The sequence below is a fragment of the Ostrinia nubilalis genome, chromosome 8 (genome assembly GCF_963855985.1).
Source record: "Ostrinia nubilalis chromosome 8, ilOstNubi1.1, whole genome shotgun sequence".
Taxonomy (NCBI): domain Eukaryota; kingdom Metazoa; phylum Arthropoda; class Insecta; order Lepidoptera; family Crambidae; genus Ostrinia; species Ostrinia nubilalis.
The window spans coordinates 9,354,285-9,420,372 of NC_087095.1; the positions used below are offsets into that span (position 1 = coordinate 9,354,285).

Sequence of the window (66,088 nt, forward strand, 5' to 3'; positions counted from 1 at the left end):
TTTCGTGACAGAATTTTGCTCTGTTTCTAAGTTCGTGAACTCATGTCCCCTATTTCGGGATAAGGTTTTATGCATCCAGTTAGGATATTTTAATAATGATTAAGGGTTTAATAAATTTAAACACGATAATAAAAATTTAGAATAAAATAATTATGTGAAATTGTCGATATTACTTACCTGAAATATTCATAAGAAATAATGTGAGTCTAGTATAATACAATTTTGATTTGTTATTTCTAACAATATGTGAAAATATTTATATACCCATTAGAAATGTAGGGGGGGGGGGGGGGGGCTAACCCCCTCCCCCCCCCCCTTCGTACCCATAAAATGTTGATTTGTTATTTCTAGCGATATGTGAAAATATTTATATAACTATTAGAAATGTGGGGGGGACTTACCCCCTTCCTGCCTTCGTACCCATAAAATTTTGATTTGTAACCCCCCCCCCCCCCCTCTCCCCATAATCCCACCCCTGGAGCTGTTTCAAGTGAGGGTAGCCCCCCCCCCCTGAAAATAATCCCAGATACGCCAATGACTCATAATAAAAAGTAAGTAATTAATTTCTTAGGTAGGTAAGTATTAAAAACTAAAAATATGTCGATTTATTTGATGGTATGTGTCATAAAAGTACCTAACACCATACATTCATATATCACGAACTTGGAAAAAAGTAACAATAATACGGTATCTTGTTTCGTGATACTGATTATTCCACATTCCCCAAGTAAAATTCATGGATTATTATCAAAATGTGTCAATTAACTATTATCTATCTCATATACAATACAAATAAACAAAGATAAATAAAACAAATCTAAATAAAACCAAAATTATGCTGGTACTACTTATGCTAATTTATCTTAAAATTGGTCATATATGTGAACTTTAAACTCGTGCCATATAAATTCTAGTGAACGAAACATATACCGAATTTAGGTCATGAGGAACTTAAATAAATGCATTATTTGTTTCATAACTTACATTTAAATTATCATAAATAATTATTTAAAAACCAAGCATCAAAATGTTATCCATAATATCCTTGAATCGGTAGTGTCACGAAATAGGGGACACCCGAAAAATAATATGTACGCTATTTCGTGAGTCAATTAATCGCAATTTTAAAGGAATTCTACGTTTTCATATAACTTTTTTCTAAGCCAAATCAATTGTAAAGGAACACATGAAACCACTATTACAAGTTTTATTTAAATGGACGTTCCTTCGCCTTTTTATAAGCTTAAGAAGTTGGAGCGCTAACCTTACGGTGAGAGCAACCTTTGCACGCCGCACGGCTGTTTTTGGCTCTCTGAGAGTTTGAAGCTTCGTATTGCTCTCATTTTTGGCGCCACAATGTTGGTACTAGGTTTTTTAGATAGCTTAAATAATAGAGTTTTTGTAGTAATGAAGAATTTTTATAAATAATATTCCATTTGCTTATTATTTGAGCTAGAAAAAAAACTTACGAACTTACGTACTATCACGAACTAGTAGCCGTTTACCTTACAGTGTGAGTCACGTTAAAGTGTAGGGTGGGTAGTCGAACAGTGAACCAACCAGATACGCTGAACCACCGCCATATTTCAAAAAGTATGACGTTGCCAGTTCCACCGAACGAGTCACTACGTGTCTCGTGGATGCCCTTCCCCTCTCCAGTGGTGCCAGATTAGGCGAATTATCGCCATTTAGGCTACCTTTGGGGGTCAAATGGCGACCAAAAAATGCAAACGGCTACCGGTAGCCATTTAGGCTACCTAGAAAAAAAAATCGGGCTATTAAGATTACCTTGGAAAAAGAAATACGTAATATGCACAATGCACATCCACCTAACACATAATCGGAGACATCCAACGTTCTTTCCATTCGCTCACTATTTGTAAGAGTGAGATACATTGCCTACGCGCCCCAGGCATTTTACACATTGACTAGGGATTGTATAGAATTCCTAAATTATACAAATTTTCCGTAACACAATACATTACGCACACACTTACACGCATTATAAATACACGATTTAAGAAAACAACATGGCCGCAATATAGGCAATTAGCTGACAGGTTTGTGTGCGTGTGTGTGTGTGTATGTGTGTGTGTGTATGTGTAGTTGTCAGCTGATTGCCTATATTGCGACAAGTTACTTAGATAAAATAAAATAAAATTTTGTATGTACTCGGCACAAGTCAGGTAGTTAGTGACGTCACATGAAAATGTTGCCAGAATGAGTACTGACCAAACATTATCTATCTCTTTTTTCATACGTCACCATGGGTAAATTAGAAAGAGATAGACAGCTGTTTGTCATTAATGTGTCGATTTGATATGTATTTTTATAAGCAATTTTTGTATACTTAATAGCTCAAAATGTTAGGCGAATTAGGCTACTTTATGAAAAAAAAAATATTAGGCGATTTAGGCTACTCGGTAGGAAAAATTAGGCGAATTGAGTTAGCTGATATCTGGCAACCCTGCCCTCTCCCGTAGTGCGCCGGCGACTGTGGCTAAGGTGTGACGTGTGGCTGCGAATTCTTTGTTTCTCGACGACAAAAGATAGTTTTTTTAGTTATGCTTTACGATTTTTGTATATTTTGCTATTTATATTAAGTACGAAATCTATTTGGTATCAAAATTATTGTAGTTTTATCTGTATAATGAGCACATTCCGTGATGACCATTCCGCGTACTTCTTATTGTTTGTGAACTCATAAGTTGAATAGTGTATGTTTTGAACAGTGAACCAGGTTTTCAAAGTACACAGTGAACCGGTTGACTGTTTTTTTATTTAACCACCAAACGGTTGATTAATCACCTAAAGGCTTTAAGAGGCAATTTTCAGTTATTTTTGTTTAAAGAAGGATTTTTCTTTTCAATTGTGTCTTGTGTTATTTTTGTTTTCTGTGATTTTTTAAATGAAGACTGTTTGTTTACCACCAAAAAGGTTGATTATTGATTACTTAAAGGCTTTATTAGACAATGTTTAGTTATTTTTGTTAAAAGAAGCATTTTTCTTTTCATTTGGGTTTTGTGTGAGTTTCGTTGTTATTTTTGGATTCTGTGATTTTTTATGTAGACTGTTTGTTGAAATAATCATTTTTATTTCCATTTGATTTTTGTGTTGTAAAAATAAAAGCTGATTATCTAAAATTATGTTGTTTATTTTCCAAAATCATAATTTTTACTCGTAATTAACTTTATGGTTCACTGTTGAAATATGGGTGGTTCAGTGAAAACTACCCGTAGTACACAGTGAGCCAAATTTCATTTTTTTTTAAAACCTACTTTAAGTTACCTTTTTATTGCTGAGGCTAATTTTAAGCCTAAAAATTAGAAACCTTATTAAATTACCTGACTGATAAGACCATAATGACATTTCTAGCTTCATTTTCCAGCTAATTAGAGCATTTAGAAAAAAGGCCGGTTCACTGTTCAACGATGCACCCTACATATGAAAATAGATGAAACTAGACCTATTTTTATCGACAAAAAAGAGGTCAAAAAATTTTTGAGATTTTTTTTTAATTTTTTATAGAATTTTTTTTCTTCCAATTACTTATTGTAAAGAAAACGTAATAACTTTTAAACTAAGCGGTATATCCTGATAAAATAAAAACAGTAATAATGCTAAATAACAGGCAATACTAAAAAAAATACATAACCTGGTTTGACCTTTCTCTTTATGTGTACTACGTACACATAAAGAGAAAGGTCAAACCAGGTTTATGTACCTAAATAGCGAAATTATCTACTCTATCTGACATGAAGTTAACTTTCAAAAGGGATATCATGAAGCTCGTACTTATCACGTGCAGGCAAAACTAAATAATTGCGACACGCCTTGCGTCTATGCATTGTTTTGGGAACAAGATAAACCAGGGACTAATTTCCTGAAACAAGTTCCCGTGAAGTAGTTAGATTAATTTATAACGAGCAACTTTCTGCAAAATTAACCGGAAACTGACAACAGTAACTATGAGAAAACAGTGAAGTTTACCATATGAAGATATTGTGCAGTTGGGCCCGAGTTTGTTCAGAATACAAACTTCAGACGTGAATGTTGGCGAGTGTCGGCGACGATAACTTGCGCAACGAGCGCAATAAAATATTAAGGGGGATTCATAGTTGAAGTTCACGTCAATGGAATTAGGAAATATTGTAAATAAGATATGGTGAAAATACGAGGCTTAACTGCGATTTCAACGTTGTTACATTCCAAACAAAGATGTTGTTCAGGGGTATAGACGATGACAATTCGATATAATCTCCGGCTTATTTGTTCGCAAATTATATTCTATTGCCATAAACTAAATATAGATAACAAACTGAATTGTTGGTTTGTGCAAATTAGAAGCTAAGTTATAAGGACGGCTTTCATCTCAGTAATTCGGACGACTGATTCAGGAAAACAGCGGCGGAATTCGCTACTGAAATTGGACTATTAAGTGGCTTAAATGAAAATAGGCTATTTAATGCTCGAGTCTTAAATATTTCCTTGGGGTGTGAAGAAAGACCGCCCAGTTTGGAATGTTAAAGTCCATAATATCAGTTGAAGCTATAGAATACAAATTCTTTAAGATCTTCATTAATATTTACAATATTATTGTTCGTAAAATACTTTTTGAAAATAACAGTTCTTTAGGTAAGTAAGTATAGGATAACACTTCGCCTTAGTACTTCTTTCCTAGAGTTGGGACTAAACCACAATCTTTGTAACAAACAAGCATTAATATGTTCTTACTACGAAACGCTCGCTTCAGAGTTCAAGAGCACACACACGCTAAGTATAAATTCAAAGCAGGTTTTCTCGCAACCCAAATACAGAGAAGTAAACTAATAAACAATTTCAGTCTCATTTCCTTACAAATGCCTTTCAACTGTACTTATGCATAATGTATTATCATCCTAAGCACCAAACTTATCCAAATCCTGTCACCTTGAAGCGAATTATATCAATGGTTCAAGCACGAACGAGCATCGTAACTCCTCGGATGTTCAAATTCAATAATAGAATTCATTATAGCCCTCAGTTTGTAAAGGCGTGCTTCTCGTGACAAGTGGCGAGTTCTGTACAAAGCTTCGCCCCCTGGTGATTGTTTCGCCCGCCCACCTCTGGGACCGAACAAAGAAGTTTTTAGTTCCAAGTGTTTCGAAGTTGGGCCCAACCTGCTCCTATTATGTATGGTATTCATAACTAACGTCCCGTAGTTTTGCGAGACGTATCGCTTTGAAGTCTGCAGAGGACAATACGTTATGACGCGACGACGCGGTCAAGTTTGCAAACTAAATGCTGAAAAGTAATAAATAGTGCGCTAAGCTTTTAATATAGCCTTTTTGTGAATAACCAAAGGGAAAATGCCTACGGTCGACTACAGTTTGCTAAGATATCGAGTATTCGATATTATTGTGCAAAGGAACGAAAACATCTCCTCACAAATGTTTTAATATCCACTTACTTATTATTTAAACTATACTTATGCCCGTTTTCATCATCAATCCCTAATTTTTAAATGACCCCTATAGTAACAAATAACAGGAATTTTGTTGTCATAGGGGTCACTTAAAAATAAATTAAATTTAAAACCACATCTGTATATTATTAAATATTTATTTTTGGGTACTTAAAAATAAATTTACTTCAATACGATACATATCAATATGTACTCATAATTAATAAGTTTATAAGAAAAGAGATTTATTTGAACTCAAATACGAAGCAACTGGATCTGGCGAAAACATAAGACTTTCATTAAAGAAGTTTTTATTACCGATCAAACAATTTTTATGGCTATTAGGTGTATTATTGAAGTAATCATGTTGCAATACCCTAGCAGGGTCCATGTTATGGGTCTATGTCTATATGTAAGAACTTTTATATACCAACATTGGAGCAATAAAGAATTTGAATTTGAATAAGAGATATTAAAATTGTACTTATGTTAACACCAGGTCTCATTACAAAACTCAAGAAATACTGTTATTTCACTTCACACTACACTTACTTAGTTGCTAAGTAAATTGATTTCCTTGAGATTAATAATTAACCTTTAATACAATTTTAGTTGTTCTCCTCCACATCCTGTAACAAAAATATATTTGTAATTTTTTTTTAAATAGAATGTTTTCGTCGTCCATGTACACACGGCCACACTGTTAACTATCCATTTCCGTTTTTGCTCTCACTCTCATCAAATGGTGATTCTTTGTGATAGAACGAGACGACATGACTGGCAATGGGTAGTTAACACTGTTGCCGATAGTACATTTAAGAGCCATTTCACAAAAATATTCCGCGCGAATTTAGCTACAAACTGTCAACGCAACGACAAAAGAGTAAAAAGAACGCCGAAATGGACAAAAAAATCTTGAGCCGTGACCGTATTAAGACTTGATATAAGTTATTAATTTTAAGGTAGAATAAGGTATTAAAACATGATAAATTAATTTAAAATGTTAATAGAGTTTATTTAGTCTTTTAAAGATTTTTATACTTATTTCGATTAATAATGAAACACGAATAGGTATAATATGTAAAATATATTATATTAAGTACAAAATAAAGACAGTCACATAGTGAAAAAAAATCTGCCCCCTTGCAGCTCCATCATCGGACCCTGGATATCATTTACCTAGACTAAGTATTCGTCAAGGCGAATTACACAAGCCCAAACTCCATAGGGTTCTATTGTTTTGTTATGGAGTTGCAATGGAGGTGGCCATTGCAACTCCTCCAGATCAGACAGAGCTAAGAAATAAATAAATATTATTATTATTTAACAAATAACTAAAATAAATTCATCTAACTGTCTTTCTTCTTACTAGTCTTACTAATATTATAAATACGAAAGTTTGTATGGATGTTTCGATGTTTGTTACTCTTTCACGCAAAAACTACTGAACAAATTTTGATGAAGCTTTACAGTACAGTACAGCAGTACTAGGCAGCTTGTGTTCAACTATCACTCGGGTCGGACGTTCCTATCGCAAGACCGTTGGTTCACTCAGTCCCGATACGACTCTAGTGCTGTGTGTAATTATTCTCGTGAATACACTAAGTTTATTAATTTCTATGAGTGGATTTCATTTTGCCTGAGAACTACGTCATGAACCCTTAACCAGAAGACCCTGTCGCCAGCGACAGCGACACTCATCCATCCCTGGCGTCGACCAGAATAACAATATATTTATGACGATCTGTAGCAAACTAAATTTCACGCGAGTAAAGCCGCGGGCAATACTACATATTTCATACTAGCTTTTTGCCCGCGACTTTTTCCGCGAAGAAGTGGAAACTGGTTCTAATACTTCTAATAAAATTAAATTATTCTAAGAAATTATTAATTTTGTTATAAATATGATAATATTTTTTAATATTTTATTTATTTTATTTTATTTTATTTAGGATAACAAACAATTGTACAATTCAGATATGCAGTAAAGTTATACATCGACATTTAGTTATTGTACAACCCGCACCGCTATCCCCATCTTACAAACATGCCTTGCCTCTTTGCACTACTAGCTGATTTATAATTATAATATAAAACCTACAAATTATTAGGTATGTTTAAATATCTGAATACTTACAAAATTATGATATCTTTCTACAACAAAATTGAAACATTTCCTTCGGGTGCTAAAATCACCAGGCTATTGTGTGCACATACTCTGGAGCATACAACTTACAACTGGCCGTCGGAGAAGCATAGATTTCCCTTAAGTCTACTCCCGCTACCACATGGAACTCCGCTAAAACTCGTGAGCCAACACTTGTTTTTGTATCGAAAATTAGTATGAGCAGCGCACGCGGTTGCCCGTTGCAGGCTCTATGCAACCACGCTATTTTAAACCGTGGCCCCTAAGCATGAGATGGGAAACTGCACTCTCTAGAATTCTCTTGAATTTGATGGTGTTAGGGGAATCCTAGGAATGAATACAGACTTTCCAATGGAATCTCCTCATCAATATTGAAACATTGCAACTTGCAATGCAATGTTTCGTTTTCATTTGTTGTATTATTGACTATTTCTTGATTTTTCAAACACGTGTCAAAATAAAAAAAATAATTTAAATCAAAAGCACTAAGGAATATTTAATTGATATCAACTTCGAAGCAAGCACAGATCACAGAAACTAAAGGGAAATGTGATAAGGGGGCGAAGCCGGTGTCGCAACAATATGCCCAAAAACAGAACATATTGCTTGTGAAAGCAATGATGACAGCAGCGACGTTATAATGTAAACAGTTTACATTGCTTGCATACTACTAAAGATTATTCGAACGTTGAATACTGATACCGCAGTGGATAATGAGCACATATTTTGATTTCTTTGACACTGAGTTTCGAACTCAGCGCATTACTTAGCATCTTTCTATATCTCTATGGAAGCAAGTTATCTTCAAAATAACATTCTACACCTTTTTAACCAAATACGAAGCACGTCATCTATCAATAGGGAATATATTTTAGAAGTTAATAAATTATGCATAAAATAACACTTTAGTTAAATCATACAACTTCTAAAAACTAGTACTGAAATCGTACTGGAAACAATAAAAAAATATTAATATGTTATCTAATTTATTTATTAAACGACCAATTATCGAAGATTTTGGAGTAAAGTTTTTGAAAATATTTTATAGCCAACATAGGAAACATTTAGTGAAAGAATTTGTTTTCGGAGCCTATTGCCTTCAAACAAACAAATAATCAAATCTTTCCTCTTTTATTACTATTGATTTAACAACAAAACTTCCCTCTCGAAACAAAACGGTTCTTTTTCTTCTTCACGAAACAAAACTCAAAGTGGATAAATAAATAAACAAATCTTTGGACAATTTCACAATGCCATCTAGTCCCAAAATAAGCAACTAATATGCTTGTGTTAAGGGTGCTAGCTTAATGGATATACTATGTACTTACAACCTTTTTTATAATTTATTTATTAAATTAAATTCATACATAAATACATAGTTACTCCCAGTCCCGTCAAAGAAATTAAATTTCATCATTTCAATTTCTGCTCGGCCGGGAATCGAACCCGAGACCTCTCGGCATATTAGTCCGTTTCGAACCACCAAACGGCCGACTCAAAACGGACCTCCCGGCATAGTATCAAAAGTATTTGGTCGCCGTATAAATCTCCGCTTCATGACACGAACACACGTAAACGTCATGGCGGGAAAAATGACACAGGTCCTGCCTTGACGGGCGCTCGCGCCGTACTAATCTATGTCGGCTTCCGCATTGAAATTTATACTGATATTCACATCAATATTTTGACAAAGTAGTTACTAATATTTAAACAATAACTGTGGAAATCAATTCTCCAATGAATATTCTTTATTTTGGGATACTTTTATTGCTGTTATTGCTGTGTATTAAAACCAAAAATCACGATCAAAATGTGACGTAAATCTTAAAAATTTGCCAAAATATTTTTAGATTTTACTCAATAATGGTAATGAAATTCAAGAATCCGTTTGATTATTGGACTACAAGAATATATGTCCGATGATTTCTATATATTTTTAAGCTTATTATACGAGCATAAATAATAGATACAGGACTTTGAAATTGAGTCTGCGGCAATTTTTCCGTAAAATGGTTGTGGGAGATGGGGCACTGAGAATTAATCAAAAGAGTTTTAGTAAATCCGTTACATTATTGGTCAACAACAAGGATTGAACTATCTTTCGCAGTAATTAAATAATCTCTGGGTGTTGCTTAAGATAGTAATTCATGCTTCCAAAATCTTAGAAATTTGCACGAAAATGTAAAATGGCTCTTAATAATAATATCTAGTTTTAAAATGTTGTATCATCGTAAATAAAATGTCTGTCAGATTAAATTTTGACAAGAAATTGCTAATATTCTTTGATTCGAAAAAAAAAAGAGCTAATATTAAGTATCAAATATCCAATACTAACCGTTGGATCGCAATCAGCGCAGTGCCACGAATAGCCGCGTTTCTTGGGGTTCTTGTTGAGAGGCGGCTCCAGGCAAGTAAAGTGATACCTCTTGAAGCACTCGTCACATCTGCAAAAAATAAATATAGGTTAAATTCTGAAAAATATGTTTAATCCTTTACAGCACATGTTGAAAATGTTTCACCTAATAAAAAATATGGTGACACTAAGATGCCCATAAGATAGAGCCCCAATACAGGTTTAAACTAAGGTCAGTACCAGCCAGGGACTTTGGTACTTTTTGAGTGAAAATAGCGGGATTCTTCCGTCAGAAGCGGGACATAGTAAAAAAACGTATATAATTAAAGGTTTTCAAATATTTATCTTTTTATTTGACTTAAAATTACGTTTACGTGACAATAGATAGCAAAAGTAGCCATAGAAAATGTATTTTAACAAAAAAATAATATTTTAAATCAGATTTACTCTATCGTTAAATTCGTCTTTAGAATAAAAAAAGAAAAAAATTAATAAAAAAATATTCTTTAGAATAATATGGCGTTTCAAACAATAGTCTGGTGAAGTGAGTGTCTCTCTCCGAAAAGCGGGACCGAGCCTGTCCCGCGCGGGACATTTAAATTTGATTTAAAAATCGGGACGTCCCGCCAAAATCGGGACGTCTGGCAACGCTGGTCAGTACCCAAAAATAGTAACTCGCAGAGTCATGCTACTGGTTTCTATACGACTGTGTAAAACACTAACCCCCTTATTAAATAAAAAGTTACACCTAGGATGAACTCAGGATTAAAATGACATTTCCATGCGAAATGACATCATAAGCCAAGAGTTCAACTAAGGTGTAACTTTATGGCCCTGAATATATTAATGTTGTGCATTTGACTTGGTGCTAATGTCAAGACATAATTACCTGACAAGGTTGGTATTGTCTCCGGGCTGCGTGCACACGTCGCAGTGCGTCAGCGGCGTCATGGCTTGCGCGGGCGACGATGTCTCGCCTCCTGTAGTTCTTCGGGCCCGACTCGTTCGGCTCCTCTGAGAAAATAGTCCCACTTTACTAACTAATAACTATTTCTCTTTCATGCATCTTATGATTATGTAAGAGAACAGGTAAAAAAATAAACGTGAAGTTTTTATTCCTAGTTTGTACATACACTTTGACCTCCATAAAGAATTAACTTGAACTCTGAGTATTGAACGAGAAGCATGTGCAATTTTTGATGAACCGTTTTCAACCAGACTGAAACCCAGTAACGATGTAAACTATACCTTCAATTTAGTGAGTCCATGGCTTTTGGGCTTCACAGCAACAAATGCAGTAGGCAGTGGTTGAAATTGATCGAGCATTTCTTGTTCTTCCTCTTCATCTTCTTCATCCAGACCATGAATTCGAGTATTACCACTATCCCAAGGCGTCCGTGCATGAACACTACCAGTTTCTCTTAATCGACGATACGTATCCGTAAATACTCGCATATGGGGTGCCCGGCGATTAGGATAACGACGAACATATTCCCTTTTCGCACCTGTAGCACATCCATTACTAAACCCATAGCAAAACATGATATCGGCATACTCTTCGTAAGTGTAGGAACCCATATCAGTTCCGAAAGCAATTACTGGATGCGGCGAAACGACGAAAACAATAAGTAAAAACTACACAAAGCACCTCCTCAGTTTATCCCTGCCAACTGCACAGTACGTGTTTTGTTGTTGTAACTTTGCTAAGCCTAACCAGAACCAATTATTATTTTAACTTATTATTAAATTGATCGTTTCAGAGGTTTCAGAGGTTATGTTTTATTGTTTTGAAACGTTATTGTAGGAACTTTAGCAGCTAGTCATATTAAATAACAGGTATAAGTACATGCAGGTGCTTTATTGTAGTTATATTTAAAATAAATTCACGACACAAAAAGTTTTCTAAAAGTTAATCGGAAACGAAAATCCAAACAAACAAAATAAATATGTCAATTATGACATGATGACAGCTACGCTATTTATTTTAACGTCTTGTCGGCTGTCAAAGTAGTGATGTATCTTCTTCCTTTTTAATGTTGGCAATACATGTCGAGGCAGACTTGATTTGTGTCATTTTTAGGTTTCATTCAAGTGAGACGAGTTAAAGTTCAGTCAAACCAGTGTTGGTTTGACCGAACCTTTACAAAATGGTACCAAGTGGGATGGGACTTGGGGCAATTAAATGATATAATGAAGGATGATAGATGATCCCCTTCCCACCATTTGAGTCTCAATAAAGTTTGTTTAATAGTTTTGCTACTTGAGAGAATCCGAAGAATCACGGTTGTACTGTTTTGTTTCACTTGCCCACACTCATGCACGTTCACGAACACTTAATGGTTAATAATCCACCATTATTACATATTAATAGTCGTCTAAACACGAGTTTATGAAAATAAAACAAAATTGCTAACATGACGGTTCACAAGCCACTTCCCGCAAGCTTTCAATTTACTCCTCCGAAGAATTTAATTTAACCATTAGGCGGTATCTTTGCTGTGTGATGGTTTACATGCCTTTCAAGTTTAAACGCTAGTTTTTATTTGTTGATCTACTGAATTTATGTAAACGTAACGTTGATACAGAATGAATGCTTCATTATAAAATGCAGCAGCATCAATTTGCATACCCGACTGACGCAAACATGATTTCCATAGCATTTGCAAATGTCGTCAACATTCGTTACTTTTTGTTTGTGCACATGTCGACGCTTTACGTTATAGCGTTATTTACGGGCAAAACCAACAATGCGGGAAATGTGTTTAAATTGATGTTTGTATGTAGGTATCCATTACTATTTAACTGCTGATTAATGTGAAAATAATTAGAATGTCCCACATTTGTCGCCGAATTAATAAACATTTTGTTTTGCGAAGCTTTTCAGTACTTAGCTATTTTGAGAGATTTTTGCGACTTAAATAGTATTAATAGGTTCGTAACAATAACATTGGCTGAGTTACACCAACTTACTATAACAGTAACTTTATCAATAACCGGTGTTTTTATATTATGAAGATTGACAGATATTTTTACTTTTGATAAAGTAAGATGGTGCAACTAGATTTTGTTTTGTTACCAAAGGGAAGGGGGGTATTTCTTACCTTAGGTTTTGTAAGTTCCACTGGATTTTCCTCGGGATTTATAGCAAGCTTGTGATAAGTGATATGTTCAGTTAGTTTTGCATAAAAATCATCTTTGGTTGGTTTCATCACTTGCAAACAATAAATTAATTTATAGGCTGTAAAAACTTACAGGAGTTGCAGTGTCTCCCTCTGCGATAGGTTCTAACGGGACTTCCGGCTGTGGTGGTGGAGGCTTGGCCACATCTTGTTCTACCTGCTGACAAAAAATGGCCAAGCAGTCATACATTGATGGTTTATTAATTAGTGGAACAGAGAAATATTTTAGTTTCAAATTATTTATTTACCTTTGACATTTTTTTCATCATAGCAGGTGGCGGCCCGTCATTGCTGTCAGTTGGCACGTAGAACATCTGGGTATCTAATGACCCATCAGGCTTAGGAATGGGCTTGATCTGAAATAAAAACAGTATTTAAGTGATAGTTTTAGACAATGTCTAACTGAATAAATATTAAAACGTGTTTACCTTGATGGTTATTCTTGGATGAGGCATCTCAGGGTTCTCCATATCCTGACACTTCTTCTTCCGTTTGTGCTTATGTGATTTCGACGGCGAACGCAGCAGATCTGGCGAATACCTTGACCTGTGCTTCTCTTTCCTTCGTTTCCTATTCGCTTTGTACGTCGCGATGTCCGACGACAAATTAGCGAGTGTGCTCTCGATTGACGATTCAATCGCTTTACTGTCCCTCTCCTTTGCGTCATTTAGAAGAGACGAGAAGGATATATTCTGAACGGTCTCATCACGCTTCACCGGGGGCAGAGTTGTCGAAGCATTTGAGTTCTCATTGTGAGAATCGTTGGGGCTGTCTGCGACAATCGGTGTGATGGACATTAGCGGCGTATTCGTAAGCGTCGGTGAAGTGAAACTGCGTTTCAATTTCTTTGATGGAGACTCGCCTTCCCCGGCCGATGCGGACGCGTGCTCCTTTTGCTTTGACTTCTTAATCTTTTTATCTTTCTTTTTGAATTCACTGCCTTCGTTTTCACTGCTAAAGTCGAAGGGCTTTATCGTGACTTTGATTGGAGACATGTTTTCTGTGGTGGCAACTTTCTCAATCTTATGGGGCCTTTCTATCTTGGGTTTGGGCGGTGAAGTAGTGACCGACTCGGGGCTTTGCGGTTCGGTGATGATGGCGCCATCTTTGCTGTACCGTATTCGCGATCGACGCGGAACTTTTTTCTCCAAAACTTCTGGTTCGGAGTCGGATGTCTTGTCGCACTCGGAGCATTGCCTACGTAAAAAATGTGACAAATAAAAATGTTACTATTTTGTTCGATTATGTGTGAATTACTAGAGCGAATGTACAAGGGATCAATAATGGTTTAAATAATATTGAATCGCGAAAACAAGTTTTGCGTTTCAGCAGAGGTGTAGACCCTGTAGGTCCAGCTTATAATAGAGGGGAGAGACACTATGGATCTATGTGTGACTATGGGCATTGTCTATGATAAGGGGGCGTCCATTAATTACGTCAGACGTTTAGGGGGGGGGGGGTGTCAAGAAAAACCTCACTAAATCCCACGTAGGGGAGAGGGGGGGTCTCGACAAATATCACGTAATTTTTTTCAGCAAGAAATAGGGTCAAATTGTAAAAAAACTGGGTTATTTTAATTAAAAAAAATAAATATAGGTAGGTATTTTAAGATGATTATGATAAATTATTCAATAATGATTTATTCTAAAACAAAATTTTTTTTAATATTAAATCCTAATCGAAGCATAGATAACCCATTTACATTGCAAATATGTATTTTAAGAAATCTCACGTGAGATTGCGGGGAGGGGGAGGGGGGTCTGGAAAAATCTCATCAAATCTCACCAAGAGGAGCGGGGGGGTTGAAAAATTGCCAAAATTGTCTCACGTAATTAATGGACGCCCCCTAAGCCCCTAAGGCTGCTCAACTTTTTGAAGAGTCGGCCAAACGGTAGATTCAGTCGTTAACGACGGGCCACTTACATTTCTGACAGCTAACTTCAGAGGTCATAAAGTTTGAATCGGGCTGTACTGTGCGTGGCGAGATTTTTGAATTTGATGCGTATTTTTGAACCATAGTTGCGCGGGCCACTTAAAATTCTTTCGCGGGCCACACCTGGGGTTGAGCAGCCTTGGTCTATGGCATAGACTCTATGGTATCGAGTACGTACCAGCCGTAGAGCTTGCTCTTCTTGGGCGGGCGCTGCAGCGGCGGGCGCAGGCAGTGCAGGTGGTAGTGGTGGCGGCAGGTGTCGAGGGGAGACTGTGGATGTATGGGTGACTGGGCGTTGTGGTATCGAGTACGTACCAGCCGTAGAGCTTGCTCTTCTTGGGCGGGCGCTGCAGCGGCGGGCGCAGGCAGTGCAGGTGGTAGTGGTGGCGGCAGGTGTCGCAGGCCGCCATGAGGTGCCGCTCGCTGCTGCGGCCGCACACGGCGCACTCGCGGGCCGCTAAGGCGCCTGTCGTCGCTGGGAATCGTTGTACAAATGTGTCGCAAACTCGCTAATACTAATGATTATTAATGATACCGTTTTGTAACCGTGCACTAGAACTCCAACAAGGTGCCTTCCAAAATTAAAGAACTAAAAGTTACTGCTGTCAACCGATGCCAACCGACGTTGGTCAAAGGTGAAATTGAGTGAAATTGACTTTAGATGATAATATAATATCGCTGAAATTGCCTTGTACGAGACGCGCGTCTATGAGCTTATTAAAAAGACTTATCGCAAGTGAAACGCCAATAAAACTTCCTATTAGAAGGGTCAGGGGTTACCAAAAGTGGCAGATTTTTTATTTTACATGTTGTAAAATGCATTTTAAAGCAGTATGAAGTGACCCAATAACTAAATCTGATAAAGACATATAAAATAATAATATGGTGCTAACATATCCCACTCACCTTCAAGCGACGTAGACAAAACTTTTCCATGGCGAGCGTCCGGGTTGTCGCTAAGAGGAAAACCAACGCCCATCTTAAGTGCAGCCGCGGTGGGCACAGACATTGATCTGCTGGCCGACTCACTGTACGTTATATGACCATTAACCATCATGTGGATTCACAGGTTTATAGACCAAACCCATTGACTTTGGCAATCTTGCTTTAGGGCCCTCTCATTATGACGCCATAGCGGCGCCACCGGTCACGCCATGACGCCACCGTGGTGTCATGAGCTACCAAATATACCAAATTGATTGCGGAAACAAGCTTATACTATGGTACATTTTACAGGTGACGCGACTTGTGACGCCGCTATTGTGTTCTATTATGACAGGACCCTAAGCCAGAATAACTGTGTTTTACTCGATTTTTTTTCTCAATACAAAATTGCCTAAGTCTGATGGCGCAAACTTTAAGACAGATTATTCAATTACCAGATCCAATAAAAAAATAAGTTTAACGTTTTAATAACGTACAAAATGGTTTTCTTTCTTTCTATTATGGCTGAACTTTGGTGTTCCATCTGTAGGAAAGTTTAAACTTATTCTTTATATGAGGCAATTGAAAAATCTGTCCTTCTCAAATAATTGCTCAGTTATTTGATATAGTAAATTAAACATTATTATTGCCTGAGTAAAGCTCCGATTTTACGACAAAAACCCCGTAAGTATTAAATAAATAGAAATACTTAAAAAACTTATATCAAATTAATGATTGTTACTACGTGATTTTATGCCACGTAAAATAGAAGCCTTACGGCCGAATACTGAAACACTACTCAAATCTGTCACTCAGCTGACGGGCTCCTAAATTTAAGTATCCTTCAATTTTAAATGGTATTCTCAAACGCTACTCAACGGATTTGAAGCCGTGATCAGCTAAGCAGCTCTCAAATGTTTACATAATGGCAACATTTACCAAAAAAAGTATGTTTTCATTTACACAAATGATAACTTTACGTCTTTTATCCATTACACGCAGCATCGTTTGGTTATGTATTGTCTTTTATGGAAATATACTCAATCAACTTAACATAGAACAGTTTATTTTTAGTTTCTATTATATATAAATCTCGTTTTATCATATAAAAATAATAATGCTTGCATTTTTATTTAATTAAAAAAATAATTTTAAATATGATACTTTTTATTGTTGAAATCTATTAAGTGGCGATCGTGGACCGAAACGTAACCACAATTGACATTTATCATTGTTGACTGACAGAGCATCAAATTGACAAATCAACAACTCTTGGAAATGCTGCTATGCGATGTCCCCATAATCCTCAGAAATAGGCATGTTTATGTAAAGCGATTTCATAGCAGCTATTTTGGTTGTTACTTCGTGCACTATACGATGCACAGTTGGCTGTTAGATGTGGAAGATATCACCTAGTACACGTTCATAACTTCCCGTTGCGTAGAACAGTAGGGTTATAATAAGTATTTGGTCCACTGGTTGTATGGCATTTGGTGAGGGGTTTCAAAGAGCTTCCAAATTATGAATCCAGAAACAACACCGTTTCTTTAGAGACGCGGAACCTCGCTCGGAATTGCATGTCATTATAATAATATTTTTCAATAGCGTTCAGCCTTATTGCGTTCCTGCGATTAGATCTAGGTATTTCCTCGAGGCTCGAAAGAAATGATAACGATGACACACATTATTTACCACTATTTAGGTCGTTTTAGGTATAACAATAGGATTTAAGATACCGCGCAAGCACTCTCAAATTTAACAGCTGCTTAAGACGATTTGACAGTTGTTTGAGTAATGCTTAGCGTTGAATGGCGTTTCAGTATGCGAAAATTCATTTAAGTGGCGTTTGAGTGCAACTTAATTTGAGAGGTGCTTAAAAATTGAGAACTGCTCAGATATTGTTTTGAGTATGCGAAATGTAAGTTTAGGAGCTGCTTAACTATTTGAGAAGCCGTCAAATATTTAAATGGCGTTTCAGTATTCGGCCGTTAGATTTTGAGATGTGCACATAACTTCTAAAATAAAACAAGAAAAAGAACAAACTTACTTAAAAACTGAGTAAAAAGAATATCAAAACAAACAAAAAAAAAATCAAAAACAAAAAACAACATCATACCGTTTCTGAAGCTGATACGGTGTGACTTTCGGCGTGGAGCGTTGTATGACCGGCGGGATGAGGGGCTTTTCTTCCATGATGGGTGGAGCGACCTTCTTGGGACATAGAGCAATGATCGCATCGTATATCTTCTGGAGAGCTTGCTTCGTTGACGTCAACTCGGCAAGAGCGTCCGTGTTCTCTTTTGATGCCTTTGAATAATAATTAACAAAAAAATATTATGAGAAATGATGCAGGGTGTATTAGAAACACGCTTGTAATGTAATTAGAATTTGAAGTTTAGAATATGAAGCTATATTTTTGTTGCAAAATAGCTAAAATCTATTGAACCTACAATGTCAGTGTTTACTGTTTATGTGTATTCTTATGAACTTGAATATGAAGAAATTGGACTGTTTGTTACATAGCTGTTTGTAGAAAATTAATTCCACTTTCAGACAGGATTACCTCATCGTACTCCGTCCTGAGATTCTCATCTTCACTCAACAATTTTTCATTTTCTTTTGTCAGCCTCTCAAGTGATTTTCGCAGTGAAGTGACGCGGGAGTTTCTCTCTAGGTAATACCCGACGAATTCCACAGAAAAAGCCGGTGGGACGTGCCAGCGACGAGAAACATCTTTTAGTGCTGCCATCTGAAAAAGATTTGTATCTTAAATATCAAGAAGAATTGCAAAAAAAAACTATATTTCAAATGTGGAGTGAACACTCAACAATAAAATAATGTATGTTACCTGAGCATCTTGAAATTCAAGGGCATGCGTATCTATGCCCATGCACTCTGCCTTACGCGCGAACTTTCTCATGGCAGATGCGCTGCTATACAGCATCCGAGCCATTTTTTGAGTTGGCACTAGAAGAAAAATAAAAAGTGTTTACATCGTTATTGATACACTTTAATTATATTCCAAGGTGTTCGAATACGAAAAAAATAATTTGAAAAACAGATATCAGCGACAATTTAAAATTCAAATAAACTGACTTACGTAGTCAGAAACACATTGAAAGACATAACATACATTAAAATAATAAATAAATAAATATATTACCCCATGGTGGATTCCTATTCTCCTTCTGTTGCAAGTACTTTCTCCTGTACTTGACAAGCTTCCTTTGTATTCGGAGTTTCTCATCTGTTGTTATATTTGTTTGAAGCTCCAGTTTTCTATTGAATACAGAGAAAACACTTTAATTTAATGTAAATAAGGCAACTTAATTCTACTGACAACGCCACTCTTGTAGCAGAGTTTTGGGCTGACACTGTCTAGGTTTGTTGTCGACAAGACAAGAAGGTAACTTACCGCTTTTCGGTCCTCAGCTGTAAAGCGAGCCAATTTCGTTTTCTTTTCTTGACTAGGGCTTTATCAGAGTGCAAGCGACAGTGAGCGTAGAACGGATCTGCTTGCTCGGCCTCTTCGGTATGCGCCTCTGCTAGCAAACCTTCGCGTTGACCACTAAAATGAGTTTTTTGATAGTTGTAATGCTATGATTGTATTTATTAGGACACTTTTTAATTCTTACAGATGGAATGTGTTTGTGGACAGATAAAAACAACGACAATAATTTATAGGTATTTTTATCGCCAAAATGTTCAAATGTTGTAAACTGTATTTTACATCCTCCATGGAAAGAAACAAATGCAAAGAACTTTGTCAAAATAAATGTCCTGTTTCTGAAACCTGTTGAGAACTTTTCATTTCTATTTATTTGTTCTTGTGTACAATACTCAGAAAATGGATTCTTTAAACTTCTAATAATAAATAAAATAAAGAAATAAATATCCTTGGACATTTTACACTTCGCTTCTAGTCCCAAACTAGGCATAGCTTGTACTATGGGTACTAGACAACTAATAGTGATTCTTTACCATGTGACATGGAAGAACGTCTTGCAAAGCCCGGCGTCGCAACCAACGCAGACGCCAGTACGGGCGAGTGTCGTGTCTTCGCAGAGGGCACACGAGCGCGCGCCCCACCGGGAATACGCCATTTCGAACAGCGTCACCCCTGACAGACGCTCCACCTGTGAACAGTATAGAGTAAATGTGAATAACATTCAGCATATAAATAAATTAATGGCAGAAGTCTCACCAGATGCCAGAAGATTTTAAAAGACCAAATCATTGTTTAAATAATTTCTGAACTATGCTCTTTCTATCATAATTGTATACTATACCTCTGAGAAGGCAACTCCTGGTACATAGAGTGCACATACTAGATGAACCCAAGCTCCAACTTCTGTCTCCTTGAAAATACCACCTATCAAAAGAATTGAAACACCAATTTAGAATTGTATCAAATAGTAAGTTACAAAGTTATTTTAAAGCCTCAAAAACATACCTTTATTCGGACACAATTCGCAGCTGGGATCAGTGACACCAGCTTTACAAGCCTCACAAAACCATGGTTCCGTTGACGCTGAGCTGACCGTGCTAGATTCACTGGTAACATCCGACACACCATAGCAGCCTATGGAAAAGATATTAGACACCATAACTTTAACTGGTACACAATAACAAAAATAACTTCCATTATAAGATCATGAAAAACAGATTGATCAAAAGCTATGTGATTAAATTAACAGTCTCTTAAAAGATATTTTAAGACCCCTCTACCTTTAGGGTGCATACAAAAATCCACCCTGGAATTTAATATTCCACAATTGAAACATACAAGGACTGATAATAAAGATTTATCTTGCCTTCATGTACCGTCACTCCACAGCCATCACATTCAACAATCTCATTGTAGCAGTCACTTCTTGAACCAAGGCATCCAGCACAAATCAGCATATTTGCCAATTCAAATGGAATCTGTGGAGTAAATACAGTATATTAATTAAAATAAATAAAAATACCACTTGTATAACTAAACTTAAAAAAATATAAATAAGATTTTTGGCCTTACATGCTTGCAAGTATTTTTTAAAGAAATAAAATTAATTTAATTGAAAATATAATTAAATAATGGATAGGTACCTTGAATTCCTGTTGTTTTGCCTTCTCAAGAATGTCCGTGACTGAGATTTCTTCTCCAATTTTATTATTGGAACTTTTAGGTCCATCTTCTCCATCTGATTCAGACTGCTCTTCTGAAGAACTTCCATCTTTTTCTGGAAGTTGTAAAATAATCAATAAATATAAAACTAAAAGAGGCATTATGTATAGAAAATGTTTACTTGAATCAGGAAGTCATTAAGATAAAATTAATAACAAATTAGTTGCTCATTATTGATTTTTTTTTAGAAAGACCTTTTACCTAGTAAAAGATTACATACTGTTTTCGTGTAGCAAGAAGGAACTTTATTTTGAATTTATAGGCTTTGCAAAAGTATGAAGAAGAGTTAAATCAATACCGAATATGGTTCAGTAAATTATAATGCACAATAGACTTACTTTTGTCGTCATCGTCACTGTTTATAGAATAATCGTCACTCTCCTCCGGGTGGTCTTCAATCCTGAAGTCAGAGTCATCAGAACTTTCACCTTCTGCTAGATCAAAATCAAGAAGAGACTGAGGCTCCACCGGCTTTACTTTTCTCTTGGCAGCCCCTCGACCCTCTGAAAGACAGAACAGCGTATTTAAAGGACACAAGCCTCTGAATTTCCGTTATAACTTTTTATTAACTAAACTGTTACTTACGGGTACTCATCCTGAAAGTTTTTATGTAATGTTATTACTACATTTACTTAAAAAATACGCACAAACGCAAATGCAAAATCCATCCACGATTTCTTGTTTTTTGACAGGTGAATGACATAACAAAGCAAGCCAACATCTGTTTTATTTGAACGTTTGATTGAAAGTGTTGCCAGTTGCCATCCGTACTATTATATGGAACGAAGTATTTTATGTAATATCACAGTCACAGATAACAATACTAAGTGATATTCTAGGACCATGTATGAGATATTAGAATAGACCCCCAGTACAGAATGTCATTTGTCTTGTCATTCGGTCATTACTGTCAGTTGTCACTGTCAAAAAAAGAATTTTGTTTGTGTGGTTTCCACTCTGATTTATTCTTTGTTTTCTGTTAAAAAGTCTTTCACAAGCTATTTTTGCATGCTTTCTTGAGTACGGTTAATCTTTTACTCATAAATAAAGGTGTTTTGAATTTCCTATAATAATTCCTGGCGTGGATAAGAGGAAATAATCGTCAAAATGGTCGGGCTAGATGCCGACATGAACCGGGATGACGAATGTGATAATATTGGTCTCGGGTGTGCTCTAGAGCACTTTTCCGAAGTAGAAGATGTAATAAACATGATAGATAATCTGAAAAATATCTATAATACGCCAGCAGTAGAAGTGGAATACGATAAATTGTACACTATACTGAAACAGTATTATGAACAGCCCCATCTACTTGATCCCCACTTAGATAAGATTTTGGGCAAGTTTTTGGAACTGATCAAAGATAAAGACTCTCCGTTTGAGCTGAAACATGCGACTTTTAACTACATGTACCAGATTATAAGAGTTAGAGGATATAAAGTGGTGATTAGACATTTGCCTCATGAGGTGAGTAATATTCTTCATCTTAAACATTAGTTTTGGTGTAGTTTAGCTTAAAGTGATGGACTACATTTGAGATTTTAGGTTTCAGACTTGCTAACAGTATTGACATACTTGGAGGCGCAAGATCCAAACGACAAAGAGACTTGGCGGAGCAGATTTGTGCTCCTGCTATGGCTCTCTATTGTGGTGATCATCCCATTTCATATGAGCAGACTAGATGGATTTGCTCCTGGACAGCCTGGTATGTGACATTCCTATTTTTTTTTTATTTCAAATAAAGAAATGATTTTATCTTGAAACTGCAATATAATTCTCACTGTATTCAAGTTCTACTGTGCATATTCAAGTATGTGTGTTACTATTTATGGTTTTAATGTAAATACATCTTTTGCAGATGCAGGAACATCCAAAAAACTTACAGTAATGGAAAGGATTTTTAACATATGCAAGACTTATGCCCTAAGCAGAGATTCATGTGCTGAAGCCAGTGCTTATTTAGCTTCTAAGTTTCTTATAAGGTAAAAGAACTCATAGACACTCAGATAAATAATGTTAAATATTAAACTTTACCTGCATACAAACGGCACCCACTGAAAATCAGTGTCTTGGCAGTAACATGCCAGGATGATACTAAGTGGGTGACCATTATTTTTTCTCTGTTGATGAATGTGCACTTTAAATAGCAGTAGTATTATTTCACTATTCTATGTTGTTACAGGTCAGATGTAAAGGAATTGTATATGGGTGCATTTTTTGACTGGGCCTGTGAGTTGCATTCCAATTTGAAAGAGGAGGAGACCATTCATTATGGAGTCCTGGCTGCCGTGGCAGCTGTGCTCAAACATGGCAAGAGGGATGATCTTCTGCCATTTGCAAGTAAACTACTTGAGTGGGTAACAACTCAAAACTACAAGCAACATAATGCTATGCTTGTCAGAAAGTATGGTGTCAAAATTGTGCAAAGAATAGGTAAGTCTTTCACCTTCTATAAATGTAGAGTAGAATGTTCAGAAGTCTTGTGACAATTATAACTGAAAGTATGATGACTGTTGAAACATTTGCGTCTGTGATGCTGTATGACAAATATGGGAAGATTCTCTAGGTGAAATACGAACAACAATCCTAAGGCTGGGTGCCTTATGTTTTGTGATTTAGGTGTGGCATAGTGTTTTAACCCACAGGTTTAACATTCCTGCGACCTCGCGTCGCCTCCTGGCGCTACACACGAGGCTCCCGCTCGCTGGCCGTGACGTTGGGCGGAGTGGCAGCTGCCGGCGACACTGAGCCCATCACGGCGCCCCCTGATGATGACGACCAGGATATTCCTCAAGAGGTACTTAATTTTAGTTACTAATCTCACCTGTAAATTTTTTCTATAGAAATTAAGCATCCAATGTTCTATACTTGTAAATAAACAAACTTGGAACTGAAAGTTTTTTACATTACAATGTCAAAACTCAAATCTAAAAAAAAATCAGGTTCTATGACTGGACAGTGTCTAACTTCATCCAGTTATAAGAAAAACAACTGTCCACTGCTGCTGGACAAAGGTCTCCCCGAAGGATTTCCATAACGCCCCCGACTAGGTAAACCGACGACCTGGTGAAGGTCGTGGGAAGTACCTGGATGCGAGCAGCACTGTAAAATACTAGCTACTATTAAGTAAGTATCAAATTCTCTTAGCAAATCTTCATATTTAGGTGTTTCTTCTGATTTCTTCAGTATATTGAAGTAGATGTTTTGTCCCTCCTCGCCTATGCAGTTCAGTAAAATGGCGGACTTTCTTTTTTCTGTGACTTTTTCCAAACCGGATGCCAATAGGAATACTGCTAATTGTTGCTTAAAATTTCTCCACCTCGTAAGCACGTCACCTACAGAGTCCATTTGAAGTGGTTGAGGCATTTTGAATTCGAGAGGAGTGCCCATTTCTTCGGTTTCTTGCAATGTTTCTTGCACGTCTTTGGAGTGGTTTTTCGTATCGTGATTTTCGTCAGTTTTCATAACTTCTTAATGGTTCTTGAAGCCGGCTGCGCCATCTATATATATAAAAGAAAGTCGTGTTAGTTACACCACTTATAACTCAAGAACGGCTGAACCGATTTAGCTGAAAATTGTCAGGGAGGTAGTTTAGAGCCAGGAGAAGGACATAGGATACTTTTTATCCCGTTCGAAATTAAAAAAAAGTCTGCTTATTTATTGCCATTAAGGCGGAACAAAGTTCGCCGGGTCAGCTAGTGTATTATATGTAGGTCTGATATTTAAATAAAATGCTGATGTTATTATTAACACTTGGGGTTTTATTCTTCTTATTACACCACAACTTGTACAACCAACAATGTCTGTCTTCCGCTTTTTCTTAATTGAGATTAAATATGGCCGCCGCAGTGTTGCCAACCATTACAGCTACTATTTCATATTATATCGGTGTAAATGCAGTCACGCTGCTTCTATGCTCCCAGTGCTTACGACTTTGTTATTATCCTTCAGGTGGAAGACGTAGTAGAGCTCCTTCTGTGTTCCCTTCGCGACGACGACACAGTGGTCCGGTGGTCGGCGGCCAAAGGCGTGGGCCGCATCGGCGCGCGACTACCCGCGTTGGCAGCGGCCGACGTGTGCGAGTGTGTACTAGGGTTGTTCGCGGAGAACGAGCGAGAGGCTGCCTGGCACGGTGGTTGTATGGCACTAGCTGAGCTGGGTAAGTTATTTTCTAAACATTAAATAATGATTTTGTACTTTTTGAACACTTCAGCAAAACTTGTGGTAAATTAAATGCATTGAACTCTATGCATTACAGCTCTTCTCCAAAATTTGGTAGGTTGGTAGGTTAGGTCACTTAGGTTTTAGGAGAAGCAACCGAAAACGTGCTGATAGAAAGAGACGGATACGACAAATAATTTTCAGCTACATAAGTCTCCTTCATGACGATCGGTCAAAAGAGAGATGCAGGTTATGGCGCGAGAGAGCTGATCTCCCCTGCCCTTTTGTCCCTGTGTCTGAGAGTCCTCCACCTGGACATGAGCTCCCCTGGCTTACCTGGAAGTCTTTAAATAGACTTCGGACGCAGGTTGGCCGTAGTAAGGACAATCTGGTCAGGTGGGGATTCTTGGATGGCTTAAACATGGAGTGCAGGTGCGGTTTTGTTCCCCAGTCGATGAAGCACCTGATGTCATGCCCTGAGTGCCCAAGCAACTGCACTCAGGAAGATTTGATGAGTGCTACTGACAACGCCACTCTTGTGGCGGAGTTTTGGGCTGACACTGTAGGTTTGTTGTCTACACGAAAAGAAGAAGAAGCTACATAAGTAGCTCCTAGCTCCGCCCCAATTTGTAACCCCGCCCCTATTCACACTCCGCTTAATACCTCATTTCTCACCCGCAGCTCGGCGCGGCCTGCTAACCCCGCAGCAAGTAGGCGCGGGAATATCCGCAGTAGTGGCGGCACTAGCGCGGGACGAGCCGCGGGCGTCTTGCGGCAGCGGCGGCGGAGGGCGCGCGGCGCGGGACTCCGCGTGTCACGCCGCGTGGGCCTTCGCACGGGCCTATGACGCGCTAGCGCTAGCGCCGCATGCGACTACGTTGGCTAATGCGCTGATTGCTACCGCGTGTTTTGATAGAGAGGTACGTTTTACGGCACTTGCTGATTAACTCCCTGACAGATAATTAGATCTGCCAGATATCTTTTTTTGGAACTGTAAAATCTAGTTGTATTTTTATCTGATTGATTCGTTCTCAATCAGGCTATTAACAAGTGGCCAATATGATTGCTGACAAAGCCAGAGGTTTCACAATTTTATCTCATATTTTGCAAGTCGGTCAGTTTTTATTATGGCCAATTATTGAAAATCTACATTCTTATGGCACAGTAATCATGAAAATAGATTAAAAAAATGTGCCAAAAAGTGCCTTAAGGCTTGGTATTTCTGCTAAAGTAGGTATTTCGCGCTGTCAAAATCTGCGCGCGCAATACTTCGCCGAAGACAGCGCGCCAAAGAGCTCTCGCGGCTACACAGTATAGAAATACGCAGTTGGTTAGGTTAGGTTGACTTCCTTCCGTTCAAGCGTCACACTCACAGCACTTTCTAATACAAATCATATCCAAGTGATACAAATTAAAACAACTTTCAAAATTTTTGGGAATATATTTTAGAATCTAATAAATATAGAAATAACTGCCAAAGTAAACACGGTTCAAAGAGGCATGGCGTCACCCAACCTTCCGGAAGTTCCGCGCCGGCTAAAAGAATTTCAAGATTACGTCACCCGACCTATCGGTAGATCCTCGGGAGCTTGAGCGATTGGAAAAACATTTTATGATCAGTTACTCGTAGTAGCGATTATTTAGAGCTTGGATAATAAATTATAGTTGTTGCAATTCACAAAGCTTAATTTGCATGTGGTTAATTACATTAATCAGTACACGCATCAATTTTGTTCAGTCTTTTTGTTTGTTAATAAATAAAAATATCATACTACATACTAAAATTGCATACATATTTGTTTGTATTGGTCTGGGTGTTTTCTTTCCATAATTTATGTATAACGTATGTACGGGGCTCTGTATCGAAAATCACTATGAGCAATAAGCATCACACACTGTTACCTGGAGTGCATTACCGCAGCAAAATTTTTATAAATTTTGTGCTTTAGAGAGTCGAGAGTATAGCAGATAATTAGTCCATCGTGAGCAGAAAGTCCACTAATAGCAAAATTCGTTCAAATTATAGTTTTAAAGTTATTGGCTAGAAGATTCTTTTATCTTGCAGCTTAGACCTTTAGCTACAGACAGACCTTAGACAGTATTTTTGAAACATTCTTACGCATGGTGGAGGAAGGGACGCTCTAGAGCAGTGGTTCTTAACCGGTGGTCCGCGGACCACTGGTGGTCCCTGGAGGCATTCCAAGTGGTCCACGATGTGCACTTGCACATCTTGGTCAAAACCACTTTTAACTGATTTTTGCAGTCAAACTGGTTTTGACCGATTATGAGGTGGTCCCTGACAAGACAGAAATTTGGTAAAATGGTCCCTCATGACTTAAAGGTTAAGAACCACTGCTCTAGAGACTCAAAACTACAAGGATACACATGAACTCCAGTTTTAAATCCGTTGATATCTGCTGCATCTGCCATGTTTTTGGCTATAAGATTCTTCTATCTTACGGCTTAGACCTTTAGCTACAGACCTTAGACAGTATTTTTTTGAAAATTCTTACGCATGGTGGAGGAAGGGACGCTCTAGACACTTAAGTCTACAAGGAGTCATATGAACTCCAGTTTTAAATCCGTTGACATCTGCTGCATCTGCCATCTTTTTGGGTAGAAGATTCTTCCATCTTGCAGCTTAGACCTTTAGCTACAGACCTTAGACAGTATTTTTGAAACATTCTTACGCATGGTGGAGGAAGGGACGCTCTAGAGACTCAAGTCTACAAGGAGTCATATGAACTCCAGTTTTAAATCCGTTAACATCTGCTGCATCTGCCATCTTTTTGGCTAGAAGATTCTTCTATCTTACAGCTTAGACCTTTAGCTACAGACCTTAGACAGTATTTTTTATTATTTATTTGTGTCAGTGTGCTCTTCTAAAGAGTGTAAGACGATTGTATGTAGGTACTATTAAAATGTAATTTTAACTCATTGGTTTTGTCTCATATTTGAGGAATGTAATATGTATCATGAGTAGAGTCTTCGTTTAAAAGGATGCGAACGATTAAATTTCAATAGGTAGACAAAATTTATAATTCTTAATTATCAAAAATTTAAGCTTTCTCCAGTAACACTGATATTATTATACTGTGACTCATCAAAGTCATCATTGTCAAAAATATTGACAAATCGCGAACTGTCACGGCCAAAAAACTGACACGCGTCCGTCCTCCGTAAGCGCCACCGCGCGACTGATTGAGATTGTCCAAGCCGTCATGGACGATTTTTTCCACATTTTTTAACATAGTAACTAAATAAGACGCAATATAAAAATTTCATCCGTTAAAAGCCCTCAAGTTATTTCTGAACTTTAGTTTAGTAAAAGATTTAGAATCTCAAATCGCTTATTTTAAAAATAAAACCATAAATAGAAAACGAATAGAGGTAACTTTGGGAATATATTCTATCGAGTCAACTTCATCAAATCGTGTTTCCATCCGTTAATAGCCCTAGAAAATATCCTCAACTATGCCCAATAAAAATCTTAGCCTTTAATTTTACTGTTTAGTACCTCAAAAATTAAAAATGAAAACCTCATTTTCGCCATTTTCTCTGCTACCCGGCCTTAAGTAACTCTAATATTTGTACCTTGCAAGTATATCGGGGGAAGAATATCCTAAGGCATTAAGTTTCTGTTCAATGACATTTCATGTTAGAAAATGTGAGAACAACGCTGCAATAACACTTTGTTCTCTTATCAGATAAACTGTCGCCGCGCTGCCTCAGCGGCGTACCAAGAGAACGTCGGTCGTCACGGCATGTTCCCCCATGGAATAGACGTCCTAATCACCGCTGACTTCCAGTCCGTTGGGCCCAGAAACAACGCGTACTTAGTCATCGCACCGACAGTGGCGTCCTACCCTGAGTACACACAGCCGCTAGTGGATCACCTGGTCGACTTGAAAGTCGAACATTGGGACTGTGCGATCAGAGAAATTGCGGCGAAGGCGCTGAATAAACTTACTTTCAAGGTATTATTTCGTCATTGTATTTTAACGCGAACGCAAAAAATGGTAACACACATCTGAACTTGGCTTTACCAGTAAGCTTATGTTTCTTGATTAAACTTTTTATTTCAGCATAAAAACTTTTCTGTCAGGCCATCAGCAAAATTCTTTTTCTAAAAAAAAGTCACATTTGTCACCAGTGACAATCTATCATTTTATTTTTAGCGTTAGCTAGGTTAGGCATTTTTTATGTTTATTTTTATTAAAGTGTATTAGTTTTAATACACCACAACACCTCATTTATGATTTGAACTGCATTGTTTACTTGAAAATGTCTAAAGTAAGTTTGTCTGTTTTTTTTTATATTTTTTTGCATACAAGTTATGTTCGTCGAGGTTCGTATTAATTTCTTCTATTTGCTTCAGATTCCTGAGTATGTGGCTACGGTAATCTTACCAAAACTCGTCGTGAAGACTGAGTCAATCGATTTGAACGTACGTCACGGCGCTATACTTGCAATCGGGGAAGTCATTTACGCCCTGTCGCAAGTCAAATTGTCCGACGGTATGTACACTTTGATAAGGTCCAGTTTCCATCAAAGCGGAAATGAGCGGATATGTGTTTTGAATAAGCAGTCAGATATCGGAACCAAAGCTAATCGGAGAGGAGATATGGAACTAATGATATCTGATTGGTTATTCAAAACACAAAAACGTGGAAACTGCTGATTTCTGTCCTATTTTTTGTGTGATCATTTGTCTGTATCAAAATTGTTTCTCTAATATAAATAAATAAACAACTCTCGTATCCTCTCCTCCCCGTTTCAATGAAAACCGGGCCTTACTCAGCTATGTATTTCAGACTTTTAAGGAATGCGAAAACATTTAATTGAATTTTGTGATGTTACAGGCAAGACCGCAGATTCGCTGATATCCCAAGACATATCGGAGTCCGTCCGTTCGCTTGTGACGCGGCTGCGTCAGCGGCAGCAGTTCCGAGGTCTGGGCGGCGAGCTCATGCGCCAGGCCTGCTGCCAGTGCATCAGCGCGCTCGCGCGAGCCGCCGCGCCCTACCACGCTTCTGCTACCATAGGTTCGTTCGTTCGTTCGTTTCAGCCAAATGACGTCCACTGCTGGACAAAGGTGTCCTCCAAGGTTTTCCACAATGCACGGTCCTGCGCTGCCCGCATCCAGGCTCTTCCCGCGACCTTTACCAGATCGTCGGTCCACCTAGTAGGAGGCCTGCCCACGCTACGTCTTCCAGCCCGTGGTCGCCACTCAAGAACTTTTCTGCCCCAACGGCCATCGTCCGTTGACATGAACATGGACAAGACAAAAATCATGTCTAATGTCCGTGTCGCACCCACTCCTTTGAAGGTTGGAGACTCTACACTCGAAGTTATTGACAATTATGTATACCTGGGACAAACAGTCCAGTTAGGTAGGGCCAACTTCGAGAAAGAGGTCAATCGTCGAATCCAACTCGGCTGGGCAGCGTTTGGGAAGCTACGCAATATACTCACGTCCTAAATACCGCAGTGTCTCAAGACAAAAGTCTTCGAGCAGTATGTGTTTCCAGTGCTGATATATGGATCTGAAACGTGGTCGCTTACTATGGGCCTCATAAGAAGGCTCAAGGTCACCCAAAGGGCGATGGAGCGGGCCATGTTTCGAGTTTCCCAGCGTGATCGAATCAGAAATGAGGAGATCCGCAGGAGAACCAAAGTGACCGACATAGCTCGCAGAATTGCTAAAATCAAGTGGCAGTGGGCGGGGCACATAGCTCGTACCATAGGTACTTACGGGGACCTAAGAAAATTGAGGCCCAATATTTTGAGCTCAAGAATAGGTCATACATTCTGCACGAAATTTCGTTTTACTTAATAGACTAACATTGTAAAACTGAAGAGCTTCTTTCTCTGGTTGAACGCGCTAATCACAGGAACTAATGGTCCGATTTGAAAAATCGTTTTTGTTGGATATCGAGGAAAACTTTAGGCTATATAAAATCACGCTACGTACGACCAATAGGAATGGAACAGCAATGAAAAATGTTGCGAAGACGGATTCAGTTCAAAAAATTTTACATACGTTCTGTGTGAAACTGGTTTTGTAAGAAATGAAAACTGTTTACACTTGCACACTAAATGACAATTTTACTCTTTCCAGACGAATGGCTAAACTTGCTCGAAGAATGTCTCTCACACGAGGTGCAAGCTATACGCGAGAAGGCAATAATTGCGCTGCCTCTAGTGTTCGACCAGTACTTGCGTGACGACAACCTGATGTACGGAGACAAGACTGCGAAGGAGAAGCGAAAGGAGCTGATCGAAAAGTACTGCGAGCAGTTGAGAAGCTCTTCTGTCAATGGTCTTGTGCTGAGGATGGGATTCTCTCGGGCTGTAGGTTGGTAATCGTTTTTCCCGCCTTTCTTTTCGCGCTTATAATTTTATAGAACGAATACAACACTACACCTTACGAGAGATATTTCAATGAGGGGAATAAAAGATCCGCTAGATGGCGGGACGTGGATGTGGGGTCTGACTGCTGCGTGATTGGTGGATTTTGACATATCTGTCAATGTCATGTAACCAATCATGCAGCATTTGGACCTCGCGTCTACGTATTGCCATCTGGCGGATTTTTCATTCGCGAAAACCCTCATTGAGGTCTTCTCATTTTTTACTGTAAAAACGAAGAAGTAACTTTCTTGCTGGCCAGATGCGTGGTCCAGTAGTTAGGTGGTATGCGGCCTTCACTATTTATTTCTTATCAAAATTAAATATTGCCCGTCAAAAGACAAACAAACTAAAATCTGTTCACTTATACTTTAGTTTAGTTCATATACAAAATAATTCTTGCAGGTTCATTGCCAAAATTCGTGCTAGCCGAGCATCAAGAACTGATAATACATTCCCTTATCGAGTGTACCAGAGTCACTGAAGGTACACAAAAGTGGGCCGAAGGTCGTCGGGACGCGGTGTCAGGTTTAACCGATGTGTGTCAGACGCAGGGCATAGTGGGCGGCGTGGAGAAATACGCCGGAAAGATTGTTGGGGCGCTTTTGGAATGTCTGGCAGAGTATACTATTGATATGAGGGGCGATATTGGCGCGTGGGTCAGGGAAGCCAGTATGACTGGTAAGTTTTAGTTTAAATAATCAATAACAAAAATGTTAAATTTAAATTCGTACTTGAAAATCGTAATGCTAATAACCTTTACATTTCTCTTTTTTTATGACGTTGACGTTGTAACTACTTGATGCAGTCATCTTTTTTTCTTTCATTATTTTTTTCTTTACTTTCTTTCTTCATATTTAGGCGAAAATTATCGTGCATGAAATTCATTCTATTAAATGTTTGCTTCTTATTTTAACTAATATAAGTTTCCCAATTCAGGATTGCTATCTATCTGCCGCCAATGCGCCGTAGAAGCTCCTCACTTGAACTCGCCAGAGATCATAAAGAACATAATGTGCGGAATAGCTCAGCAAGCTGTTGAGAAAATCGACAGGACTAGGGCTCATGCCGGGAGGATCTTTACTTCTTTAATTTATAAGTAAGTTATTAACCTCTGTAGGTAAAGGTACCATACAATACTTAAATTCACACCAACTCAATATGTGCCACCTACTTTTTCGATTTAATGCCTTAATTAGTATGTATATGTAATAACAAAATTGTACCATGTTTTTTGCAAATAAATATTTATTATTATTATTATAATTAATGTATTAGAATCATTTAAGGTCCACCCAGACTACAGTCTTTGTCAGCCTGTAGTTTGGTCGGGCTGTTATGAACATAATAATATATTGATAATTTTTTATTAGTCTATACTTACTGTGATACGATTTGTGAAAAAGTTCACGCCCTTTCGTAACTTTATATCTAAACGGACTTATATTCCACCAACTACATTTATTCGCAGTGACCCAATCATCACAAACATTCCGCAACACGACGCACTCAAGCGCATATTCCCCTCCGAGGAGGTCGAACTGAAACCGAAAGAGCCCGAAGATGAAGCCGAACAAGCCACGAGCGAGAACTCCAATGTAGTACTGTGGTTGTTCCCCGGACATACTATGCCGAGATTCGTACAGCTTCTGACATACGATGAGTATAGGTATAACGTCATCAAAGGCCTGATCGTGAGTGGAGGGGAGTTGACTGAAAGCTTGGTAAGTAATTTCGTAGATTTATTATTATTTATTTTCATCTACGATTATTCTTGTTCAATCTGAAAAATACAACACTCGCAGTGAAGATAGTTTTAAAAACGGTGTCAGTTATTATATCTGTAGAAACTTTGCCATTAAAAATTACAATATTTTCAAAATCTTTTGACTATATCCTACCTTGTTACAAATTAAATTAAAGAAAGTTTAATTTAAAGTTACAAATCTATTTTGTTTTTCAGGTAAAACACACGACGCAATCTCTCTACGCATATCTAAATACTCTACATGACAACAAAGCTATGTTGAAATCAATCTGTGATACTATCATCAAAGTGTTTGCTGACAATTTGCACGTGAAGAGAATCACTGGACCTATATTTAATTTCTTAGATAGGCTGCTAAGTTCAGGTACGACAATCTTCATACTTTTATACTATTTACCTACTTGAAACCTGGAAGTGATGAAAAGTGTAATGTGTGTTTGGTATTTTAGGTTCAATAGGCCCTATATTAGAAGACCCAGAGTCGACTTTCGCAATGGACGTGTTAAAATACTTGCAATTAGAACTTAGGGGTGGAAAGAATATCTACAAACTGTTGGATTCCATCAACGTTCTGTGTCAACTTATTCAGGTATTATTATCACATCATTTGGCAGCCGTTATAGATGCTAAATGGATCTTAATAGCTATTACTATTGCTATTCAATGATGCGAACATTTTTAAATCGTGGCTATGCTCACTCCCGCGCGCCGCGGCGCTTGCAAAGAATAAAATATCTTTTCCATAAATTAAATTCAAATTGTATGTAAATCCTTAGGTGGGCGGTTCCGTCAGCAGCAAGTCGCTCGGTCAGCTAGTGATCTACCTGTGCTACGCGGACCGCTACGTGCGGCGCTGCGCTGCCGCGCGTCTCTACGAGGCGCTGACGCTCTACGGCGACGTGTGTTCCGCACCCGCTGACAACATCGATCAGGTCAGCTACGTAGTTATATCTGATGTGTAGGTATTCTTAGGTAGGTGGTTCCGTCAGCAGCAAATCCCTACGTCAAGTTGTGACGCTCTGCGGTGTCTTTACTTTCCCGCTGACAGCATCGAGCCATCGACCATGTCAGCTGCGTTGTTATAAAATGTTAAGTATGTAGGTATCCTTAGGTAGGCAGTGCCGTCAGTATCAAATCGTTAGGTCAGCTCATCATTTATACCGGTACTACCTGTGGTACTACGCAGACTGCTAAGTGAAGCTACATCGACGCTTTGTGGCTGCTGACAACATTGAGCAGATCAGTTATGTAGCATTCTCTAGTCATTAGAGTCTAATTTGTATTATGTATGTGGGTGATTGCGTCAGCAGCAAGTCCTTAGGTCAGCTCGAGACATCCGTCCCGTTTACACATTCACAATGTTTTAACCGTTTTAATAGTTATAGAGTTTTTTAAATTGTTTTAGAGTTTATACTCGTAATATAGGGAATCCATATTGTCATTGCCTGATATCCGGATAAAGGCATTTGGCATTGCGTAATCAAAATGTAGGCTATCCCGGCGGTTATCTGGAGATACAGTAAAAATCTGAAATTCCGTTTATGGAGAATTATATCAATTTATTTACATAATTTATCTTTTGGCTAATAAAGTCAACTACTAACTACAGGAATGGTTTGAAATATAACAAATAACATAAATAATTTAATTAATCCTTGTTGTGGCAAAACGTGACCACAATCTGTTTCTTTTTTTTTTTGATAATTCAGTAATATCGTCCACATGACATTAGTTACATAACAGTAGCTAATTAAATTATGTGTGAAGTGTGACCGTTAACGACTAGCATCATCACGAACTCACGACCAACGCTACCGAAAGCAAAACAATCATTCGTCACGCGCCGATTTGATGATCGTCACACTTTTGTTTCCGCGTGGCGTTTAGTTTATTATAAAAACGTTATAATAATACATAACTGTGTTATTCAATTTTAAAGAGGCAAATGGACTTACTTAAGTGAACTAGATATTTAGGTTTGCAAAAACTTCTGACAGTAGATTACTTCTAGTTTCAACTCCGTTTTATAAATAAATCGTATCAATAGATAAGTCTAGGTATGACATATTTCTTACGTACTTCAATATGACCTTCATTGAATATTGCATATTGAATATTATTTTAGTAAGAAATACTAAAGTAGTTATTTGTTCTAGATAATGTCCATACTCGCGGAAACGGATTGGGAAAAGGACGTAGCTGAACTGAGGCCGATTAGAAACGACCTTTGCGATCTGATGAACATCAAAAGGCCAGTAATGAAACAGAAGACTCCATCGTAATCGAAAATGTATTACCATACGGCTTTAACCTTCCCGCAAGACGTCTAATCGACGTTTTAGTTGCTGCTTAGTGCCTTATTGAAATTATTTTTTTATGTGTAACGCACAGAATATTAGAGCATTTTAATACTCGTAATAACGCCGTAACGTGAAACGAATCTCTAGAATCGTGTGAATGCGTCCAGTCAAGGCTGGAGCCTTGTATGTAACTAACAGATATTCACATATTTTAGCTCTATAATGTATTTTTTGTATTTATTCAATGAAATGAACTCTGCGAAAAGCATTTATGTTAACTCTACATAATAAAACTTATTTATACTAATCTCTTTCTTTTTATTCGTACATCTAAAACTTAAAATCAAGAACACTTGTATTTCTAATAAATAAAAACTAGTACAATACTTATAATCAAAGTACACAGTGACAACAGTCTCTTATTAAACCAATATTCACCCATTTAAAGGAAATCGTTACATTTCTATTGTTGGAGTGATATGCTTACGGAAATGCAACACACGACACATCAGCCAAGTAACTGAAGTTGGGCGGGTTCCTGTGGCGCCTCTGCGATCAGATTCGCCCAGAAAGTGCCGTAGTTCTTCAAAACGGTTCCCCTGCAAAAAAGTTGAAAGCATTTTTTAATATTCCATGACGTAACTGAAAAAATATGTGGCTAAAAATCATTTTTTTTGTACGATCTGCGTCCGTGCTCAAGTTGGGGATATCTCAGTAAAATAATGCTATACAGGTGTCTCAAAAATAGTACTTCACACTGACACCGGAGGTAGCTGAATTAGCTGAGCCTCAGATGTTCGGAACACAAGCCTAGCCTCACATGTCGCTGACTGGTCTACGGCTTTGTCTACGGTTTCCCTCCGAAGAAACGCGCAAAAAGAAAGCAATGTATCTTCAAATTACGTAATTAACTGAAGCACATCCAAGGTCGAGGTAAAGTGCTCATGACGGCTAATTGGCCTTGCACAACTTGCATCAATACTTTGAGTGAAAGGATTTGCGCTAATGACAGACTTTAAGACGCGACTCACGGGTCAACGCCCTTATTAAGTCTGACTGAATTTAGCCCATTAGCAGCGATTAGCCAAAATCAAAATGAAACACTCGTCGAGGAAATCATGGCATCTAGCTGCCTTTCGAACCACGAAAATAATACCACAGTTAACAATAACTGATTTTCTTTTATCCTGTGGGTTTTGGGCATTCCAACTTGCAACGCCCTAACCAAACGCTACTAAAAGATCACCTGCACATAATGTAGTGATGTTACGCTATGTGAATCGTACCAAGAACCTCTTGAGTCGAAAGAGTCAGACCGTGAAGGGTGGATCCCCTCCCCCGCACATAATAGCTATTGGATAGTAGTTTCATATCTGTGGTCTAATTATAATGTTCACTGACTCGTGAATAAAGTGAACTGACGTGAAGTACACTCTGCCTTGCGAGTTAGCTGGTCCCTTCCATACGAGGGTCGCCCGGGTCTTCTCCCGCGGGTCAGCGTGGGTGATGGCTGCACACTCAGGATGAATGGTAGTATTTGGCGCCTGCTCCCATGAACCCAGCCATTCGTCAGTTTCCACGGATCTAGCTTGGATGAAGAAACCTTTGAAAGGCTCCACTCCTTCTATTGTAACTGGAATAGACGAAGGTTCAGATGAGATAATTATGAGACGTAAAAGTACTTAATTAGATATTTCCAAAATCAACAAACTTCTGGGACGCCTGAAGGACATCTCACTACCGTCTCATAAATATTTTTGGGGCTTTGTCTTCCATATCGGCAGATCGCTTTGAATTATAGAGATGGATAGAAAACTTGCATTGCGACTACAAAACATACTTCTAAGTTCGCCACCCCATAACCTTGAGAGATATTTACGTAAAAAGCGTGAGAATTTATACTTTTTGTTGCGTTTTACAACGATAACAATAAAGCTGGGACTGGACAGGAAGGGTTGCTTCGATTCATTCATCCTTTAAGTACAAAAATAACTTTTATTCAATATTGTTTACCAGACAGTTCAATACTTAAACCGGTCTAGTTGGCTTAAGCTGTCTGACCTACAATACCATGAGTGTAGGGCTTGCGCAATACAACTTGTGTGGACCACATACACTCTAAGGGCGGATGTGCTTTGCTATTACGCACTCGTTGCTACAGATTTTATCAATGGCGTCCAGTTAGCATAGTAAGATTCGAACCGATTGATAACTTTGATTCGCCTTGTGGCATTCATTGCGTGTTTTTATCAATGAGTTGATCACGTGAACAAACATAAGGGAATACCCGTACGTCTGTAAGTTTTCTTTTTAAAAAATCCATTCCTTGGCAAAAGAAAAGCAAACATTCAAGTGTGAATCAACATTCAAGAAAATTTTCAAGCCTGTATAATAACATTTTCGAGCATCGTTTGACAATACGGGCTTTGGTTTTTTTAGTTAGAGCTTCGTATTTTTTTAGTTAATTAGGTAAAGTACCCTGTTGCGAATTTTTGTTCCAATACTTCCAATAAACTTATGGGTATAGCTTTTAAATAAGTTTCAATAATGTTATAAACTCCTATTGATAATATCTAGATTAGTAGAAGAAGGAGTCTATAATGCTTCACATTTATTTACGAGAAGATTCCTTAACGGTTGTGGATGCATCAGGGATTATCTCATCCGTATGTTATCAACCACTTTTACCTGTAATTGGAGTGTTAGGTCCATAAGCCGATGAAGAAGCCACAACCCTATAGGGCAGGGTGGTTAGCGGCTGCGACCGATGCTGCCCGTGGTTCGGCTGGTTAGGACGATCCTTCACGCACGCGTCCACTGGCGCACCATCCGGGAAACTCTGCACTCCCCAACACAGAACTAACACCACAAACAATTTAGATAGCATACTGTTTAGATCAAGTAATTTTTGGTAACCGACGGTTAATACACTCGATAGTAGACTGCGCGCGAGACCGCGGCGCCGCTCGCTTTTGTAAGCCCGCTTCGAAAGGACCAACATTTGAAACGAGTTGACAGATCAATTAATGTTTGCTCGGCGGTTTAGGCGTGCCGAAACAGTATGTGTATGTTGCGCAAATGTGTAACTACCTCAATGTAATATGAAGTGCACTTTATAATACCAGAAACGTCTGTGGGTGTATTTACAACTTGTTTCTTTATAGTCGCAGGATGTCAAAATTGCATTGCAATAAATTAAGTCGAATTGAAAACAAAAACTGTATTAACTCAAACAAAAATAAGTAAGATAATATTTAAATAAGTTAAGTAATTTGCTCATTAATATATTTTTAAACACATGAACTGCATTTGTAGAACCCTCGATACTTAATCGGAAGTTTCGTTGCGCGAATCATATTTTTGTCTAACTTATTAATGAAATAACAACTCATGTCTATAAATTAATGATAAATATTAGTGTTAATAACTCATTAGGTTAATTCATTCATCTACAAAGACGATTTTCTCGTCCTCCTTTCTGTTCGGAGATAGAAGCTCAGGATTTAATACGACGTTGTTGTCGGTTGTTTCGATGTACTGCAATATTTCTTCAAGCATCGTGTCACAGTCTTCATAATCGGATTCGTTATCGATACCTTCCAAATCGGGTTCCTTTAGATCTTTATTATCATCAGTATTAACATTTTCAATCGACTTATCTGATTCTGTTATTACTTCTTGTACTGATAATCGTTTTCCGAACTCAGCGATATCCTTCGGTCTATCATCACATGATAGAGACAACCTTTTTTTGGCCTCAACTATCTCTCTCAGTTTTTCATCACAACTTGATGACCATCTTTTCCCAAGCCCGGTTACATCCGCATTTTCCGACAATCTTCTTCTCGATTCGGCTATAAGTTTTGGTTTAGGATGGTTGGGGAATCTTCTTTCCAAGTATCTTGTTTCGTAGTCGTTTAGTGAATTGTTGTACACGCTGCTAGATGGTGAGGATATGCACTTTATCCAGTCTTGGCAATCGATCGACACGCTCGAGACGTTAGTGAATCCGTAGTAGTTGTCTCCTTTAGAATCCCTGTTCGCAATGAACCCTGAGTCATTATCTACGCTGGACCTTTCTAAAGAATCGTAGCCTTCGTTGATTACGCCATTTTCTATGGTTTCGTAAACTGGTTCTAGTATATCAGCTAGTCGTTCGCTGGCTTGTATCGATATTATTTCGGCGACGTGCAGTTTGGGGGCTATGGTTGCGTATTGGTCCTTGGGGTCGTCTGCGTTTTGCGGAGGTAGAGCGGTACTGTAGGTGAATCGCCTATCTGATTTCGGATCGATGCTCATACGTGGATAAGCGGAGTCACGTCGTACGCGTGAAACAACCGCTGATTCAGTCTTCCTATACGTTGTTTTGAGTAACATGCGAACCTGAAATAATTTAGAATTTTAAAATGCAATTTCTTAATTGATATGTTTCAAGGTTCACATTGGCAATACTGAAGCAACTTCCTTTCGGAATTCTCAATGTTCGTCGCAGGAGAAGGTAAGTTACTCAGGGCTACCAAAGTTTGTAAACTCTAAAGAACGGATACTGCAAACACTATCCAAAATATTTGCCTTAATTTTTATGATTCATGAACTTATGATGTCCACACAGTATATTTGCTTTATTTACCTCCTTATTGACATAGCAGTAAAGCATGGCCACGATGAATCCCTGTAGTCCTTCGACTGTGTAAGCCACATAGTAGTAGATCTGCTCTCCCGTGCAATTGGTAGTGTTTGGTCGGAATGCCGTCAGCAGGAATTGTGTCCCAAATATGGGCATCAGGAATAGTGTTGCTTTTGTCGTACTCCTGAAAAAAAAATTGAACAGTCTAGAACCACAAAATGTAGGCCATCAGCCATTTATGATTTAATTAAAAATATACTATGGTTAAAAATAAAAGATAAATCAAACAAAAAAAGTAAACATTTTCTTTCACTGGTCTGTGCAAGGAAGCAATAAATATTTCCTCTCACATAACGTTTCAGTAGTCATTATTACATAAGCTCAGTATAGATCCTGCTACTTACAATTTCACAAGTTGCCACAATAACCTTGAATTTAAACAAATGAAAGTGTCTCCTTAGATTAGTCACCAATCAAAATTCCAAACTTACAGCTGGTTAGCATTCTCAGCGTTTCTGAGCTTCGTAAGCAGGACCCTTAGCACGTCTATGAATAGGCCTGTGTTGATGACCAGTATGAGTATCCTAGGTGCATCTAGAATCCACTGCACGTTGTCCACTGTGTAGATGAGCCAGCAGGAGTGGTTGTTGTAGACGCCCATCACAGCTGCCCATGCTACCACTGGGAGCACAGCTATGACTGTTAAAAAAATATAATTATGATCGGTTAATCAATGAATTATTTGTTTTTTTTTTTTTACTTCATTGACATTGCAGTTTTCATTGCTCAGGTTTCTCTAAATTCGAGTTCAATAGAACTTGAAAACTTTGCCTGTAGACAAGTAACATTCTTCAGTCGATTTTGATTCGATATCGTTTACAATCATCTAAGCCAAGGATCTATCATAAGTACCTATACGAGTATGATACGCCTAGCTAAAGAAAGAAACATTCTTCACTCCTTTCACTCTTGTTTTTTTTTTATGAAACTATAGGATTATCGGTTTCCAAATCGATTGCAAAATTAATTCTGTGTTCGATGTAACCGCGTCATAATAGCCTTCTCTTAGCCAAGTTAGTAGCTAACAACAAAATGAAATTTTCACTTACAAGCTCCTATAACATACAGCCATTTGACCTTCAAGTTCTGCTTAAAGACAGCCACAATCAGGCGATGTAAGTAGATGCCTTCCACCAGCATGCACACGAAGACTGCGTTGGCTGCGATACGTTCTGCAACCCCGAGAACGCGACAGGCCCACCCGTTGCTTGATAGTACCGTGTCCCCTGAATTTGTTATTTCATCTATGTAAATCTGTAAAGTGGTATAATATAACATTATAAACATTGAGTAAAGAAAATTGTGAGCAACTTTATTTGGAAGGCACAAAGCTATACCGGACATCATATTTATTATGACTAGGAAGGTACGGTCTCCAAAAATAGTCATGAAACTATCTCAAGTACCTACCAAGTTACTAAAATTGTGTTTATACTTCAAATAAAATCTATATCTATATATATAAAAGAAAGTCGTGTTAGTTACTCCACTTATAACTCAAGAACGGCTGAACCGATTTAGCTGAAAATTGTCAGGGAGGTAGTTTAGAGCCAGGAGAAGGACATAGGATACTTTTTATCCCGTTCGAAATAAAAAAAAAGTCTGCTTATTTATTGCCATTTAGGCGGAACAAAGTTCGCCGGGTTAGCTAGTATTATATAAAAGAAAGTCGTGTTAGTTACACCACTTATAACTCAGGAACGGCTGAACCGATTTAGCTGAAAATTGTCAGGGAGGTAGTTTAGAGCCAGGAGAAGGACATAGGATACTTTTTATCCCGTTCGAAATTAAAAAAGAAAGTCTGCTTATTTATTGCCATTAAGGCGGAACAAAGTTCGCCGGGTCAGCTAGTTATAAATAAATTCTAGAGACAACTTCTCCCTCGACTGTAGAGACAAGACAGTATTTATAATAAAAAAAAATTGTTAATTCTTCCAGGCTAACTCGTTGATGTCTTTTCCTTGGCATATGATATTTTGGTAATTTACAAATGAAAGGAACACTGTATTAAGTTAAACCTTAATTGGTATCTAACATTAACGCATATACGTACTTTATCCAATATAAATATACTACTCAGCCTCACCTCACTTCTACTGACGATGACGAGAACGTTCCTCACTATGATGGCGATCAGTAAGTTCCTATGAAGAGCCACTCTCGTGATTCTCAGCCGCTTGTACATGAAGAATATGATGACAGCTGGCAGACATGAGGCGATGGAAAACGCCAGCATAGCGATATGGAAACGATATCGCCGGAGTAGACGAGGCGTGATGCTGCACGTGGAATAGTCCGTCTGAGGATCCCAGGTCGCGTTCTCGAAGCATCGTTTGCTGCTGAAATCTGGGAAACATTGCCACTAAAACAAACGTTTTTAAGTGTTTACAACAGTAAGTAACTGTATTTGTCTATGTCAGACACCTCAGACGAATTCATAATGTATGTGGCTTAGGGTGTCCCTTATTTTTCAAACTTTTAAATTTGTAACGCATAGGTCTTAGTTTTGTTTGTTTGCCTCTAAAACACTCGGAAATAAATTTTTACTTTATTTGGAGTACGATAACCCGTGCCGACTTGCATCGGAACATGTTGCGCGGCAGTAGCGGTGCGTATTCGCGGTATTTGTCATTTGTTTTTAATTAATCTCGTGATTAACACCTATTGTTTGACATTTAAAGATGGCTGTGGAATTAAGAAGCAATAAAAAAAGTATTTTCTTAGTCGGGGACGTAAATTTATCAAATAATAGGCACAAAGTTACCGTTAATCGTCAAGTTTTTGCGGTATTTTTTAACATATTTTGCGAAGTTAATTAAATGTTATTGAAAGCTCTAATCTCATTATTCGGGAGTGTATTATATTTGGGGAAAAGCTATAAATCCTACCAGAGCCTAACTGTGTAAAAAACCTTGTCTATCTTCACCATGCTTGGAGGGAGTTGCAACAAAAATTTTTTTAAAAATTCAAGATTTATAAGCGCCGGGGTGAGGAGGATTTAAAAACAAATAAAATATTTTAACAAAAACAAATAAAACCAAGGCGTCCAGAGTGTTAAGGTGTAGACAAAAAGTTAGTTAGGAAAGTAAAAAGTGCAAGACAAAGAAAATTAAATAAATAAATAAATAAAAAATAGAGCAAATATGTTTCGGAGGTTTATGGTCATCTCTCTCTACGCAAGATTCTATACAAACGCAAGGACATCACGACCAGCTTACCAGCTCTGAGGAAAGCCTTAAGGAACTCTTGACATCCACTTTCCAAGAGGTATATGAGAGTGTTGACAAATTGATTTCGAAAGCAGCCCTGAGCAAGTTTAGTCAACATCTTTGGTACTTCATATCAGAAGAAATTGCCGTTTTATCACTCTTTGATGATGAAGGTAATGAACAAACACCGTCAATATTGTAGTAAAAGTACAAAGAGAGAGTATGTATGATTCTGGGAAGAGATACATTCCATCTGAAGAAGGTATGATTATTTCTATGGTAAATAGGACTTTGTACTAATTTTTTATCCTGTTTTTAATGAATTGATAATAATACTGCCTTATTTATTGTTGCTGGAAAACCATTGAGTGGTTTTGTGTCTGTCAAGAGTATACATTTATTTTCTCGATTGAAAATTGATAATAATTTCCCCCTGAGACACATTTCTATATGAGATAAAGATGTTGCCTACTTAAAGGCAAAAAAGTGCTTTCTTCAGGGTAGTTAATGATAGAACTGAAAGAGCTATAAAGCTTATGCAAGATTTTCATGGTAAGATCACTGCAAAGGAAGAGCAAAAGCTTTTTTTGCTACGCACAGTGTAGCAAAAATCAGGCCAATATTCAGGAGCATGGAAATCTGTATCCAGAATGTAAAAAAGGGTCCCTCAAAAGCAAAATATATTGTCTGATCTGTAATGTTATCTTCTTTTTATAAATATTTTATAAAAATTAAATATTTTAATTGATTTAGCTACTTAATAAAAGGAGTAAAAACAGCATTTTTCAAAATCTTCAGAGCTCGGTCGGCACGGGTTAATGTTGACGTAGGAAGATGAAATTTTGTATTTAAGTATGTCTGAGTAGTACGAAAAGAAATAGGGGGTATGCATTTCAATATCTAAAAAAAAATTTTTTCGGCCATATAAGGGACACCCTAATGTGGCTATGTCAGACTAAAGACTGCTTAAATTGATCGTAGACGATAGAATAACAATCATTCAAAAGTCGCGTCGTCTAACACCAAAGCTTACCATAAGACTTGGGACCATAATATTTTTTTCGATATGGTTGTTGCAAGGGTCATAACAATTTTAATGTTTCTGCCCACCTATGCAAACATAGACTTAGTCTTAAGCTGTCGCGGGCCAGATAGATGGCAGTGACGGGCCGGATATGGCCCGCGACCGTAGTTTGGAGGCTGTGCTATAGCATTTCATGATATACTCAAAATTCTCAAAGATATCGGAGTCCTTCAACTTACGGTTACAAGATGGTCCAACGTTGGAGTAAGCGAATTCAGAGCAGACCTCGGTGGCGGTGGTGCCTGGGTCGGCTTGATGCCAGCACGTCCACGCGTCAAAGGTGGCCTCACATTTGTCTGGAACAATAACACATGTAATGAAGTGTAGATGCGAGTACAACCGAAATCCTGCAGTCGCAAAAATAGATCGACTTAAAAAATATCTTTACTACGGATCTCGTAGCTACGACAGACGAGTAGCAATGTTGTACATTGCCTACTTATTTGATACTAGCGGCCGCCCGCGACTTCGTACGCGTGGATCCTGTTTTACCCCCTTCATCTATCTTACGCGGTTTAGATTTTTTCATACAAATGTTTTTTCCCGCTAACTCCCGTTCCCGTGGGAATTTTGCAATATCCTCTTGTAACTAAGCTTTGAGTTTACTAAGGTACCTGCATGCCAAATTTCAAGCGTCTAACTTAAGCGGTTTAGATTTTTCATACAAATGTTTTTTCCCGCTAACTCCCGGTCCCGTGGGAATTTTGCAATATCCTGTTGTTACTAAGCTTTAAGTTTACTAAGGTGCCTGTATGCCAAATTTCAAGCGTCTAACTTAAGCAGTTTAGATTTTTCATACAAAAGGATTTTCCCGCTAATTCCCGTGCCCGTGGGAATTCCTAAGTATCCTATAACCTGCCCAGGAGTACGAAGAATAATTGTACCAAGTTTCGTTAAAATCCTTCAAGTAGTTTTTGTTTCTATAAGGAACATACAGACAGACAGACAGACAGACAGACAGACAGACAGACAGACAGACAGACAGACAAAAAATTTACTGATTGCATTTTTGGCATCAGTATCGATCACTAATCACCCCCTGATAGTTATTTTGAAAATATATTTCATGTACAGAATTGACCTCTCTACAGATTTATTATAAGTATAGATTAAGTATTGTTAACGCCATCTATCGGCGCATCAGCGCACATAATACGTCTGAAGTTGTATACGAGCAAGGAGCCTGGAGGGGAGCGCGGGGGCGGCCCGCGTCAACTTCACTCGATTACCAGCAAGAAAACACGAACGAACAACGGTTGTAAATTAATCTAAAAAGTAATCGAAATATACGAATTATTTCTTCAGTCAGCGTTATTCATTCAATTAAACGTCGAAACATTGGTCCTACGAGTCGGACGGAGCCTTGGACTCAAGATATTACACGGAAGTCGTTGCCCGGCGCGTATCCTGAAACTGAAGCCAAAGACGAGGAACCAGGCCAAGACACATCAATCGGATCAACGGTCAGGTGTTATCCTTCCTTTTCACGTCCCATCCTAATCGATTAGTGCTGAAACAGTGTTATTTTTCAAAATTCCAGCCGTTTGTGGTGTTCGTGACAACTGCAACGTCACAGCCTACTGTGCGCCGTAAGCGAATAAGGTGATCCTGCAAAAAACCGTACGTACTCTTTGCTTTCTAATTTCTTCCCATAATGAGCGATGAGGAATATGTTTCTGCAAATTCTAAGCTTAGAATTCCTAAAACATCTTCTAGGGAGGGTAGTCGGTCAGCCTCCAAAGAACGTTCTACTTCTTTAAAAACATCCGTTACAGACCTAAAAAGGCAAAGAGGAGTACTCAAAGCTCGATTAACGTCATTCGATAAATATATTTCAAAATTACAAAATATCGATCTGACAAAGCCTCAATTAATTGAATTAAAATTAAGAATTTCTCAATTGGAGTCTGTATTTGATGAATTTAATGCATTACAAAGTAAAATAGAAGAAATCTCTGATGAAAATGATCTTGTAAGTCTTATTGAATATCGAGAAAGTTTTGAGGAACAGTATTACGGGTGTATTTCTCTTGCTAAATCGATTTTGGAAGACAATAGTGATGATATTGTTACGAATAGCGGTAATTTATGCAAAAAAGGTCAGTCGATGCAAATTAAATTACCTGATATTAAATTACCCACCTTTGACGGTTCTTATGACAACTGGCTAGAATTCAAAAATTCCTATTGTACTATGATTCATTGCCGTACCGATTTAGATGCGATTCAAAAGTTCCATTATTTGCGGTCATCGCTTAGCGGTAGTGCACTTCAGGTCATAGGCGCATTGGAATTAACAGATGCAAATTATGTTCATGCGTGGGAACTATTAGTCAATAGATTCCAAAACGATCGTCTTTTGATACACAACCATGTAAAGTCGTTGTTTTCTTTGCCAAATATGAATAGGGAATCACCTTTACTTATTAGAAAACTAATTGACACTATTTTGCGTAATTTACGTGCCCTAGAATCATTAGGAGAACCCACCAAGTCATGGGACACTCTGATTATGTATTTAATCGTATGTAAACTCGATTCATCCACTGAACGTGAGTGGGAGAATCACAAGGGAGCGTTAATTACAAATAGTTCTAACCGTAAGTTGAAACTCGACGATTTGCTGACCTTTCTCAAGAACCGAGCTGATTTATTAGAAATGATAAACGTGAATAATAATAATAGCAATTCTAATAACAGCAACTTTAATAAATTCAATAATAGTAATAAACAGTCTCAAAATGTGAAATCTCCAGCAGTGCAAGCACATAGTTATAGTTATGTGGCTGCGAAATCGGAAAACAATAAATCAGCTAAACGTAATCGTGTTTGTGTATTATGTCGTGGGAATCACGCGTTATACATATGTAGTATGTTTTTGAATTTGTCTGTTGAGGATCGACATAAATTAGTCAATGATAACAACCTTTGTCCCAATTGTTTACGTCCAGGTCACTTGATTAAAGACTGTTTTTTCGGCCCTTGTCAGCAATGTAAACAAAAACATAACAGCTTACTACATAAAGATTCCCTCAACTGTGTTAATACGTCATCACATAATGCATCCAGTACGTCACAATTAAAATCAACTGTATTGCATTCATCATTGAATCAAACACAAAATGCACCTCTGCCGGTGTTGACGCGACCAGTTCTATTATCTACAGCGCTAATCGAAGTACTGGACGATAATAATAAGCGACACACGGCACGAGCGCTCCTAGATAACGGGAGCCAACATTGTTTCGTTTCGGAAACATTTTGTAAACGAATTAAGTATACGAAGTTTTTACAGTCCACTGTTCGAATATCAGGTGTGGGACAATCGGTGTCACACTCTAATAAATTAGGCGATTTGATTATTCACTCAAAGTTAAACGATTTTTCTACGAGCGTTCAATGTTTTGTTATACCGCGTATCACGTCATTCTTACCGCCCGTGAGTATCGATGTTGAGACTATACGAATTCCAAACAACATCGAGCTCGCTGATCCTACTTATTATCTACCTTCGGAAGTCGATTTATTAATAGGTGCGGACTTATTTTGGGAAATTTTAAACGATAATAAAATACGATTAAAAAGTGGTCCGTACCTTCAAGATACGAAATTGGGCTGGTTGATTTCCGGGCCAATTTATACGAATAAAATGCGTTGTAAACAAAACATTCAATGCAATTTTACACAAACTATCGATTTACAATTACGTCAATTTTGGGAATTGGAGGATAGTGGCCCTCGCGAAAATATACTTACCTGTGATGAACGTAAATGCGAGGAAATATTTAAAAATACGACAAAACGGGAAATAGATGGTAGGTTTTCAGTTCGTATACCTCTAAAGGAGTCAGCTGATTTGTTGGATGACTCATATTCGGTTGCCTATAAACGATTTCTCTCGTTAGAACGGAAGTTAGAACGTATGCCTCAATATAAACGTATGTATGTGGATTTTATACGAGAATATAGGGATTTAGGTCACATGACAAAAATAAACGAGTACAGTGATCCACACTATTTTTTACCGCATCACGGCGTATTTCGCGAGAGTAGTACTACTACTAAATTAAGGGTAGTATTTGACGCCAGCTGCGCCACTACCTCTGATAAATCCTTAAACGATTTACAGTTTATCGGACCTAGGCTTCAAAACGATATTTTCTCGATTTTATTACGCTTTAGGCAATATTATTGGGTAGCAAGCGCGGACGTCGAGAAGATGTTTCGACAGACGCTCATTCATGAAGACCAGCGTAATTTACAGCTTATACTTTGGAGAGAAAGCCCTTCGGATCCGATAGACGTGTATAGGTTAAATACCGTGACGTATGGCACTGCGTCAGCGCCGTACCTTAGTATGCGATGCCTACAACAGGTAGCACAGGAATGCGACGATGAAATAATATCGCGCATTATCAAAGAGGACTTTTACGTTGATGATCTAATTACAGGATGCGATGATCCTGCTGAATTAATTAATATTTGCGAAAAAATATCACAAATTTTAAGGCAATATTGTTACCCATTACGTAAATGGACATTTAACTGTGACGTAACCTCGACAAACTCGTCAAAAGAGTTGGCAATAGGCGAGCATACACAAACAAAAACACTCGGTTTAGGATGGCATAATAAAAATGACCTACTTCATTTTACGTCCGAGTTAGGTAAGAACTGCGACAACACTCAATTAACTAAACGAAAGATGTTGTCAATCATTTCTCAAATTTATGACCCTTTAGGTCTCCTAGGCCCTGTTGTCATAATTTCTAAGATCATTTTACAAAAGCTGTGGCTATGTAAAATCGACTGGGATGACCTAGTACCGAGTGACGTCACAGAAAAATTCCATAAATTCATAGATTCGATTCAAAAACATTTACACGACATTAAAATTCCACGATGTGTTAGGGCAGCTCACACTCATCGTACGGAACTACATATTTTTTCAGACGCATCACAAGATGCATACGGCGCTTGTGCATATATTCGTACAATAGATGAGAATTCAGTAGTCTCGCTTAATCTACTATGTGCAAAAAGTAAAGTTGCTCCCTTGAAAACGACCAGTATCCCAAAATTAGAACTTTGTGGTGCTTTAATTGGTGCGAGATTGTACAAAAAGATTGTTGAGTCACTTAGATTAAAATTCGATTCTGTTTGCTTTTGGACGGACTCAACAATCGTGATGGGGTGGTTACGTATGTCTCCACATTTATTAAAAACTTTTGTACAAAATCGAGGGTCCATATTCGGTTGCATAAAAAATATTGTCATAATTTAAGAGTGCATAAAGTTTTTTGGCATACTCATCATTTCGCATAACGTTCATACAGAATAATTCATAAGGCATATTTTTTTTGCCATAACCACTTTTATTATAATAATATTTTAGTATATATTTTTTCTGTATACTCGTTTTTTTAATAACGATTTCTAGGCATAACATTTATTGGCATCTAAACCAATGCCATAAATATTATCATTCATAATATACAAAATACCATAATTTTAACAAATATGAAATATAAAAATGTTATAAGTTAACAAATATAAATAGACAAGCAAGCATGCAAACAAGCATGCAAACAAGCAGCAAGCATGCAATCAAACAGCAAGCATGCAAGCAAGCTGCAAGGAAGCATGTAAGCATGCATGCAAGCAAGGATGCAAACAAGCAAGCCTGCAAGCAAGCAGCAAGCAAGCATGCAAGCAAGCATGCAAGCAAGCAGCAAGCACGCAAGCATGCAAGCAAGCAGCAAGCAAGCATGCAAGCAAGGAAGCATGCATGCAAGCATGCAAGCAAGCAAGCATGCAAGCAAGCATTAGGATTGCCTTATCTCCGGCGCTGCGGGAAGTGCGGTCCTTCCGCTCTGGCGTAACATATACCCGGCATGCCATGCTCGCTTCCGCAGCTTCGGCTTGCTGGTCGCCTTCGGCGACCAGCCTCAGCCGCTCCAGCTCGCACGGCTGCCGGATATATGTTACAGCGAGCGAGGACCGCACTCCCTCCGCGCCTCCGGCTTTTAAATTACACTCTAGTATAGGGCAGACTAGTACCACGTGGAAGAGACCACGGCCAGTCGGGATCAACATAATTTCAGACCAGGCAAGCTTAATGTTGTAAAAGAAATGTGGACTGTATAATATGTGCGTTATAATAGATAAGAGGGATTCAAGATCAAACAGAATGTAGTTTCACGAGCTTAAGTTTTCTAAGAAACAGGTCAAAAATTAAGAACAAAAATGACAATGATACAGATAATTTAGTTTTTGCAAATCTATAGGCCGAAAGAGTATAAAGGTGGACGGAGGATCGTTCGCAACATCACAAATACATAATTATTTACTCTTCAATGTTGGTTGCTCTTATAGACAATATTTATGACTTTAAATGTTATAAATAATTAAATTATGTTTATAGTATTTTATTAAAAACAAACTTTATGTATATAAAAATTATGTTCTTTACATTTATGATTATTTAAATTATGGTATTGAAAATTAGAGAAAGTTATTATTATGCCTAAGATACCATTATGCATTTAGAAAACTATGCATATCAAAGTTTATGCGAAAAAACTTTATGCAAATACTGTTATACCAAACTAAATTATGATGAAAAATGTTATGCGTCTAAGAGGGCACCCCAAAATCGAATAACAGAAGTAAACGAGTTGACAGGCGATTCACTGTGGTTGCATATAGACGGCGATAAAAACCCAGCCGATCTAGTGTCAAGGGGCCTTTACATCGATGCACTAAAGAACAATAACCTGTGGTGGCACGGGCCTACCTTTTTACATTGTGCAGACTGGTCAAGGGATACTCAAGCGATACCTATCCGTGAAGATCTACCCGAGTTAAAACTTAAAATAGTTAGTGCAGTTTGTACAAATGCAGATAGCTTATTCGACTTCAAAAGGTTTTCACAGTTTAATAGATTGAAGCGGACTGGAGCGTACCTACTGAGGTTTATTCACAATACACGCAATAAGCATGCGCGACGCACCGGTCCCTTATCAGTCGCCGAGTTACACGATGCAGAAGTTGTTGTGACACGCTGCGCGCAAGCCCAGATGTTTCCGACTGTATACAACAACTTATTAAACGAAATACCACTAACAAAATGTAAAGAAGCGAATGGTATTTTAAGTTTAAATGTATTTCTTGACGATAATAAATTAATTCGTGTGGGAAGTAGGTTATGCGATTCGTCCAGGTTTAATTATGATAAACGGCATCCTGCATTGTTGTGTAGCAAACATCATTTTACCGGTCTTTTATTTAAATATTATCATAAACATTTATTACACGCTGGACCCCAGCACCTATTGTGCACTATACGCGAAAGTTGGTGGCCGCTTTCTGGTAGGAATCTCGCCAGAAAAATAGTGCATGAATGCGTAAGGTGTTCACGCCTGAAAGGTAAAACTTTAACTCCAATAATGGGTAATTTACCTAAAGAACGTTTAGAGGCAGGTTTTCCTTTTATGTACACTGGCGTAGATTACGCGGGACCAGTTTTCATATTGAACCGCAAGGGTCGGGGGTCAAAATTAATAAAGGCATACATTTGTTTATTCGTTTGTTTTACAACTAGATGCATTCATTTAGAATTAGTAAGTGGCTTATCCACTAATGATTATATTTTAGCGTTAAAGAGATTTATTTCAAGGCGCGGAAAACCCGCAGAAATACACTCTGACAACGGAAAAAATTTCGTTGGAGCAGAAAAAGAGTTTCCATTATTAATTCAAGATAATATCGATAAAATTATAGATTTTACTGCCAACGATGGCATAAAATTTAAACATATTCCAGTATACGCTGCTCATTTTGGGGGACTTTGGGAGGCAGGAGTTCGATCATGCAAGCATCACCTTAGACGTATAGTAGGCAATGCTCACCTAACATATGAGGAATTTAGCACTGTTTTAGTACTAATTGAAGCCATCCTAAATTCCCGTCCTCTATCAGCTATGTCTACAGATCCTTCCGACCTCTTACCCTTAACTCCTGCCCACTTTCTCATCGGCCGACCGTTGACCGCTCCAGCCTGCGAAGACATCACCGAGGTGCCGAGCAGTCGCCTGGCACGCTACGACCGAGTCGAGCAACTACGGCAACATTTCTGGAGGCGCTGGTCGACAGAATACGTGGTAGAGCTTCAACTAAGAACAAAATGGAAAACGCAGAAGGACGACATAAAACTAGATAGTCTCGTCCTCATCAAAGATGATCATCAATCGCCTCTCAAGTGGTGCCTGGGGAGAATCATACGCGTCTTCCCTGGCAGAGACGGAGTTTCACGAGTCGCTGACATTCGCACCGCGACGGGGACAGTACAGCGGGCCTTTTCAAAGATCTGCCCACTACCACTGCCCACTGCAGCTGAATTGTCGACGCCTGCAATCTCGTCGACGCCTGCAATCTCGTCGACGCCAGCAATCTCGTCGACGCCTGCGATCTCGTCGAGGCCTGCGGTCTCGTGGACGCCTGCGGCATTATCGGGGAGCCCTTCGATGACACACGCATGAAGATTCGATCATCATCATTTTGGAAGCTTGGAGCTTCCAAGGCCGGCGGCATGTTAACGCCATCTATCGGCGCATCAGCGCACATAATACGTCTGAAGTTGTATACGAGCAAGGAGCCTGGAGGGGAGCGCGGGGGCGGCCCGCGTCAACTTCACTCGATTACCAGCAAGAAAACACGAACGAACAACGGTTGTAAATTAATCTAAAAAGTAATCGAAATATACGAATTATTTCTTCAGTCAGCGTTATTCATTCAATTAAACGTCGAAACAAGTATGTACGAATAGGTATTATTTAGGTATTTTAGGTAACGGTCCTATTATGGTCAAATTATGGTTAGAAGTTCTAACTTAGAACTTAGGAAACTGTCTTCGTCTAGGTACAATATAAAATACAGGTTAATTATGCTGGGGTTGTGACCCCATTTAGCCTTAATTTCTCAATTGAAGAGACTCGCAAAAAGTACCTAATGATGAGCGATCTATTGCTAAATGACCTCCACTGTGCGGTTAGTGGTTACGGTTAGGTTCAGATTTCAAAATAGCAATCTTTCCATTTAGACGAGGATTATGAAAAGAGAAATTCTAAAGTTATAATCATCATCATGCATTTCAGCCATAGGACGTCCACTGATAAACATAGGCACTGCATCCAGCGCCTTCCTGCTACCTTTGTGAGGTCGTCGGTCCACCGTATGTCGTGTGTACGCCTTACGTTGCGCTTTCCGGTACGTCGCCTCCACTCCAGAACCTTGCTGCCCCATCGGTCGTCAGTTCTGCGTACTATGTGCCCTATCTATTGCCTCTTCAGCTTGCTATTACTTTAGTTCGGTTACCGATCTCTTCATTTCTGATTCGATCTCCAAAAGTATCCATAATGATAACTGCCCCTCCCCAATTTTCCAGTTGTATTCCTGCATAGGTAAGTATTATGTAGCTTTTTTTTAACAATGCCTAATCGGACATGAGGATATGATTCATTAACGAATGTGCTGATAACACAGCTTGAGAACTAAAAGTATTATCACAGAATACATAATAGTAGCAACAGAAATTGCACTCCTTTGTGTAGGATCAGATGCCGGCATTTTAACGGTAATAATAATAATGCAAAATATCCAACGCACATGGTGCATTCGAAATCGCACCTTACTACTACGCTCACAAGAGCGCTATTTTTTTGTGTTCAGAATTGATCTACCTCACAGCTCAAGCGTCAGGGTTGTATAAGCAAAGTAAAATAAATAAAAACTTAATTTTAAGAAGCATTTATTGTATTTACGATTGGTAAACTTTAATCTAGTGGTGTTTGTATAATCGTACCATCTCTAAAGTACCTATTAATAAACTTCAGTGTTGCGATAATTCGAAATTGGACAAACAGTTTTAAAAGGTGTAGTGTCGGAAAATAGACACGGTAAAGTAAAAGTTAATGTTTTTATTAGGTAAAATATTTTTTTTGCTACAGTTTTTTGTCATAAGTATTTCAAAATTATTTAAAAAGTGTAGTTTTTATAATTATTTAAATCACTACAGTTAATTATTATTTCTAAATATTACGATTTCCATTAAAGAAGAATAACAGTGCTGTTGGAACAATAAACCTTGATTGCGACGATGATACACCGAGCGTGTATAGGTACGCGTGTGTACACAGGCGCGTGGCGGTCCTGACTGATTTGCAACTTGAAGTTGTCGCGCGCTGTAGGTAATTATCTCGGCCGGCATAGGCGAGTGACGGAGGCCTGGTATTATCAAATTCAATTCATTCATGCCAGTTTCCTTCAATGTGTTGTGGGAAAACATTTTGATTGTGTTTTGCAAGTAATCAGGTAAATTACACTTTTCAATGTTAATGTAGTACCTATGTAGTACAAATCACACAGGGTCGGTGAATTTGAAATAAATAAAAATTAAACGTACTTATTGTACTAGTAAGGTTACTATGTATTTTGCCCTTAATCGGTATTAGTTATAATGTAAGTATTGCATAATATACTTAGGTAGGTACTAGGCAAAACCTATCGGGAAAATAATATTCTAATAAGTAAAATGCGTGATTTTTCTATGTACCCACATGAATTATCACATAAGCCTCTTACTATAGTATTAAATGCATATTGATGACATTTATAAGAAACGATATAAAATTGAGTAGCAGGATCTACATAAATGGTGTAACTAGATCACGGGTCTTGTGACCATAAGGCGTTTAAGTCCATACTTTATCATTTATGCCTGCGTTTGATTAAGTATAATAAATGGTTGCGTTGCGTAAAATGTAGAACGATATCAACACGCATGTGCAACTAGTCGAACAGTAAGCCGATACATAAATGAATAAAATCTAGAAAAAGCGTGTAAAAAACTACATTTGTGAAAAATCTGAAATGATAAAATTACTTAAATAGTAGTTAAATAATTTCTGGGAAAATCGTTTTTTCGTTATGGAAATCCTCTGGGAAGGTCTTCCGGCAGTGGGCAAACTAATTCCGGAGTAATGTGTAAGTACAGGGTCAGACAGACACGTCTTTTTATAGGGTTCCGTATTTAACTTTTTGTTTCCCAAAAGTCCCAAATTATTATATTTATAATTAACTTACTTGTCGAAGTGCTGTTAACCTCGCTCAGCATAACATGGCTGCAGCAGTCAGAGGCAGCATAGAAGCACCTCTCCCATCTGCCCTGGGCAGACAGCACCATGGCCTTACTCACTGCTGTCACCACCTCCTCCAGACCCGGGTCGAACGGGTAGCACCCGCATGTCCCGTCTTCTTTTGGCTGTAAATGAACGAGTATTTATTACGAGAACGTTGCAAACATCGTTTTTAAATGATTATGTGATTGTTTAAACATTTTAAAGATCATCATCATCATCTCCACTGCAAGAGCACGACCTTCTCTAATTTGCCAAAGGCAAATAGAGGATTTGGCCTACACTCCCCACCCTGGCCAGACGGGTTGGGGCGACGAATTTTAAAGACCATTCTTCTTCTATCTTCTACAATAAGCATAAAGTTTATTTGAAGGGCTTTTATGGAGAAAAACCAAATTAACGTCTTATCAATTTGTTTGTAATTTTGCTCGATCATTCGTCTTTCATTGAGTTACACATTTTGATAAATAATCATTGACTATGTATAAATCACAGTAATCTATATTTTTTATAATATATTGAGTTTTAAAGATTAGGTACGCGATAAGGAAACAATAGCTATGTCTACTAAATATTGTCAACTATTTCGGGATTATCAACCATTTAATCCATGAGACAAAGGCTTGTAGATATCCAATTGTATTGGATTATATCTGCCAATGTTAGATTATTGTCTTATTGGAATTTTATCATGCATTAAATGATCCACAACCTACACGATCATCTGAAAACCGAAAATCACAAACATGAATCATGTATTACGCATGTGTGATCTCATTCGATATTCATCGTTAAAGTTTTTAGACATTAAAAACTAAGGAATACCTTATTAAAGACCATTTTATGATTTTCTAGATATGTTGGTCAAGGTACGATGTCTCTACATTGATAGCGTTTACTCGGGCGATGATTTTGGATGAAAGTTACAAACGAAAATATTATAGAATGTTTAGAACACAAGATAGGTTAGCTGTACAAAAAAATGTATGTAAGGAGCAATGAGAGCGTGCCCCCTGATTCGGTGCCGTACGTCGTGGGCAAAGAGACAGCACAAAGCCTTAAGCTCTAAATTGTATAATACAATTAATAACTCTACGAACATTTATTCTCTGACCACACACGAGGTCAAACGAGAAGTAAAGGAACTATTACTTGCTCTAAATTACAATGAGACTGAAAATCTTTTAATATAAATACAACACAACAATAACACATTCCCAAACACACTTCCACTTTGACTCAGACACACACACACACACACAGACACACACACATCCAAACACACACACACACAGCCACACACACACACACACACACACACACACACACACACACACACGCATAACATAAAAGCCACATGTAAAATTAAATTTAAGTAATTACAATGTCTCCAGAGGAATCACTGTTCTCTAAGATACAGGATCTATCCTAGTTTAGAGGACAGGGGCATGCCATTCTACCGACTTGTACCTACTGTACTAAAATACTTATGTATTAAGTTCTGTTAACACTGTGTACATATTTCTGTTATGGTGAATAAATTTTTTTATTTATTATTATTATTTATTAATACCTGTATCCTGTAAATCCTGTTGACTAAAAATAACCGTTACCAATGTAGAGACCGTCATACTATTTATAACTACTTATGTATAGGAAAAGTTAAAATATCGAGCCTCACAACTTCCAAGCACGGTGCATACAGGTTCCCGTAGAAGCACCCAGCACTCAAGTCGATGTTGCGATAGCCGGCCACATACAAGAAGTTCGGCGTGTAGAACAAACACCCTTGGCCGGCCACCCATCGGTACACCTGCTCGTGGTAGTCGTAGTTACGGTAGTTGCAGGTCTTCCTCGCGTCTGGCGGCACTAGGTTTGGAGGCTCCTGAAATTTTGCTATAATGAGTTTTCACGGATTACCTATATTCATTTTCAAAAAATAGGTTGATTTAAGCCAGTAATGCCCAAATCAAACGGGGAACAATGAAATGAAAGTTTGGAATAAAAGTGTAAGTAACATTAGCAACTCACACCCACCTGAAATGTGACTCAGAATCTCCCACTTAAAAAGAGTCGCAATCGTCACTTGACACTAGGACACACTTAAACTTCTTCCTTGTATAGACGTGAAAAGTATGTACCTAAGTCTTACCGGCGTATCCCGAAATTAGGTGAAGACTGAAGATCGTCGGCTTTCCTAACCGTAATCATGACAAAATTAAATCATTTGGGAAATCTATTGTGGACCTAATCTACATAGTATCGATACCTAATATCAATGTGATCAAGATAGCAATTAAGTATTAAAGTATTTAAAGCTAATACTACACTTTGGTGGGATTTTACAACGTACTAGGTAATTAATAAGAATTCTTACTTCGCAGATGTAGACATTCTGTTGTTCGCAGTCAAGTTTATCGTTGGTGCGGATGGCAACTCTGGCGTTCCTCTGATGCCAAACATCGATCTCCAAATTTGCAGGGTTCAGTATATCGTTGAAGTATTCGTAAGCAATCACCTGAAATGCACGTAATTTGCGTCAGAGATAAAGGCATTTTCACACGTTTAATTACTGTGCTTAATATTGTAATTGATTTTTTCAGTAGAAGTGGTTAGAAATATTTAGAAATGGACCTAGTACAAAATTTACTGATTACTTATTTAGGTAAGTTACACCTGTCATTATCAGCTTTTGCGTAGTGTATCAAGTGCAAAATAGTGATTCACTAAAAACAAACACCTTTTTGTCAATGTGATCTGTTGTGAATCATTTTTGACGCGGTTTTATCATGATAAAAAACAAACTTTAATATTTCCTCGTTTTATTACTGTTTCTTGATTAATGCATCTTACCTCATTCCCACGTAGAGTCAAAATCCACCAATAAAAAACTAACACGGCAAGTATTTTATCAAATCCGCACATGGTTCAGTAAATGTTTTTGAAGCTTACACAACATACTGAAAATCACTTTGCTTCACTAAAATCAGAAGTTGTACCTCACAACGACACTGGCCCGACTGCAGGTCAAACACACTCTAATATTGTTTGCAGACAGCATCAAACATTCCAGCACGGGGCAAAACCATAACAACCTTTGTTGATTGTCTTCCAGGCTATTTTCTTTGCGACCGAGAGCGTACTAAACGCGCTAAACAATCCTATGAATGTTTACAAATTATCTACGTCCACGATCTACTGCTGCTATCAACAGATTAATTAATTTAGTGAACTCTGATTGGGCATTCCACAAACAAATGCGAACTATTTATCGGTTTTCAGCAGTGATTACAGGCGTTAATAAATAGGTACGATGTGCCTGGACATGAAAAGGTAGAAGAATATAGCCGCAGTCGATACGAGTATAACACTGTTAAAGAGTAGCCTAAGGACAGTGCCAATCCATGTATGGAAGTTGGACCAAGTGCTGCCCAGAATGAAACTGTAGTGCATTTTGCTCCTCAGGCCAATACTAATGTGTATGTAGGTGGATATACTTCATCCGTACACCTTGGTCAGGTGAGTAAGGTGAGTTGACAAGAACCATGCACAAGCAGCTGGATAAGCTGTGATGACCATGCACTAGAAGCTGGACAAGCTGAAGATGAGAAGACAAGACTCATGCACAAGCAGCTGGACAAGCTGAGGTGACCATGCACTAGAAGCTGCACAAGCTGAAGATGAGAAGACAAGACTCATGCACAAGCAGCTGGACAAGATGAAGATGCGATGATAAGAAAAATGCACAAGCAGCTAGACAAACTGAAGTGAGTTGACAAGAACCAAGCACAATCAGCTGGACAAACTGAAGGTGAGAAAACCAGTATCATACACAAGCAACTGGACAAGCTAAGGTGAGATTGAGAATAACCATGCACAAGTAGCTGGACAAGCTGAAGGTGAGAAGACCAGAATCATGCACAAGCAGCTGGACAAGCTAAGGTGAAATTGACAATAACCATGCACTAGAAGCTGAACAAGCTAAAGGTGAGTTGACAAGAACCATGCACAAGCAGCCGGACAAGCTGAGGTGACCATGCACTGAAGCTGGACAAGCTGAAGATGAGAAGACAAGACTCATGCACAAGCAGCTGGACAAGCTGAGGTAACCATGCACTAGAAGCTGGACAAGCTGAAGATGAAAAGACAAGACTCATGTACAAGCAGCTGGACAAGCTGAAGATGAGAAGACAAGACTCATGCACCAGCAGCTGGACAAGCTGAGGTGACCATGCACTAGAAGCTGGACAAGCTGAAGATGAGAAGACAAGACTCATGCAGAAGCAGCTGGACAAGCTGAATGTAAGAAGACAAGAGTAATGCACAAGCAGCTGAACAAGATGAAGATGAGATGATAAGAAAAATACACAAGCAGCTGGACAAACTGAAGTGAGTTGACAAGAACCATGCACAATCAGCTGGACAAGCTGAATGTGAGAAGACTAGAATCATGTACAAGCAGATGGACAAGCTGAAGGTGAAATGACAAGAACCATGCACAAGCAGCTGGACAAGCTGAGGTGAGTTTGACAATAACTATGCACTAGAAGCTAGACAAGCTGAAGGTGAGTTGACAAGAGTTATGCACAAGCAGCTGGACAAGCTGAAGGTGAGTTGACAATATAATCATGCACAAGAAGCTGCACAAGCTGAAAGTGAGAAGACAAGAGCCATGCACAAGTAGCTGGATAAGCTGTAGGCTGAAGGTGAGACTGATAAGAACCATGCACAAGCAGCTGGACAAACTGAAGATGCGTTAACAAGAACAATGCACATTAAGTAACTGGACAAGTTGAAGGTGAGAAGTCAAGAGTCATTCACAAGCAGCTGGACAAGCTGAAGGAGAGAAGAAAAGATTCGAGCCATGCACTAGTAGCTTGAGAAGCTGAATGTGAGATGATAAGATCAATGCACAAGTAGCTGGAAAAGTTGAAGGTGTGAATACAAAATTATGCACAAGCAGCTGGACAAGCTGAAGGTGAGATGATAAGAACAATGCACAAGCAGCTAGATAAGAAGAAGGTTAGAAGACAAGAGCTATGCACAAGCAGCTGGATAAGCTAAAGGTGAGAAGACTTATTTTATTTCCCAAATGAACTTCTTGCTTTATTTTGGAAATAATTAATTTCTGTCAAGTAACCAAACTATTAAAACAGCGCTAGATCGTTTATAAAGAATGTCAAAATCGCACTAAAGTAACGTGTACCTATGGATGCAGTACGGTTAAGTTAAACATAGCGAGTGTTATCTCGAAATCTTATGCGCAGTACGTACGTATATATCGATAATATATTGCATATAAATAATTCAAAACAAAACTCTTTTTTCTCTTAACTCCAGGGATAGGTTTAAACATTAGTATTGGCCTGAGGAACAAAATGCACTATGAGTTAATTCTGGGCAGCACTTGGTCCAGACCCTGGCACCATCCTTTAACTTTAAGTTTCCTACGAAGCATTCATCAATTATAGAATAAGTAATCCCCTAAAAGTAATTTTATAAAATAATGTGTGTCTCATCTTAGATGTTGAATGTCTCTATCATAAACACTTCCATATCTCATTTCTCATATGGAAGGTCATGGTGTGATAGAGTTGGTAGTTGAAAAAGTTTGATACATAAGATCAAAGTCCATATTCATAATACCCATATAATCCATCGTGATATGAAAACAATTTATTTACTAGTCGATGACGACCAGCCTCATTTTCATGACCACGTACTATCTGATTCCATCACCTCCAGTTCCTTTCTCTGCAACTTCTGAACAGCCACTTTTATAGGTTCAGCTTGGGTGCCAAAGAATCTGACGAATCTTGGGTTGACAGTACCTACAATATTTGAGAAGTTCAAAGTTAATTATCGACTTCCCCCTATTGATGTGATATGCAAGAAAGATGACTACAAAATGTACACAACGGTTCATCATGATATCTGTACGAGTATGACCTTAGTTACATATTACGCTTATTACCTCCTGCCATCTTTTATTTTTGTTCATAACGCCTATCACTTCATTAAAGTAACATATCTAGTATCCGCGACATTCAAGGCATCACTTACTACGACTAGTATTATTACAGGCGCTACGAAGGTAAATATTTTTTTCAGATTCAATATTAAATATTATTTCATGATGAAGCAATTCTATTATAATCCTAAATGCTATAAAATTAACTTTAAATCTTTTGTTCAAGCTCTGTCGAATGTATAGAGGTATCGATGCCGCACACAACATCTGTGGTCAGAATCGATTAAGGACATAATCTTTAACTATACAGAGCGAGTCAATCTAGTCAGGGTGAGATATAATAGGTACATAGAACCTAAAATTGTATACTATAAATTGAAGAAAAAAGCCTTGAAATCAGATATCAGATGTTATCCAATAAGGTCAAGTAAACATTAATTGCTAATTAAGTATACAGGGTGAGTCAAAATCTAACCAAAAACTGACAAGGCAACCAAGGCAATCTAATATACACTTAGTGCCTGAAATAATGGTGAGAGCAAAAATATTATTTTATTATGTAAAAATTAAAAACCCTGCTAGATGACTAACTGAACAGAACATTGATTGTTTTTTTCTAAAGTTATAATTTTCCTTTAAAGGATTTCTGATATCTATCTGTCGCCCTTTACTTTAATATTATGCAAAGTACGGTCTTTAAATTGTTATTTACCTTTATTTTCCTGTTAAACTGTATGATCATACTTACTTAATTGCACAATGTGTAACTCGTTAACTAAGTACTACTACGTAATCCTACTATTGCGTTTCCTTCCTTTAGCATGACAATAACAAATAGGTGAGTAGATCGTGTCACACTATAGAAATGCGCAAGTAAGTATTGATGCGGCTGATACATAAATTACGTTCTCGTACATTTAAAAGGGGTTTGCCCGGGGTCATGGCATCCTAATGAATCTATTAAAAATCATAATAAGCAAGGATGCTTGTGAAATACCAATGCTATGAAGATTTTCATCGTATTATGCGTTCCATGTAGAATTACAATAATAATGGGTAGTGTACCAACTCGAGGTCAAACATTAGGTATTTCACAATGTTGAGAAAATAATGACTTGCAACTTTTATTTTCCTCATTTGATACCTACTCATCTCATTAAAACTATTGAAATGGCCAAACCAGTAAATAAAAACATTTGTTTGTCAACTACTTTATTTTTTTTTTAACTCTACCTACTTTTATCTTTTACTTGCATGCTAAAAGGCATATTTAGCGGCCACATATGAAAACCGGTAATTAAATCAGATTTTTTTTATAGAGAACATGAGAATAATTGTCAGATAGGGATAAATTAGACTTTCATGTAAAAATCACAGGCAGCCAACACAAGTTTCCAAAGTTTCTACGTTTGTACAGAGCCTAATACAAAAAACATTCGTACCTATCTCAATTCCGATATGACATGGGGCAAAGCTTATCAATCAGATATTCCTTCACAATAAAGAATGACGCTACAAAAATCTGTAGCGATATAAATGGTCGTTTAAAAATATGACGTGACTATTTCTTAGGAACTTACCCAATGGCCTTTAATTATTCAAACATAATTTGTTATCGCGATTCTCTACGTCAGAATTACTATTTGCCTATTCTATAAAAATAATCTAAAAATTCTTCCCATAACAAGTGGCATGGCGAGTGAAAAATAGTATACCGTTGTCATGAAGATTAGCATTATAAAGTAAGGTATTTTCATTCGTGACGACCTGTATAAGACGGTTTATGAGGTTTTGTGCTGTTAATTGAATTTCAACTTATAAAAGATTATCTACCCTCTCATAATTAGATTTTAGACTAAGTACATATTATTGTTTCGTGAAAGGCTCTATCAACTCTACACGTAATACTAGGTCGCTAGGTACTATTGTTATGGACTACTTACATAGGTCACACATTCGGGGATCTAACTGGCATTTGCATATATCAGGTAGGTATCCACAATCAACAATATTTTCCTTCAAAATAAGGTAAATAAATGAAGTTCCGAAAAATAGTTACTGACAAAGAACTAGTAAATAACTTTATGCCTTCTTTGCAAAGTGGTTAAATGGTTCTCTGCGTTCTATTCCAATTAGAGGCATACAAAGTACTTACTAAGTTTTTCATTGTAGACGACTTACCTTTGCTGTCTGTAACTGCAGATGTAGAGCGAAACTTCCTGTACCAAATTCAATTAGAAAACTAACCACGAGGCGCATTCAAGGAAAATAAATATCGTTGAGCGCGCTATTCACGCTTGTCTTGTTTTTTCACTTGCATTTCCGTTGCTACGAACAAAGTTTCCACTCGTAGCGGAAAGAGGAAAATGCGGGCAATTGAAGAGCCTATGCTTATGACTCACGATGACATTTTATTTCTACTTACATGTTAATTATTTATGCTATATTTCCTCCACCATTATGTAATCTCCGATTCCTCGATGTCATCCAGCCGATAACGGTCATAGCCACCATCATCAAACAACCACAAAAACAAGTGAAAACACGTGTAAAGAGAAATATTATAATCTATCTGTTAACCCCGGACCTTATTAACACGATGCCATGATATGATTATTGATATAAACACGCATTTTACTGCTAAACTATCTCAAGTTGCAGTTATCAAATTTAAAAATATTGTTACCTACTTGCGTATCAGTTTTTCTTCGCAGTTGCTTTATGAAATAATAATAAGTATTTACATCGGCTATTAACTTACGTTAAGTACTTTATTAATTTATCGATGAATGTCAACCTACCTAGTAAATAAAGCTAAGTTATCAATTATGACTTGTTCCTTTGTACAGACCTAAGTGACAAACAGAAATCTGTTATCCATGACAATGGCAATGGGTGTGAAATGCTAGATGCATAATCGCGAATCGGAAATTCGGAAGAAAGAATGAAAGGAAAATTCTGGAAAATGCACACAATCGCGAAGGGGTGGGTGGGACTCTCCTCACCTATCCATACGATTACATCACATCACAATTTTATTATGTAATAATTAACTTTAAAAAAAAATTAAACCGACTTCAAATGCGTGAACACAAAAAAAAAACTAAAAATTAAAAATATTGCCTATAAAAAAGTTCATCCCCAATTTTCCACCCTTGGGGGTGAAATATTTTCTTCAAATTCGCATGAAACCACCCTTTTGATAATACCTATTCAACAAAAAAATAATCGTTCAAATTGATTTATAATCGGCGGAGATATTGCGTATAAAAAAGTTCATCCCCAATTTTCCACCCTTGGGGGTTGTTTTTTCTATTATTAAATTTAAATGGGACCACCCTTGAGGTATTACCTATACGCCGAAAAAAGATTTGTTCAAATCGGTTCATAATTGTCGGAGTTATCGCGTAACAAACATAGAAAAAAAAAACATACGGGTCGAATTGAGAACCTCCTCCTTTTTTGAAGTCGGTTGAAAACTTATCATATCAACAGAGGTTACAGGTCGTAGATTGTACTTATTTTAAAAATAAGTATTTTATAATACATCAATTTTATTTTTTTGTCCAAATTATCAACATCAAAGACCTTTATCAGTAGATCATAGGCAGAGCAAGGTCTGATGTATGAGATTTAAAGTAGGTACCTAAACTATTCATGACAAGCTAATGAACGCCAGACCAACGTCATTTTATAAAAGCTGAAAGTTTGTCAGCGTACCAATATAGGTTAGAATGTTGGTGAATCGTGGCTTTGGCAGCTATCCTAAAAAAACTGTCTGGCTAGGAGTTGGAACTGTCAAAACTGTCTGGCTGATGAGGAAACTACTTACTTCTAATTACACCGGTCAACAAAAAAAAAATTTTTTTTTGCGCATGGATTTTACTTATTATATTCTGATTATATAAGCAAATTTATATAAAAAAGTGCGATTACAAATCGAAAATATTTGCTTTTTAAGAAGTTATAGCGATTTGAATTTTCCATCTTCATAGTAAAATGTCTCTAAAGATGCACGTCACATTCTCATTGGGATATATTTAAAGATAATTATGGGGGCTTATTCGCAAGAACAAGGGGCACGCTTTCATCAAAATATAGTGGGATTTGAAAGACGACGTTACCAAGGCCAGTAAACTGAAAGCGTCATAGGG

At 37.9% G+C, this 66,088-nt stretch overlaps 4 protein-coding genes across 4 annotated transcripts; 1 reads left to right on the plus strand and 3 right to left on the minus strand.

Moving 5' to 3' along the window:
- Positions 1-5,585: 5,585 nt before the first annotated feature.
- On the minus strand, positions 5,586-21,852 carry LOC135074203 (PHD finger protein 14). Its single transcript, XM_063968504.1, is given in 23 exon segments — positions 5,586-6,072; positions 9,925-10,033; positions 10,832-10,956; positions 11,191-11,577; positions 12,975-13,091; positions 13,195-13,281; positions 13,370-13,477; positions 13,550-14,161; positions 14,164-14,318; positions 15,233-15,529; positions 15,961-16,082; positions 18,095-18,285; positions 18,542-18,727; positions 18,827-18,945; positions 19,142-19,257; positions 19,394-19,546; positions 19,960-20,114; positions 20,268-20,350; positions 20,432-20,560; positions 20,793-20,904; positions 21,070-21,203; positions 21,487-21,651; positions 21,734-21,852. Coding segments are annotated over 23 exon segments (3,693 nt in total). The 5' UTR covers positions 21,744-21,852; the 3' UTR covers positions 5,586-6,051.
- Positions 21,853-22,063: 211 nt separating this feature from the next.
- Positions 22,064-35,975, plus strand: LOC135073877 (tubulin-specific chaperone D). The gene is made up of 18 exons (XM_063968102.1): positions 22,064-22,615; positions 22,694-22,853; positions 23,007-23,130; positions 23,331-23,581; positions 23,794-23,945; positions 25,100-25,307; positions 25,991-26,229; positions 29,017-29,286; positions 29,688-29,826; positions 30,172-30,354; positions 31,431-31,667; positions 32,126-32,401; positions 32,660-32,819; positions 33,192-33,444; positions 33,684-33,852; positions 33,938-34,077; positions 34,265-34,420; positions 35,645-35,975. The coding sequence occupies exons 1-18, from the start codon at positions 22,256-22,258 to the stop codon at positions 35,768-35,770; spliced, it is 3,603 nt and encodes a 1,200-aa protein (XP_063824172.1). The 5' UTR covers positions 22,064-22,255; the 3' UTR covers positions 35,771-35,975.
- A 33-nt stretch (positions 35,976-36,008) lies between these two features.
- LOC135073899 (putative defense protein 3) lies at positions 36,009-39,014 on the minus strand. Its single transcript, XM_063968147.1, has 3 exons — positions 38,477-39,014; positions 37,211-37,421; positions 36,009-36,387 (listed from the first exon to the last, which is right to left on the minus strand). The coding sequence occupies exons 1-3, from the start codon at positions 38,787-38,789 to the stop codon at positions 36,297-36,299; spliced, it is 615 nt and encodes a 204-aa protein (XP_063824217.1). The 5' UTR covers positions 38,790-39,014; the 3' UTR covers positions 36,009-36,296.
- A 42-nt stretch (positions 39,015-39,056) lies between these two features.
- On the minus strand, positions 39,057-59,156 carry LOC135073878 (uncharacterized). Its single transcript, XM_063968103.1, has 10 exons — positions 58,817-59,156; positions 58,341-58,481; positions 57,645-57,848; positions 55,911-56,088; positions 44,948-45,064; positions 42,562-42,821; positions 41,525-41,729; positions 40,907-41,114; positions 40,419-40,599; positions 39,057-40,171 (listed from the first exon to the last, which is right to left on the minus strand). Exons 1-10 carry the CDS (start codon positions 58,886-58,888, stop codon positions 39,230-39,232), a joined length of 2,508 nt encoding a protein of 835 aa, XP_063824173.1. The 5' UTR covers positions 58,889-59,156; the 3' UTR covers positions 39,057-39,229.
- Between the last annotated feature and the right edge of the window lie 6,932 nt (positions 59,157-66,088).

What these genes read in the sequence shown, in the direction of transcription:
- LOC135073878 (XM_063968103.1), bottom strand. Translation starts at nt 58,888, where the DNA reads ATGTGCGGATTTGATAAAATACTTGCCGTGTTAGTTTTTTATTGGTGG. An exon ending in GGTTAACAGCACTTCGACAA is followed by an intron (nt 45,065 to 55,910) that starts GTAAGTTAATTA and finishes TTATTGTTCCAG; the next exon opens with ACAAATGTGAGGCCACCTTT. An exon ending in GCTGAGAATGCTAACCAGCT is followed by an intron (nt 40,600 to 40,906) that starts GTAAGTTTGGAA and finishes TTTTTTTTTCAG; the next exon opens with GAGTACGACAAAAGCAACAC.
- LOC135073877 (XM_063968102.1), top strand. Translation starts at nt 22,256, where the DNA reads ATGGTCGGGCTAGATGCCGACATGAACCGGGATGACGAATGTGATAAT. An exon ending in AGATAGGCTGCTAAGTTCAG is followed by an intron (nt 33,853 to 33,937) that starts GTACGACAATCT and finishes TTGGTATTTTAG; the next exon opens with GTTCAATAGGCCCTATATTA. An exon ending in CCGCTGACAACATCGATCAG is followed by an intron (nt 34,421 to 35,644) that starts GTCAGCTACGTA and finishes TATTTGTTCTAG; the next exon opens with ATAATGTCCATACTCGCGGA.
- LOC135073899 (XM_063968147.1), bottom strand. Translation starts at nt 38,789, where the DNA reads ATGTTGGTCCTTTCGAAGCGGGCTTACAAAAGCGAGCGGCGCCGCGGT. An exon ending in ACCTAACACTCCAATTACAG is followed by an intron (nt 37,422 to 38,476) that starts GTAAAAGTGGTT and finishes CGTCTATTCCAG; the next exon opens with TTACAATAGAAGGAGTGGAG. An exon ending in CAAGGCAGAGTGTACTTCAC is followed by an intron (nt 36,388 to 37,210) that starts GTCAGTTCACTT and finishes ACTTTTTTGCAG; the next exon opens with GGGAACCGTTTTGAAGAACT.